Source organism: Mesocricetus auratus, unplaced genomic scaffold (assembly GCF_017639785.1).
Source record: "Mesocricetus auratus isolate SY011 unplaced genomic scaffold, BCM_Maur_2.0 Super-Scaffold_100013, whole genome shotgun sequence".
Taxonomy (NCBI): domain Eukaryota; kingdom Metazoa; phylum Chordata; class Mammalia; order Rodentia; family Cricetidae; genus Mesocricetus; species Mesocricetus auratus.
The window spans coordinates 72,818,702-72,890,644 of NW_024429196.1; the positions used below are offsets into that span (position 1 = coordinate 72,818,702).

General features: G+C 47.5%; 1 protein-coding gene across 4 annotated transcripts; it reads right to left on the bottom strand.

The window, feature by feature from the left end:
• Positions 1 to 22,301: 22,301 nt before the first annotated feature.
• Nfil3 (nuclear factor, interleukin 3 regulated) lies at positions 22,302 to 37,523 on the bottom strand. Of its 4 annotated transcripts, none has more exons than XM_013110521.3 (2): positions 37,441 to 37,523; positions 22,302 to 24,136 (listed from the first exon to the last, which is right to left on the bottom strand). In XM_013110521.3, the coding sequence occupies exon 2, from the start codon at positions 23,963 to 23,965 to the stop codon at positions 22,577 to 22,579; it is 1,389 nt and encodes a 462-aa protein (XP_012965975.1). In that variant the 5' UTR covers positions 23,966 to 24,136; positions 37,441 to 37,523; the 3' UTR covers positions 22,302 to 22,576. The 4 variants fall into 4 exon arrangements, with proteins under 4 accessions (XP_012965975.1, XP_005066355.1, XP_040611915.1 ...); XM_005066298.4 differs by lacking the exon at positions 37,441 to 37,523 and adding an exon at positions 35,591 to 35,759; XM_040755981.1 differs by lacking the exon at positions 37,441 to 37,523 and adding an exon at positions 35,394 to 35,478.
• Between the last annotated feature and the right edge of the window lie 34,420 nt (positions 37,524 to 71,943).

A 71,943-nucleotide genomic window follows, 5' to 3' on the forward strand; every position in this document is an offset into this window, starting at 1 on the left:
CTGATCCTTCCCCTGGGCCCCAAGAACCAAGAGTGCCTGTTTGGGCAAACAGTGAGTAATGCTGGATGAGAAGCTGTTTCAAATAACCAGAGCTCTTTGGGCTGTTCTGGATTAATCTTCTCTGAATTATTAAGCAGAAGCGCCAGTCCAAAAACTCATTAATCACAAGTAGGCAGACTAATAAAGCACAAACCACGTCACAATAATAGCATTTTCTTTTTCTTTATTGCTGTGTCTTTAATAACAGGGAGCAGCTGCTGCTTCTAGATGTCCAAGGACAGACACAGCCCAGTGTTCTTCCTTTGCAGAGTGGCTCCTGCATAGGAAGGCTGTGAGAGCAGCAAGCAGCCCTGCTCTGCCAAGGTCAGGTGACCACGAGAGCGCTCCATCTGTGTTCACAGACCCATCCGTGCGGGGGGCCTCAAGAAGCGAACCAATGGAGAACTCAAAGAGATTCAGAAACTTAATAGAAAGGAGACGAACACATTGGTACCCAGCTTGACACAGCTGTGGGTAGGAGCCACGGAATCAGGAAGGAATGAGGATGAAGGTGCACTAAGCAAGCCCCAAATGTGGGCTAGGCATGCCCTGGTTATTCGCCGCCCAACTCTGCAGATCACCGGTGTGAGTGGTAACTAATGACTGACTGTCAAAGCCGAAGTCACAAAACCATCGTCACAGATACCAGGTCAGCCCGTGTCACGGTACACATGCTGTCGGGGAAGCATGGGGTGGAGAGGACACTGCGCTGCTCTCATTATTTGTGTACATGTCATGTCGTGGTCAACCATTTCTCCTGCCCCTGCAAGAGCAGGTCACAGAAAGAAGATCTGAGTGCAACTTTTGCCACAGATCTTTCCAAAGAAACAGGGGCTGAGTATGTGGCTCTGTTGGTAGGGTACTTGCCTAGCATTCCATGCAGCTCTGGATTTGATCTCTAACACGGCATAAAATGGCACACACACACACACACACACACACACACACACACCCTCTGGAGTGGGGGAATGGAAGATGGACACAACAGTTTGTGACTCCAGTTCAATGGGTCCAACCCCTTTTCTGGCGTCCATGGGCATTTCACTCACAAGTACATACCTACACACACACATATACTCATAACTAAATTTTTAAAGTCATATTTTTAAAAACTAACAAAAAAGAAGCCTAGGCATAGTGGCGCACACCTTTAATCCCAGCACCCGGGAAGCAGAGGCAGGCAGATCTCTATGAGATTGAGGTCAGACTGGTCTACAGAGTGAGTTCCAGGACAGCCAGAGCCACATAGTGACACTATGTCTTGAAAATACAAAAACAAAACAAAAATGGGAACAGTTGCTGCTGAGCATATGGGGAAATCAGAACCCTTATCTACTGCAGGTAGAAGTGGGAAGTGGTACCACCACTGTTAATCAAAGAAGAGGGTCCTCAGAAAACTGAAACTAGAACTCGACACCATCTGACTGTATAACCCTCCTGAATATACACTTGAAGGACTCAGCAAACCATGGAGATGTCCTGTGATTGTTTAAATAAGAATGGCACTGCTGAGCCATGTTGGCTCACAACTTTGATCCCAGAGGAGGCAGAGGCAGGTGGCTCTGTGAGTTTGACGCCTACCTGATCTATAGAGTGAGTTCCACGATAGCCAGGATTGTTTCACAGAGAAACACTATCTCGGAAAAACACAAAACAAAACAATAAATGAGTGTATGTATAAATAAATAAATGAGAATGTCTCTCATAGGCTCTCAGATTTGAATGCTCAGGGAATGTGTTATTAGGAGATGCAGCCTTGTTGGGGTAGGTATGGCTTGTTGGAGGAAATGTGTCACTGTGGGTGGGCTTTGGGATTTCAAAAGCACAAGCTTGTCCCAGGCTCCCTCTCTTCCTATTGCCTATGGATCCAAATGTAGAACTCTGGGATTCTTCCCCAGCACCATGTTTGCCTGTGTGCAGCCAAGCTTCCTGCCGTGCTTTCCCACCCTGCTAATAATGGACTGAACCTCTGAAACTGTAAGCTAGCCCCAGTTAAATGCTTTCCTTTATAGGGTTGTCATGGCCATGGTGTCTCTGCACAGCAATAGAACATTGACTGAGACACTTGTACATTCCTGATTACAGCTGCTTTGTTCTCAATAGCCAGGAAACAGGACAAGCCTAGGGTACAGCAGCAGATGAATGGATAAAGAAATTGTGACATATATACGAAATGGAGTTCTATTTAGCTGTAAAGAAGAAATTGTGTCATTTGCAGAAAAATGACTGGAATTAGAGATCATCATGTTAAATGAAACAAGTCAGACTCAGACAAATATCACACATTCTTTCTTGTATGTGGGAACCAAGAGGAAAACACAGTTCTAAGTCCATTCATCTCTTCAGTAGCCCATTGTCATTAGGATATAGCACAGCCAGATGCAGCCTTCTGTGGCGGGAGAGATCAGCAGGGAGAGGAAGGCAATGAGATCAGTGTGTGCACAAAGCCTGTGATGGCTTGGATTAGTTGCCAGCTTGACAGAACGTAGACTCACCTGGGAGACAGGCCTCTGAGCAGGCCTGTAGGCAGCTGTCTTGATTTCATTAAGATAAAAAGACCTGCCCACTGTGGGTGGCACCATTCCTTGGCTGGTATCTTGGACTCTGTAAGTGGAGATAGAAACCTTAGCATGCATTCATCACTCTCAGCTTTGAAGTTGTGGGTGCAACAAGAGCAAATACTTCAAGCTCATGCCACCTGGACTTCCCACCAGGATAAACTCTTTCTCTCTCTAGTTACTTTTGTCAGAAGATTTTTTAAGTTTATTATTTTTATTTTTATTTTATGTACATTGGTGCTTTGCCTGCATGTATGTCTGTGTGAGGGTGTCAGATCTTAAAGTTAAGACAGTTGTTAGCTACCATGTAGGTGCTGGGAATTAAACCAGGGTCCTCTGGAAGGGAAGATAGTGCTCTCAACCTCTGAGCCATCTCTCCAGTACCCTTGTCAGAGGATTTCATCACATCAACAAGAAAAACAACTAAGGCAAAGCCATTTGGCAGACAGATGGTACCGCCCAGAGTGGGCAGATATTCTAACCTCCATTAATGCAATTAACCCTCAAGGGCTGGCTGAATCTGCAGATTCAGAGCATTCTCAGTCATACGCAGAAATAATGCTTTATCAGATATCTGGTCAACTCTCAACCTAGTCAAGTTGACACAAAAAATTAGCCAAGACATTGACCAAATCATAAGATCTGAAAAGGAAGAAAGAACACACACACACACAGAGAGAGAGAGAGAGAGAGAGAGAGAGAGAGAGAGAGAGAGAGAGAGAGAGAGAGCAGGTAGGCAGGCAGGCAGAAGGCAGACAGAGACAGAATACATTGGTACTCTCTGCTAATACCAGTAAATGGGAGGCATGCTTCTTATTACACACTTGCTCATAAGATGTGTTGACTATGTATACCTTTGCACTGAAATTAGATGATAAAAGTGGGCTAGTGTGGCAGGAGTGGGAAGGCTTCACATGGAACACGTATCCATGTGTTTCAGGAGAGGTCTACAAACATAAGCTTTGGTATGAAAATTTATACACACACTGCTGACCATTGGTCACTGTAGGAAGATAAGGTGAAGAGAAGGCTAGTATTTCTCTATACTTCTATATCATATTTCTTCCATATTCCATGACCTTAAAAACATTGTGGAGCTGGGCGGTGGTGATGGGAATGCCTTTAATCACAGCACTTGGGTGGTAGAGACAGGAGGATCTCAGTGAGTTCAAGGATGACTAGGACTGTTACACAGAGAAACCCTGTCTCCAAAAATTAAATATATATTGTGGACACCTCTTTGTCTACTTGAGTCAAGTTGTTTGAGTCTAATGTTACCTATAGTGGGTGTCAACCATTTAAAATCACACCTAATGTTGGAAAAAATAGGGATCTCTAGCAACTGAATGGACTTGTGGGTATGAGCTGGACCACATAGGAGATATGCTAGGTTTGCATACAATCTGCCAAATACTCACTATGCACAGTCAGATAAGGCGCTGATAGAACTGAATTGTACACTGCCAGTTGCTAACTTGAAATCTCATTCCTAGACTTGAGAGTGTGACTATATTTGGAGGCAGAGTCTTTAAAGAAGTGATTCAGCTAAAATGAGGTCACTAGAGTGGGCTCTAATCCAACATTACTGGTATCATTACAATAATGGAAGATTATGAGACATACAGAAAGAGAGAGGGGAGAGGGAGAGAGATGGAGGGAGGGAGAGAGGGAGGGAGGGAGAGAGTCATATGCAGGTACAAGGAGAAGATGTCAACTCGAACTTGAAATTCCTGCCTCCAAACTGTAAGAAACTGGGAATCCGTTGTTTAAGCTGCCCAGGCTGTGGTTTTTCCTTAGGCAGAAAACAAAGCCAGACACAGTCACATCCTGCTGTCTCTGGCATGACTCCACCTTCTTCTTCTTCTTCTTCTTCTTCTTCTTCTTCTTCTTCTTCTTCTTCTTCTTCTTCTTCTTCTTCTTCTTCTTCTTCTTCTTCTTCTTCTCCTCCTCCTCCTCCTCCTCCTCCTCCTCTTCCTCCTCCTTTTCCTCTTCCTCCTATTCCTTCTTCTTCTTCTTCTCCTCCTCCTCCTCCTCTTCTTCCTCCTCCTTTTCCTCTTCCTCCTATTCCTTCTTCTTCTTCTTCTCCTCCTCCTCCTCTTCTTCCTCCTCCTTTTCCTCTTCCTCCTATTCCTCCTTCTCCTTCTTCTTCTTCTTTTGGGCTTTTCAAGACAGGGTTTCTTTGTGTAACAGTTTTAGCTGTCCTGGAACTTGCTTTGTAAACCAGTCTGGCCTTGAACTCACAGAAATCTGCCTGCCTCTGCCTTCTGTCCACTCTTCTTTTTAGAAAGTGTGTGTGTGTGTGTGTGTGTGTGTGTGTGTGTGTGTGTGTGTGTGTGTGTGTGGTATGACTGTGCCACAGTGTGTGTGTGAAGGTCAGAGGACAGCTTCTAGTACTGGTCCTCACCTTCCACTCTTGTTGGAAGCTGGATCTCTTGCTGTTAGCCACTGTTAGCTAGCTAGCCAGAGAGCCCCTGGGGTTTCTCTGGTTTTCATCTCCCATCTCCTTATAGGAACGCTGCAATTATAGGCACTCACGGCACAAGGATGGATTTTACTTGGGTTCTGGGGATTCCGACTCAGACCCTCACACTAGGCCGCTTGACCCCTAAGCCACGTCTTAGCTCTAGCACATTTCCACTGTAACAGGGTGTTTAAAAGCAAACATCAACTGCTTCGTACCATTTGTTCAGCATTTCCACTTTTATTTATTTTATTTTATATGTATGAGTGTGTGCCTGCATCTATTTATGTGTACCATGTGTGTACAGAGCCCTCAGAAGCCAGGATGTATTGGATCTCCTGAAACTAGAGCTATAGATAGATAGTTTTATCAGAGCCATGTGGGTGCTGGGAAGCAAACCCTGGGTCCTCTGCAAGAGCAGCTAGTGTTCTTAACCACTGAGCCATCTCTCCGGTCCTAGCATTTCAGCTTTTAAAATGAGGTTACTGGAGCGGCTCCCATCCGAAATCACTGGTATTTCTACACTTCCCACAGTTCTTTGGTTCTTACCCTCAGAATTGCCAAGTGCAATGAAGAACATCAGAGAGACTCCTGATTTACAAATGAAGGACCCAAGACACAGATAGAGTAAGGAAGTAGACCAGCGTCTCATGGCAAGTGGTCTCACATGGGTCCCAGCCCATGTGAACACCTGTAATCGTGGACGGTAGGGAGGTGGGAGGAAGGGAGAAGAGGGGGAGAGAAGAGGGCTGGTAGATCCAGCAGCCAGGCGCACAGTTGCTTGTGAGTGGCGTGCCTTGCACTAGTGTCCTATGAGGAGCCCTGCGAGTAGAAGTCTAGGGGAGGCAGTGGCTGTGGAAGATGTTTTTTTGAACATGGCCTCCTGGGCCTCTGACGGATTCATTTCAGGAATTTCCCAACTGGAAAGAATACCACAAAACTTCACAAAATAGACATCCTCTGAATTTTACTGTCTCTTCCTGATTCAGATCTTAGGCTTTATTTAGTAGAAATGGAATTTTAGTGAGATTTGTTGAAGTACGTCATGTGCTCCAATGGCAGACTATTTACAGCAAATAAATAAGTAAAATGAGTTTAAAATAATGTTAGCAAACCAGCAGTGGTTGGCTCGATGCCATCTCATCTCAGGGACGTGAAGGGTGGCTGGGGACTGTGTGTGGGGAACAGATTGCTGCCCATGAGGTCTATTAGAAATTAACAGCCAGACAGATGCTCTTAGCGATTCTGTTACCACTGAAGATTCAGCGTGCAGGGGCTGTTCTCATTGTAGAAGAATGTGTAACAACAAGCGGACATATTTTCCCTCACGTCTTAATAAGGGTTAATTTGTAAAGACTCATACAAGGCATTGGGGAGGCTGCAAGTTAGTGACCCAGGACTGGGGACTTTCCTAGTGTGTATAAGGTCCTGGGTTACATTCCTAGCACAATCACAGATGTAGGAGCACCTGCCTGTGCATTACAGGGGAGAAACAGGAGGATCTGAAGTTCAAGGTCAGGGGCTAGATGGAGAGCTGGTTCAGCGGTTGACTTCTTGCCAAATATCCAAGTTGGGTCCTTAGCTCCTGTTTAGGCATCTCAGAACTACTTGTAACTCCAGTTCTAGGGGATCTGATGACCTCCCAGGACATCTGCATGAACATCACAGGCACACACATATAACTAAGACTTCAGAAAAAGTTCAAGGTCATCCTTGGTTAGCTGGTGAGCTGGAGGCCAGCCAGGGCTTCATGAGACCCTGTTTTAATAAAACAAACAAAACTGCGCTGCTTTAACTAATAACTTTGATTACGTAAGAAGCCTGAGGTAGACTGAGACAACGGGAGCAGATGGTGGCTTTAGGATCCTACAAATCCAGCGAAGGCTGCTGGAATGATGCTGGCTCTGGTGTCAAGTGAACGAGTTCTCTGCTCTCAGGACAGCTGGGGTCCGGTTCAACTCAGAGACCTCCCCAGAATGTAACAGGTGATGGGTTACTGTTCCCAAGGTGACTTGAAGAACCTTGAGAGGATTTTTTAACTCCTCAAGGGGGTCTCCTATTCTTTGTCCTTCTGTTCTGTGAGGGGCTATCTGGTACCTTGAATAAGTAATCCCTGATGACCACACACCGCAGCCTGACTTAGTTTCCTAGTGCATAGCTGATGTGATGGTTTGAATAAGAGTGGCCCCTGTAGACTCATGTGTTTGAATGCAAAGCATCCAGTTAGTGGAACTGTTTGGGAAGAATTAAAAGGTGTGGCCTTGTTGGAGGAGGTGCATCACTGGGGATGGGCTTTGAGCTTTCAAAACCCCGTCACAGGCCCAGTGTTTCTCTCTGCCTGCTACCAGTGGGTCAGCATACAAAGCTCTCAGGAAGTATTCCAGCGCCATACCTGTCTGCTTCCTACCATGAATGATAATAGAGTAACGCTCTGAAACTGTAAGCCAGCCCCCAGTTAAATGCTTCCCTTTATAGAGATGTTTTGGCCAAGCCTTGTAATAGAACAGTGACTAAGACAGCTAACTTCAGCAGCGACAGAAGAAAGCCCAGGCAGGCCTGTGATTTCCTACACACCTATAGATAACAGACAAGACTCCGGCACCTTCTGAAATCCAAACTACCTTACGTATAAAGCAAAGATAGTGCCAGAGTCAAAGGAACCAAAGCTCCAAAACGCCAGTGCAGCTCTGCCAGGGGACAGAACTGGAGACGGGACAGCTGTCTTTGAAATACCAAAACATGTAAGCGCTTCAAACCGAGATGCTAAAGTAAGCATTTGAAAAGCATAAAGTAGGTTCTGGAGCTGTAGCTCAGGCAGTGGACTGCTGACCTAGCATGCAAGACCCCCAGCACCACGTAAACCAAGCATGGAAGAACATGCTTACAATCTGAGTGTTTGGGAGGTTCAGGCTGGAGGAGCAGCAGTTTGAACTCAGCACAGTGACCTCAGAATGAGCGCTGAGCCTTGCCTCTAATTCTCTTCCTTTGCATCCCAGAAGCCAGGCACCTTCCAGCCCCCAGGACTCCCGAGAGCACTGTTGACATGGGGTGAATATGTGTCTTTTACAAGTTCGACTTGCTTGACACCAATAAGAAGCAGATTTTACATTGGGAATAGAAGCATGCCGGATGCAGATTTCACAGGCCTGCGGTCATTCTTAGCACATAAAAGGTCTTACCCTGCCCTCTGTTCATACTCAGAAATCAAATTATTGGCGTTGTCTGGGATGGAAGCAAGTCTCACTAGGATGGATTGTCAGGAGAGGAGCCTGGGCTGTAAATTCCACACAAGGCAGCTGTTGTAAGCTGAAGATTCCCCAAGTCAAACTAGCACCATCTTCTTTGGAAACCCACAATTCATGTTGGGTAAAGACTTTATAGGGTGGCCACTTTAGGGTCACTCATGCCCCTGTCAGTGACCCTTCACCCATGCTCTGTTAAGCCAATAAAGTCTTTGGCTCCCTCACAGTGGGCTGCCCTTTGTCACAGGTAAGTAAGAGAGTTTACTAGCAACTTTTCATTTGTACTTGATTGTTAAACCATTATTTATTGTTGCACATGTGTATGGACACTGAGCACATGCGTGCCCACACTGAGCGCATGCGTGCACACAGGTCAGAGGACAAATCTATAAAGCTGGTTCCCGCCTCCCGCTCTTCTGTGCACTCAGAGGATCAAACTCATATGAAAGCCTGTACTGGCAGAGCCATCCCACCGGCCTTGCTTTACCTTTCGACAGGGTTTCACGTGGTCTAGGCTGGCCCAAATGGGCCATGTAGCCAAAGACGACCTTGAACTTCTGATCTTCCTGCCTCCACCTCCCAAGTGCTGCTACCTTGGGAGGAATGAGCCACCACACTCAGACTCAGTCAGTCCCGACACTGTTAATTCTTCATGGGGAAGGGCTCAGCCTCATAGCTGGAGGGATGCAGCCAGACAATGGTAGGGAAGGACTGCCTCCCACCTTGGGTCCATAAATAGGATCAGCAGAAAGTAAGAGCCAATGAGGCCACTGTGTGTATGGCTCTTACAGTGCATCCTGGTCCTGAGTTATTGACCCTGGCCCACAGATAAAATAGAGGATAACACAAATAACACAGAAGGACAGAGAGACAGACAGACAGAGACAGAGAGACAGACAGACAGACAGAGAGAGAGAGAGAGAGAGAGAGAGAGAGAGAGAGAGAGAGAGAGAGAGAGCTCATGTGTGGAGGTCAGAGGACAAACTTTTGGAAGTTGGTTTTCTCCTTCCATCAATGAGTTCTGTGGTTTGAATCAGGTGGTCAGACTTGGCAGCAAACACTCCTACCCACAATTTCAGCCCTATTTCAGGTCTTTACTGAAGATTCTCCTTGTGAGGTTCCGATATTGGCCTGAAAACATAACGTTTACTACTTAAAGAAATACACCAGTTCAAGTTGCAGGCTATCTCACTCCATCCATGGTTGGATGAGAAACACCCTTTTGTTTAGCTTGTCCACACTGTATTTGCTCCCTGCCTGCCAGTTACTTAGCAGCTGTTTCAGCCAAAAGACTGAAAGTTACTGTAAAGAGTGCTCCTGCTTAAGAAGCCCTTGTCTTACTAATAACTGCCCCATCACCTAAGCAGTGACGCCTCCAGTTCTACACCACCTCCATGTCGCTGCCGCTGCCGCCGTCTCCCTCCTCCTCCTCCTCCTCCTCTCCCTCCTCCTCCTCCTCCTCGTCTTCTTCTTAAGACACAGTTTCTCTGTATCATCTGACTGTCCTGGAACTCGCTTTGTAGACCAGGCTGGCCTCAAACTCAGAGATCTGCCTGTCTCTGCTTCCCTAGTACTGGGATTAAAGGCATGTCATCACACCTGGGTCCATGCTTCTCTTAAATGCAAGTATTAAAGGTATCCTTTTAATAAAGGGGAAACAATTGAAATGTTGTGGTTACTAAGACCTACGGTTGGAATAACTCATCCAACTGTAAAACTGTGAGGAAGAGGAATCTGTGTTCATTTTAATGCATCTCAAACTGCAAAAGTTACAGAGTTTCAGGGGTGGTACTAGCCCAGCTTTGTGGAGGGGGGCACCACCGGACTCCCCCAAACATAAGCACTTCATCCACAGGGAGGACAACTTTGTTCTGCCTGGGCAGAGTATTTCTTTGAAGAAGCTTCCAGATCTTCTGTCCCAGGCTTCCCATCCTCCTGTCACCTTCTCTAATCATGGCTCAGAAGGGGGACTGCAGAGACGGGCTGAGGGCTCTCATTTCTGTGTCCAATGGGACTGTGTTTATGTACATCTTAAGTTCCCATGAAAACGCAGTGATATGATCTGCTGTTGCTCTTTGTCATGCTCCGTCATAAAGGCATTTGCTGTACATTTAGGGCAGAACTCCATTTGGTGGGAATGGTTTGGATGTAGGTGAAAGGTCTCAGAAGGCTTCAGGTGTTGAAATGAGTTCCCCATCATGAGAAACTAAAAGGATGGAAACAACCCCTTCGCAGTGTTGACAGGACAGGCCTTGAGAGGTGTGGTGAGGGTCAGAAAAGTCATCAGGTGGAGCCCTGTGATTGATTACAGTGACTTTATATGAGGGAGGAGGACTGAGCAAGCGTGTGTGCGTGTGTGCGTGTGTGTGTGTGTGTGTGTGTGTGTGTGTGTGCGCGCGCGCGCACATACACATATACTCATGCGCTCACACACATTCACACATACACATACACTGAAATTCATGCACACACATACACTGCACATGGGTACATTCCCTCACTTTCCTCCTCTGACACCACATATCTCTTTGGGATTCGATGATCAAGGACATCAGCTGACTATGGTGAAGAGCATTTGCTGTTCTTACAAATGTTCCAAGTTCAGCTCCTAGAGCCATATCAAGGGGTACACATTCACCAGTGACTCTAAAACGAGGGGATGGCCTTCTTGGGCACTGCAGGCATGTGTGCAAACACATGCATAGAGACACACGCACACTAATAGGGATTCACACTAAATGAATCCTTTAAAAAAAGGAAGCCCCTGATGGATGACCTTGGAGAAGAATCATGGGCCACGCTGGTATGAGAGAACTTGACAAAATTGATAAGCGCAGTAACTCTGCCTCTCCTGCTTAGCTACGGTCTGATGCTTTTGTTTTCTTTTTTACTTTTCCTCTTCTCTTGTATTTCGAGGAAGCTGGGACCTACTGTCCGGCTAAGCAGGCAGTCTCTCACCTAGATGAGATTACTCCCCAGGCTGGATTGTTGCTCTCACCAGCTATCATTATGTCCTACTTTGCTTCCTTGTGGAACGTTCTGGCCTGAGGTTAATTCGCTTTCAAGCTCAATGAACAGGAAGAAGGGCACTTTTCTCAGTTCTGCCCCATTGCACACGCTCGGACGCTTCGTCCTCCCGGAGAGGATGCGCTTTCTGTGCGTGGGCTTCCCGAGGGTTAGTCCCGCGTTGCGCGTTCACGACAAGTGATGCGGGGAACACAGATAATTGTCTTGATTTCTCTCCCAACATGCTGATGTATATAGTCCCAAAAGACTCCCTGCTTTCACCTGAATTATACAGATGGTGGTCTCAATTTTGTTCTGTGGTGAGGGAGAGGTGATCTTAGATGCCACAGGAAGGCACAGAAACATAAAAGCAGCCCCAAATCAAAGAAGCCAAGGCTGATGGGTGATATTTATTCCCCTTTGTGCACGGCTAAGAATATCTTCATCAGCGTCCCCCAGCCTTCACAAGCCATGCGTGTTAATGCTGAGGCATCTGGCGGATGCTGACCTCCTTTCATGGGGACATACAATGTGAGGACCTTTCCAGTTGTTCCTTGGTATCCATGGAAACAGTTCCAAGACGCATGAGGAAATTAAAATCCATAGATGCTCACCTCTTTATATAAACAGCACAGGATTTGCATGCCGCTTTTATATGTCACCAGTGGTTTTTAGACTTCCTATAGCAGTTGTGCGATGAAGATGCAGTAGACATTGAATGCCGTATTGCCTAAGGAATGCATCAGCTTTGTCTCACTGTAAGACAAAATATGACCACAGCAACTCCAGGAAGGAGGGGTTTTACCTCAGCTCACAATTTAAGGGTACAGACCATCATGGTGGGGAAGGTATGTGTTTGTAGCACATGGTCCTTCGAGCAAACTAGCCGCCATCTTTATCATTTCAGCTGTGCCCGCTGGCAAGAGTCCCTCATGGTCTGGTCTACTGACTGTTGACACACCTCGATGGCGAGGGCGGGGAAGAGACTCTAGCCACTCCCCACAGCTGTGTGTGCGCTTCTGCCCTAACTGCCCATAACCATTGGTCTCAGACGGTGCTGATGTTCATAACATAGGCTGCAGGAAGTTGAGATAGGTCCCATCTATGCGCCATGGGTGAAGACTTTCTACTGTAGCTGCACTGGGGCTGTCCATGCTCCGTCAGTGAGCTCCTCTTACCCACGCTCTGTAAGAGAGCCCAATAAACTCATCAGTTCCAGGGAGAACTTTTGTTTGTCTTTGGGATCTTAAAGATGGAGCTGACAAAGTTTATGTCCCTGCCTCCAGAATTCTCTCAACAATATGGCAGCAGGAGCGTGAGATGGCTGTATAGTACGAGAGCAAACGGGGTGGGGGAGGGGGGTTCTCAACTCTTTTTATTCATCCCAGGACCCCAGCCTGTGGGATGGTGCTGCCCACATTCAGTGTGCATTTTCCCACCTCAACCAACTCAACCTACAAACTTCCTCACAAACGTGCCCAGAGGTTCATATTCTAGGCGATTCTATATCCTGTCAAGTAGACAGTCAGCATTAACCATTACAAGGAAAAAATGATGATGACCTGTGACTGGTTGAATCTTCAGCGGTAGACTAACTGCCCTTCCGTGGAGAACCCACTCTAGCGTCAGACCATAAGGTGGCTTGGTGGTCAGTCTTCCCGAGGAGAGGGTAAGTAATTGTCTACTTGGTGTTGGCATTGTTCCTGTTACTTTCAGGGTCAGAGCTTAGGTCCTGGCAACAGCTTGGCTTGGCTATGGGGCCTCAGCAAGCCCAGGAAATGGACAAATAACATCAAACGGCAGAAAGAGGAGACTGATTCAGTGTGGCCACATCAAGATGAGGAACAAAGCCCCAGTGCGGTAAGTCCGTCTCAGAGTCCCGCCTTGAGGTTTACCCTTAGGTGGAGGGCAAGAGGTATGTACAATCAAAGAGTCCTGGCCAAGGTGTGCTGCCCATCCAAAGTGTCTCCAGGCTGCTCTACAAGGTGGTCTGACATGTTGCCAGCACTGTGTGAAATCTCCTCCCAGGAGACAAAGTGACCATTACCAGACTTCAGCTTCTCTTAGCATATGATTCCTGGAAAATTCCATAGTCTTACAGCCAAAGGGAGTCTTTTAGGATCTGTCCAGAATGTCTTCACTCCCAGAGGGTGATGACCCTAAGTCCTGAGGGGTTTAACCTGTTGCTCATGACTGGGAAAGGCTAAAGCAGATATCATGTATACTAAGGAAACCTGGGGCTCTTTTCTGTTCAGCTCTTGGGCCTGACTATGGCCCACAGGGATTAGCACCCTGAGCTGGTCAACGAAGAACGCTACTTATACGGCAGCCTAGGAGTTTTGACAAGCATGGACCTGGAGACAAACCCTTCTCTGAGCTCGCCGTCAGCTTCTGTTCCAGGAGCTCTGAGGAGCCCTTCTTGTCATGGTCGCGCCCAGCCTCAGCACTGGTCTCTTCCCATCCGGGGACATGGCCTGCTTCTCTCCCACCCAACCCAACTTCTACATCTTCTCCCTGTTCTTTCTCCCTATCTACACATCACCATCTCTCCCCCCCCCTCTGAATGCCCCCCCTTGTCTTCCGATTCTCTTCTCATTCTTTCCCTGGGCCAAACAGTACCCTTGTGCCAAGGAAAAAGAAGTTTAAGCCAAACCTCCAAGACAAATGGAAGTCACTGGGTCAGCGGTGACTTCTGACCAGTTCCATCTTGTCACAGGATGAGGGACGGTGATCTGGAATGTTCCTCAGCCCTATTGGTAGAGTTGCAGCGGGAAGCACTGATGGTCTTTTTCATGAGATGGGGAAGCTCACAAGAAACTCACAGCTGGATGGGCAGAGCTTCACACCGAAGAGACTGATAAGATCTGGGAAACCAAAAGCACTGGGCAGTTCAGCCTGGTGCCCACCCAGGAATTTCCAAGACACTTCCCACACTCTTGCTGACATGCTTTTCTTCTCTTTTGACCTCTGTAGACTCCTAGAACTCACGCCTGGTAAGGGCCATTTCTTAAGGCTGGAAGTCAACATCCAATGGTAATTGGGCCTGTGTTTCCTTGCAAGTCTGTGTGTATGTGGGGGCAGGGCGAGTATACACGGAGAACAAAGGTTGGTGTCTCACACTTCCTTAGTCACCTTTCAAGACAGGGTTTCACCTATTGGCTAGCCTGGCTGGCCAGGATGCTCCAAAGATCGGCTTGGCTCTGTTACTGAAATGTGACTTACAGACATATGCAGCCATGCATGCACTTTTCCATAGGTGCTGAGGGCCCAAATTTAGGTCCCATGCTTGTACAGCAAACACTACCCAATTGAGCAATCTCCCTAGCCCAGTTTTTGAATTGTATTTTATTTGAATTTTTAAAAGATTTACCTTGATTATTTTTAGTTATGAGTATGTGTGTTATCTATGTGGGGGGGGATGCATTCGTGAGTACAGTACCCTATGAGGCTAGAAATCCAGAGGCCTAGGAACCCCTGGAACTGGAACTCCAATATTGGCAGTGTTGAGCCTCTATGTGGGTGCTGGGAATTGAAATCAGGTCCTCTGGAAGAGCAGCAAGTGCTCTAAACCGCTGAGCTACCTCTCCAGTCCTTGAATTTTATTTCTCACTCAGCCTCCACATAGTTCACTTCAGTGACATGCAATGCCTCAATTGCTTCTCTCCAGAAAGGTAGTAAGTAACCAGCCATTTATTGATGTAAGCACTGAGAAATGTGTTGCTAGGCAGTTAGGTTATTGTGAGATGTCAGAGGGTTCGTGCACCTACACAAACCATGGTGGTCCAGGTATCACAAAATGATAACCTTAGGAGACCATCATCAAATCTGAGATCCACTGTTGACAATACTTAGGAGACCATCATCAAATCTGAGATCCACTGTTGACAGAAACACTGCCCTGTGGCTTGCCCGTATTCCCTGCCCCATCTTTCTTCCTTCCAGTCTGACTGTTCCATGTTCTAGTTCAGGCTCTTCACTTACAGCCTGCCCCTTCATTCCCCGTTGACAAGCACAGAGCTGAGGCAGCTTGCTAGGCATGGAGCCATGCAGGCTGGAGAGGAGCTATCCCAGTCACACTGGCGTCCCCTCCTTATGCTTTCAGACGATTGGAGCAATGAACCTCGGGTAGTTAAAATTTCCACAGGAGTCTCACGCTGGGGAAAGGCAAAGGCTGAAGCCCCTGTCGCTGTCATCCAAAGGAGGGTTTGCTTCCCAGGAAGAGATTTCACAGTTTGGACAACTTGTGAGACTCCCCTTGTAGAAAAGAGACTAGAGTCAAGACAATTATAGATAGATTTGACACACCTTGACCAGGACGGCCTCTTGCCCTCTGTTTCACCCTGGATCTCATGTCAGGTCTAAAGTTGGACTGGAGGGAGTGAGGGTTTCCACTGGACCCCTTTATTTGTTCCTCTTCCCAATGTGGCCACATAGAAGACGTCTCTGCCTTTTATTGTCACGTGTCTCTTTACTGTCCTGTTGAGAAACTGGATCGCCCTGCCTGGTTATGGCTGTCAAGCCCTGGGCTTTGACCCTAATGGCTTCAGTAACCTGTATAGTCTTCCCCGACACCCTTCTTCTTCTTGCTAGTGTCCTCTCCTGGCTGTTATTGCTGTTAGTGTGTGGATCCTTCTTCTACAAGTGGCTTTAAAATGCCTCAAAAGCAGCGCAAGACCTCTAGTTAAGAGTTCCTCTCGAGTCTCAGTGACAGTGTGTTCTAGTTTTATTCTGTCATGGTGACAAACTCTCTGACCAAAAGCTACTTAGAGGAGGAAAGGGTTTATTCATCTTACAATTCCAGGTTGTAATCTATCATTGAGGGAAGTCAGGGCAGGAATTTAAACGCAGAAACCATGGAGGAACATTGCTTTCTCATTTGCTCTCTGGCTGGTTCAGGCTCATGATGAGCTTGCTTCCTTATACAGCTCAAGACCATCTGTCAGCCTAGGGGATGGTTCCGCCCGCCCACAGTGGGTTGGATCCTTAAGTCAATCCCTCACAGACCAACCTGCTAAAGACAATTATTCAATGAAGGCTCTTTTATGGGTGATAATAGGCTGTGCTGGCAGGTTAGTGTTAACTAGGACTTATCAAAGCTCAGGTCTCCTATACTTGCTAAGTGAAGCCATTGGGCCCCCACAGTGAGGGAGGTGCTTCACTCGTAGAATGTTGGCCCAGATATATAGTCTAGCAAAGGTGCAAAAAGAACACCAGGAAAGCCTCTAGTCTAGGGTCTACTAAAAAAAAAAAACTGAGGAGGAAATGGCCACGCATTTTTTGCCTGTTTATACCAAGTCGTGGAAACAGTTTCAAGTCACACATCTGGCTTTCAGTGTCCTGAAGCAGTCCTCCAACAACGGGTGAATAGCGGCCCCACTGTTTCTTTAGTTCATCCGTCCTCAAGCCTTGCTCTCTTTGACCCCTAAAAAGGACAAGTCCCACGTCCAGCTGCCTCCTCTTTTATCTGCAAGGCTGCTCACTGGTTTTATAGCACTGGCATCCCTGTTCCTGTCTCAGAGTTTCCTGCCCCTGGAAACCCAACAAAGCTGCAGAATGAAAGGAGTTTGTTCACTTCCGGGTTACTGGTCTTGGGGTTTCTCCCTTTCCTGTTTGTATTGCTCCACGTTATTGTCAGCAACCTCATTTCCCTTCTTTCCAGGCTCTTGCTCTCTTCCATGTCTCCTTCCTTCCTTTCCTCTTTCCTTCCTTCTTTCCTTCCTTCCTTCCTTCTTTCCTCCTTCCTTCCTCCTCCCTCCCTCCTTCCCTCCTTCGTTTCTTCTACCCTTATACTTTGTCATTTATTTATTGTGTGTGTGTGTATATACACACGTGCGTGCGCACGCCCATGTTTGTGCAGTAGCACACGTATGCAGGCAGAGGACAGCTTGCAGGAGACAGTAGGTCCTCTCACCACGTAGGCCCCAGGAGTGGAGTTCAGGTTGCCAGAACTGGCAGCTGTACCCTTACTCTCTGAGACATCCTTCCTGATTCCATGCTCTCATTCAAAGTCACCTTAATCTTCATACACGGGGGAAGTGGCATGGATATGCTGGGGACACTTGGCTGAAGTGGAGGTGAGTTCTGCTCCCCACCAGCAGCCCTGGGGATCTCTCTCTCTGTCACCTCCCACGGTCACCTGCTCTTCCTCATCTATCCCATCACTTACTGAATTCAGCCTTTCCTGCTAGAATCCACACTAGCTCCCTCTGCAGGGCACAGACAGAGTAAGGCCAGCTGTATCCCAAATGTTTTTCTCATGACACCCTACTTTACTTTTCTAGGACTGTGGTTCACAATCCAGGCTTACGCCACTCCTTATTCTTTCTGGGATCCCGGGGCTCCCATAACCTCCCATCAGTGCAAATGGTCCTCTTTTGAAATTCTATGGCCCAGGTGGTTGATGGGATACAGCCCAGATCATTGGTGACTACATAACATCAACGACTCCTGTCCCTCCCTGCCACCTGGGACTGCCAGCAACTTCTATCTGTGAGGATTTTCTAATTTTCAAAATTGATTTTAATAGCTTCCAGCTTTAAAAAAATCTAGCTCTGTGTGTGTTGCACGTGCGTGAGTTTGAGATAGGGATCTCTAACTCAGTCTGATATCAAAACCCCAATGTGGCCAAGAATGACCCTGAAATTCTGATTCTCCTGCCTCTGCCTCCTGCGTGATGAGATTGCAGGTATGAATGGCCATGCCCTGTTTATGCATTGCTGGAGACAGAGCCATGATGTTGAATGTGTATAAGCACCTAACCCACATTCCTAAACTCTAACAAGACATCAAACAGTTTCTTTTTTAAAACCAGCAAAATGCCAGTATAGCAGAAAGGTATCAATGGATGAGGGCTCAATTGTTCAGAAGGTAATGTGTGTAAGCAGCCACAGGAACTCACAAATAAGTGAGCTGTTTTTATTTCCAAATGTTTCCTCCCTTGAAGCTAATAAACAAACCATTATACACCTATGGTACAATAGAAAACTAGACATGTCAATCACAGCTTCCTGCTGTTCTTAATTCTGACAGGTTCCTGTTGTGGAGCCCTGGCTGGCCTTGGATTTGTAATCCTCCTGCCTCTGCCTCCCTAGTGTGGGGATTAGAGGTATGTATCACTGTACTTAGCCTTTAGGCGCTCTTACGACTTCTCAAGAAAGAGCCCCTTTATCTTCTCCCTTCTTCCATAGCTGCCCTTTCCTCCTCTGAAGTGGCCCACGTTGGCTCCTGCCCACCCTCCTTGTCCAGGCACAGGGCTTGGATCATGGGCCCTGCACTGCTGGCTGCTGGAAAAGCTACTGCAAGGGACCCTCTCAGAATCTTGGCACAGTGGTTACTCTTTCTGCACAGACTCAGTTGCTGTTGTCTATAGATCAGAGAGCTGCATTTTGGACATTCCTGAGAATTTTTGGTGCTCTGAGGTGCATGTTCCTTAACTTTAGAAAGTCAAGGCTGTGCACAGCTGTAAACTTCCATTGTATGTATGTGAATGTGTGTGTGTAGGACAGAGGCCAGTGTCCAGTGATCGTGTGTATGTGAACATGGGTGTGCAGGCCAGAGGCCAATGTCAAATGTGCTTCAGCAATCACCTATTAGGCCAGGCTGGCTGGCCAGTGAGACCTAGAGATCCTCCTCACAAGCTCCAAGATTACAAGCTTACACCACCATATCTGGCTTTCTTTTTCTTTCTTGAGACAGTCTTTCTGTGTAGCCATGGCTGTCCCAGAGCTCACTATATAGACCAGGCTGGCCTTGAGCTAACAGAGCTCCACCTTCTTCTGCCTCATGTGTAGGATTAAAGCCATGTGCCGCCATGCCTGGCCTCACCTCCAGCTTTGTAAGTGGATCCTGGGGATTAAATTTAGGTGTTCTTGCTTGCTTGGCAGTCCTTTACCAAGTAAGCTACCTCTCCAACCCCAGCAGGGACAGCAGGGGACAGAGGGATTTTCATAGTAGAAGTGCTTTAGTTTATTGTACTTTTTCTCTGGTTCTTCACATGTTGGTGAGATTCCTTTTATTTTCAAGGGGTGACATCTTAGTCATCTTAAAGATAACGCAGGATCTCGAAATGCTAAGGCCAAGTGACACGAAGAGAAGAGGGGAGATAAAACAATGGGGGGTTGCATCCCCAGTGACCGCTCACATCTGACAATGAATCTGGGAGACAAGCTGGGCATGGAGGCCACTCCTATGGGACCGTACTCCTGAGGCCAGCTCAAAACAGTGGCAGTCAAGGTTGGGAAGGTGCTTGTGGTCTGTGGTCTCTTCATGGTCCTGGAGACCAAAAACAAAACAAACAAACAAAAACAAAAACAAAAAAACCCTTCAAAACAAAAAAACACTTTTATTTTTTGCCCTTGGCCCTGTTCTTGATGTCTTTTGTCACCCCAGAGTATAGACTGAGCCCATTTCTGGATACCTGACCAACATTTTTCTTCATATGTTTTCATATCTTTATGACTGCAATGCTCACTGCCCACATCTTGTTAGGAATGACCGTGTGTGTGTGCGTGCGCGCGTGCACACACATGAACCATGTGCAGTGGGTATCTGAGCTCACTAGAAGAGGGTGTTGGATCTCTTGGAGTTGGAGTTACAGATGGTCATGAGCAGCCCAATGAGGGTGTTAAGAACCAAACTGGAGTCCCCCAGAAGAGCAATTAAGCAAATGAGCTTAACTGCTAAGCCATCTTTCCAGCCCCTACAGAAAATGTTTTCCCATCCAAGTCCTAATCAGACCCAACCCTGCTTCACTTTCTGGATGAGACTGGGCTGGTTCAGGGTAGCACGGCCATAGACTGTGTTCTCTATTGTCCCTCTGAGTGCATTTGCAGAGACAGGGGACAACTGTCTGGATGTGTCAACATAGACACAACATGTTATTTCACAGGGCTCTGACTCAGCAAGCTTAAAGGAATTCCCCTCTCCTTATTGTAGTTATTTTTTCCTTATTGTACTTTTGTTTTGTAGGGCTAAGAATTGAATCTCAGGCCTTGCACATTTGAGCTTACTACTCAAATGTACTGCCATGCTACAAGCCCGGGCCTGGATACTTCTTCCCTTGTAGGAAAACTCTACATCCTGTTTCTCCTACAGCTCGTGTTGGGTGACTCATCCTGTCCATTCTGTGCTGCTGAAGTGTTTTGACTCTGTTCTGTCTGCTAGACCTACATCTTTGCTTTACAGCGTTTGTGGGCAACTATCTCAGGCCTCAACTCAGCCTGTAATAAGACTGCCCAGCACTGGGGAGGCAGAGGCAGGCAGATCTCTGAGTTCAAGGCCAGCCTGATCTACACAGCGAGTACCAGGACAGCCAAAGAAAAACCGGAAGAACCTGGATAGAAGTGGAGGTCCACAGCTAAAGGATAGATAGGTGGCCTCTGTATGTGTGTCTGCGTGAGGCAGGAGGTCCCTTGAACACAAAGCACCACAGTATAAACTATGAAAATGCAGAGAACACAGCCTAGAACAAGCACCAGGCCTGGGCTGGATGTGGGGAGTCAAAAAGACTCAACCGGGGCCCACTGCCAGACCTGCTCTGCCTCCAGTCACCACGGCTGGCCGTGCAGCACAGGCCAAAAGCAAGGCTGAGTCGGGGTGCAATGGTTCCTCATATTCGGCACCTCGAGACGATGAATTCGGAGACAGCCCTTGGGTGAGGACTGACCCACTGGGGCACTGCCTGTCACCCACCCACTCTACCCGAGAGACACAGGACACCAACCGCCACATGGCAGGCACACTTGGGGCTTGTGTCTCGTGACACTTGCTTCTTGAACAGAGGAGAATTCCGGGCGAATAGCCAGGCATGGTCTTTTCTCCGATCCGCTGGGGAATCGTGTTTTCTAGACCCACGTGTTATGATTTCTAATGCCTACAGATGGAGAGGCATTATTCATGTTTCTCACTGACATATCCAGGCGACCTGAGGTGATGGGGATAGAGCCCAGGGCCTGACACGTGGTAGGCAAGTGTTCTGCCACTGAACTCTACCAACTCTACCTGCAGCCCGTTCAATAGCAAGTCATTAAATACCCCCTGAATTATACAGATGTTGTGTGGTAACTGATGGGGGTCTCAAATTCCTTTAATGACATCTAAATGGTATTAAGGCCTCCCCCTCCGCATGGCCACACTCTCGAACTGCTAAGCTTTAGGGTAGTGAGAAAAACAAATAACAAAACCCACCCCCTTCATCCTGTCTTTATCCTCCTTTAAAGCTGTCTTCCAGCCGGTAAAGTGGGTCAGTGACTCAGCCACTGCTCCATGTGCCTCGCTGAAAAGGGAGGTGGCCAAGGAGAGGCCAACACAAAGCTACTTGGAGTCCTCCACTTAAGAGAGTTAGGGACAACTCAGTCCTAAAGAAACCTACGTAGTGGGGAATAATTCGGTGCCTGGTGCCCAGTGCAGGAGCACTCCCCGTCTCCCTCCTCCTCCTCTCTCTTCCCTGAGCTGCACAACCCCGCTCTACCCTCAAGCCCTCCTATTCCTTTTGTTAGAAGGTTTCTAAACACACCATTGCTTGGAAAAACCAAAAAAAAAAATCAACATTTGCGTTTTTTCTCTCATTCTGGGGAAGCTACCACTCCACATTAAATGAAAGGTAGAATACCCATTTGTACCCTGGTAATTTTTGTGTGGTGAGTGTGTGTCAGGCCAGGGGTCACGGGTTGAGGTCGGGAGTCTTCCTCCATCACTCTCCACCTTGGTTTTCCTCACTGAGCCTGGAGCTTGCCAACCCGGGCTAGGCTCTCTGGCAAGTGGAGCCCTAGGGATCCTCCTGTGTGTTGTGTCCCCAACTCTCCCTGCCTCTCTGGAGTTACAGGCATGTGTGCAGCCGCACCTTTCACACGCACGCTAGGGACGGAAGCCAGGTCCCCTGGGCTCTGTGTGGGAAGCACCTTAGGCCACTGAGACACGCATCTCCCCAGTCTCTGCCTTAGGAGACTGCAGTAGCCTTTTCTTTCTCCATCAGATCAACTGCAATGGAGCCCGTGCTGTGTTTGCCACCAACCCTTTATTGAAACTGGCAACGCCGTACGCACTTTATAATAGAGCAAAAATAACGTTCGATATGTACAGCCTCTGCGGGGGGGCTATCTGACTACACACCAGGCAGGGTGAGGGCATCAAGTCTTCGGCGTGTGGGCACAAGGACACCAGACGGACACCATGTGCACCCTACAGTGAAACGACATCAGAGGTCCAGTGGAGGCTCGGCATGGTACCAACAGCATCTTCCTCCACGCCCAGCTCAGTCAGTAGGCATTTATTTACCTGGAGTCCGAGGCCGAGATGGGTTGCGTGGCTATGAATCTCTTGAGCGAGACCACCTCTGCAGATAAATTTGCCATCCCCTGCTTCAAATACAAACTCTCAGCCTCGGAAACCTTATAGCCACTGTCTTTGACTTCCAGCACTCCCGTTTTGAAGCTACTCTGAGTTTTGCCGTTCAGTTCTTTGTGATGCCAGTGCTCTGATTTGAGAGACCAATCTTGAATGTTCGTCACCTGCACTGAGAAAGGGGTGAGGGAGGAATGGACCATGCCCGGGGCGCCGTGCTTCTCCAGGTCAAAGTGTCTCTTGGCTATCACGTCTGCAGGTGAGGAGAGTTTCTGCATGCCTTCAAACTCGCCGTCCAAAGCCTCCACTTTGATCTGCATGGCCTTGGCTTTAATTCGGAGCTTGTGTGGCAAGGCAGAAGGGTTCACTTCTGGAACCTTCACCACTGTGGCGTGCACCCGTTGCAGCTCCACTGGAGAGTGGATGGGGCCCTTGGGCACCTGCTGCTCGTCTTCTCCATCAGAAGACTTGCCCACGACACCCTCGTCGGCCTCTGAGGTTCTCGGGGAGTTGCTGGTGGACCCATGGACCTGCAGGAGGGGTGGGGAGTGGGAGTAGGTGGAGAAGGAACTGCCCATGTAGCTCTGGTAGATGGAGGTGGCATAGGCACCCCGCTCCTCCCTGGACTCCCTGGCAAAGCTCTCCAATTCCACCGGCTCCTGCTTGATCGCAGGGAACTTGTTCTCGGGGCTCCGGCAGCCTCCCTGAGCAGGACTTTCCTGGGTGTGCTCCACAGAGGACACCTCGGACACATCGGACAGAGAGCTCTGCGGAGAGTGTTTGATGACCGAGATGCAGCTCCCAGCGACCATCGTGGGCTCATGCTCATCCACAAATGAGCTCACAGCCGCCTTGGATGTCTGGTAGTCCTGAAAGTACACAGCTGTGGAATTACTGAGTTTCTGGATTTCCTGGGCATACGCAGTGGAACTAATTAAACCAAACTTTAACTTGAGAGAGAGCAGCTCGGCTTTTAAAGTGGCGTTTTCCTCTCCCAGAGCTATCAGCTTGTTCTCCAAAACCAGGTCATTGAGCCGGCGCTTCTCCCGAGACCTTTTGGCAGCTTCATTGTTTTTTCTCCTTTTCTCCCAATACATGGCATCCTTCTTCTCGTCAGGAATGAATTCCCGTTTCCTCCGACATGCGGAGGACTTGTTCTTCCCCATACCCCCTTCATTCAGGAGCAGATCTTCCCCGGAGGCAAGGTCCTCCGCCACCTCGGCTAAGGCAGAGTTCAGTACCATCACCTTGTCTGAGTTGCTGGTAGGATCCAGGGGGGCAGGCTCCTTTTTGATGGTCTGCATTTTTCTCAGCTGCATCAGAAAGGACCTTACCCTACAGATCCGCTGGAGGAGAACAGATCACTTTCCCAGTATTCTTTCGGGTTTGGAAAGCTTCAGCTTCTCATCCATCAATGTTCCTTCTCTTGTCCAGTCCAGGATAAATCTGTCAGGTGCCTTGTTAAAGCAGGGTGAGGTCGTATTGGTTATCTGCAATAAAGGAGAACATGGTGAGTCCCTTGGGCAAATGTGTGCTGGCAGCTGTAAGGTGTGCGGGCTGAGCAGGCAGGGAATATGGGCTCCAGCGGGGCTCAGGTCTTTAAGGAGTGAGCAAGCTGGAAAAAGACGTAAATACACAAACACTTCCACTTCGGGGGCAAAGGACCTCTTTGCAGCGGACTGTGTGGTCCAGGAGAGTGAGGAAATGAGTCAGTCAGTCGCATACTCACCCAGTCACTAAATCTGTCACTCAGTAAACCATCCCTTCATCCCCATCCCCCCCTTCTCTCCCTCCACCTGCCCACCTTGGATCCACCTAATCCCTCCTTCTAGCCCCATGCATCCGTCCGTCCATCCATCCATCCATCCATCCGTCCATCCATCTCTCCTCTCCTCTGCTCTGGGTCACACAGAAGAAAGCAGTGTTTAACAGAGATAAAGGGCCAACCACAGTCAGTATTCAGGATGATTCATCACAGGCAGAAATGACAGCCAGCCCATCAAGGGTGCGTTCCTGATCCAGAACCCAAGTCCCTGCCTCAGAATAGATAACATGGCTAAGTAAACTCTTTAACACCTGTTTACCTGCCACCCCTGAGGGTCTGGGGGTCCCCAGTCTCCTCTGACCTCGCCATCAAGATGTCATGCTTATGCGAAATGCCCATACTTAGCAGATCTGAAATGCAAAGGCCCTCCAGGCTCACTGAACAGACCTTTTAATACTGACACCCACAGTGTTTTGGGGGGAGTCCTAAAAACTCAGATTAATAGACTTCAGTTATGTATGCCCTTTGGACTAAAAGAGTTACTATTCAGAGGGACTTTTTTTTTAAAGAACCCTCTTGAAAGTTAAGATTTCAGTCTTGTAGTTTCAAATAAAATATAAGAACCAAAAAAAATAGAATCATATCAACTGTTTTTTACACCCATGAGTAAAATATTTATAATATGGATTGGGTCTCACTGCACGAGTGGGTGCCTGCATGTGCGAATGTGTGTATGTATGTGTGCGTGTGCGCGCGCGCGCGCACACACACACACACACACACACACACACACTGAGAATGGAACCCAGGGGAGCGCTAGGTAAGCATTCTACTCCAGACTTTACCACAAGATAATACATCCTTATTATGTGCCAATGACTCTCTCTCATTGGGTCTTATGCTGACTCTATAAAGCAAAGATGCACACACCTACACACACCATTCCCTATTGGCCCCTTCAAGGTGCGGTTCATCCTCACGCATGACAGTTGTGTCTGTGCTTCATGTCAGTGCTCCCCACTCTCTGTGCACCTCCACTGGTGAGCCTGTGCCACTGAAGGCCAGAGGTCAACCTCTGCTCTTACGCCTCAGGTTCTGTTCACCTTGGTTTTTTTGACACAGAGTCTCTCACTGGCCTAGAACTTGCCTTGTAGGCTAGGTTGGCTAGCCAGTGAGCTACAGGGATCCTCTGTTTCTAGCTCCCCATTGCCCGAACTGTCAACTGGACACCACAATGCCCAGCTTCTCTTTACATGGGTTCTGGGGATCAGTCTCCACACTTGTGTGGCAAACACCCTAACAACCAAGCCAGCGCCTCAGCTCTCTCACTCACAGAAGCCTGCCTGTCTTTTTTCACGGCAGCAAGAATGTCAAACTCATGAAGACTGAGATGTCACACAAGGCTCTACCCATCAAATTGGGCCACCACCACACAGGAGCAGCTCCCCTACTCAAGGAAGCCCAAGGGTTGTTAACAGCAGGCTTCTGCTTGTGATAATGACACTCTAACGGGCACCACTTCAAGGAGGGTGACACTGCAGGCCAATAGATAGCTTTTCACCCTTTAGTAAAAAATATGATCTCTTACCACCTCCACACAGGCCTTGTCTTCCAGTCTGGAAGTACTGCCTTCTGCAGACTGCAGGGCACGCCACTCATGCTGCAGCAGACATGCACATGCAATCAGTCAGTCCCTAAAGAGAGCTGAGCCAGTGGTGATCATATACGAAACACCTTTACACTGGGCACCAAGCTAGACAGAAGACTGTAAAAGTAGGGAACCAAGCCCTTAGGAATCCAGGTTTCGCAGATGGGGTGGGGGCCAAATTGAAGAGGACTGACACAAGCTTGGACTTGGATCGTGATGTACTTGAGGTGTTGGTCCCGCTGCCTCCATTCATCGCAGATGTCACTGACAGCACTGACTAAGTTCTAAGCACTGGGTGTGACCTGCCTCAGGTCCTGCCCTTTCAGCATCTTCAGAGGAGAAGACAAAAGCGCACACAGGCGAGTGGAATGCCTAGTGACCCGCTGCTCACGTGATGACCAACCTGAGACCCCAAGCCAGCCTGGACCCTGGCTCTGGCCCCTCACAGATCCTCCCCACATCCCACCTTTCAGTCCCAGGCACACAGAGCCCCCCTTCATCTCTCTTAGTGTGGAGGCTCACACACTGGCTATAAAGCTCCTCTAGGGACAGGAGGCACCACGGATCTGAGGCTCACCCCACAAGTTGGCTGCATCAAGAAGGACTGCTCAGAGCTACGTTCAATCAGCCTGAGCTGCTTCACAGTCAGATTTTAATCTCCCGAGTCCCAGCCATGTTGAAATAGTGAAAAAGATATGCAGCTATTGGCCTTGAATTTATAATCAGCCTCTTGGTGTCACTACACTTGTTCCAACCCTCCTAGTTATCACTTTCATTATTCTATCTTTAAGAGAATTTGTTTGTGTGTGTTTCTGTGTGCACGTGCCTGCCAGTGCCCCCAAAGGCCAGAGATTTCAGGTACCCCTGGAACTGAAACCACAAGAGTTTGTAAGCCGCCCACCATGTGTGCTGGGAACCAAACTCTGGTCCCCTGCAAGAGCAATACACACTCTTAAGAGATGAGTTATCTCTCTAGCCCTTATCTTTTTTGTTGTTTTCCAAGACAGGGTTTCTTTGTGTAACTTTAGCTGTCCTGGAACTCACTATGTAGACAGACAATGTTGACCTCAAACTCACAGGCTCCTCCTGCCTCTGCTCCCAAGTGCTGGGGTTAAAGGCGTGCGCCACCACCACCACCAGGCTTACAGATTTACTTATTTTATGTGTAGGAGTGCTCTATCTGCATATATGCTTGCACACCAGAAGAGGGTATCAGATCCCATTATAGATGGTTGTGAGCCACCATATGATTGATGGGAATTGAGCTCAGGACCTCTGCAAGAGCAGCCAGTGCTCTCAACCACTGAGCAGTTTCTTCACCTCCCCTATTATTTTTTTTAAAAAGATTATATTTGCATAAATGTTTTGCCTGCCTGGTATCTTTGGAGGTCAGAGGGCATTGGATTCCCTGAACTGAACTCCCAGATGGTCATGAGTGAGAGCTGGAAACTGAACCCAGGTCCTCTGTAAGAGCAACAAGTGCTTTTAACTGCTGAGCCATCTCTCCAGCCCATTACCACCTTTTGAACAAAATCAAAAGTGCATCATCTATTTCAACAGGGGTGAGCACTTTCTCTGCTCCAAAGACTTTGTAGAGTGTTTCAGTTAAAGTTTCTATCGCTATGATGAAACACTATGACCAAAGCAACTTGGAGAGGAGAGGGCTTGTTTGGCTTACACTTCCACATCACAGTTAATCATCAAAGGAAATCAGGACAGGAACTCAAGCAGGGCAGGAACCTGGGGGCAGGAGCTGATGCAGAGGCCATGGAGGGACGCTGCTTACTGCCTTGCTCCTCATGGCTTGCTCAGCCTGCTTTCTTATAGAACCCAGGGCCACCTGCCTGGGGTGGCACCACCTACATCAGACTGGGCCCTCACCCATTAATCACTGCTTAAGAGAATACCCTACAGGCTTGCCTAAAGTCCAGTCCTATGGAGGCATCTTCATAATTGAGGCTCCATCCAGTGGCTCTAGCTTGTGTTAAGTTGACACAAAACTGGCCAGCACACACAGCAAGCAGCCAAAGGACAGAAAGGATGAGCAACTGGCAGGAGATCACACTGCAGTTAGAAGCAAGGATGACTAGGGAGTCTACTGTCCTCAACAATGCATGCAGGCAAACGCAGCTGACAGCATCTTTTTGTTTTTATTATAATATACATGAAGTGTGTGTGTGTGTTGTGTGTGTGTGTTGTGTGTGTGTGTGTGTGTGTGTGTGTGTGTAAGGCTAGAGGCTAACTCTGGGATGTCTATCACCTTTATTACCCATCTCCTTTTTTCTTTCTTTCTTTCTTTCTTTCTTTTTTTTTTTTTTTTGTAGCAGAGTCTCTTGGTGGACCTGGAGATTCTTGTTTCTACAGAGGGGCTACCTAGCAAACTCCCATGATCTGCCTGTCTCTGCTCTCTTGTCTCCCCAGCACTGGGGCTGCAGGCCTGCTCTATTGCCCCACAGGTCCCGAGAATTCCAGTTCAGGCCCTCACATTCAATGGCAGGGACTTTACCCTTAACCATTGCCTCAGCACAGCCCAGGCCACCTTCTAAAACCATCAGCATTCATGATGACTGCTTTGGATCCCAGTACCTCTCTTTATGACTAATCCAACCATGACTTCACCCATGTGTCACTGTTTGAAATCAACACCGACTGCTGGGGTACCTTAGTCACCATTTGTGTTTCTTTTTTGGTGGATAACTGACATGAAATGCCAATTCTATGATGTTACCTCTGTTAGTGCCATTAACTCCATTACAGCCATTAGCTAATATGACTGCTTAAAGACACAAATAAAAAAGAGAAATTTAAGAGCAGGCATCGCGTCATGCCAGCTGACATACTTTCCCACGCCCACTGCGAAGACACCGTCACTGCCACTGCACTCTTTTTTATAACCTGCTACAGGCAGGAGCTGTATTTCATAAGCGCAGATCCTTGCAGTTTATTTAAGTCAGATGACCTAAATACTCCGAGCAATTAAAATAAGACCTGACCTAAGAAAAGTCCGCAAAAAGAATCCAATCGACAACATAAATTCTAGATGGTTTACCCTGCAGGGGTTTCCCTGTGATTATAACAGAGACGCATGTGCGGCCCAACCTCTGACCTCTCAAAGGTCAGACTTTCCCGAAACAGAAATGAACAAGCACCAAGCACCCAGCATCTTCCTTGTTCAGATACCAAAATCAACGAAGACGAGGCTGGCCGGGAGTTGCCGATGTGGTGCTGGGAACTGAATGGCAAGTCCAGCAAGAGATCTGGACACTGAGCCTTCTCTCCAGCCTCTGCCTGTGAAATTTCTGGAAAGCAAATTGATCCCTTCATCACCTCCTTAGAGGTGAGCTTAGAGAAAAGGCCTTTTACTTTTATTTACTATTATTGTGTGGGCACGGGGGGGGGGCGCATCAAAGGTCAACTCTCCAAAGTTGGTTCTCTCCTTCTGGATCTGGAGACTGCATTCAGGTCAATGGGTTTGTGCAGAAGCATTTTAATCCCCTCATGTTTTATGTTAAGAACAAAACACTCTAGTTCCTGAGTGCCCAGCTCGGGGCCTGCAGCCACTTAGCAGTCCAAAGTACACCCAGGGCCAGGAGAAACACGTGCTTGGTGCACATGTGGGGCACATACACATGAGCCACTTCTTACCCTGCCAGATTAGCCCTATCCTGGCAACAAACTGACCCACTTTTTCTGTTTGGATGCATCTGTAAATAAATGCATCAAGACCTGACCCAGCTTAGAGGAAAAGAAAAGATTCCAAGTTCAACAACAAGGGATTACTTGAAAATTAAATTTAAACATAATAAATCAGATGACAAGCCCACATTTTATTAATGGACCCGGACACTTTTGCTGACTGAAATATGAACTAGTGCAACTGACAGTTTCCACAGAAGCAAGTGCTTATAACATAATGCAGTAAGTCTAAAGATGGATACAAGCAGGGCACATGGGGCTACCCATTAAAACAACTTCACAGCTTGAAAAAAATGGAGCCTGAGAAGAGGAGAGGAGAGGAGGGAAGGGGAGGGAGAGAGAGAGAGAGACAGAGAGAGAGAGAGAGAGAGAGAGAGAGAGAGACAGAGACACAGAGACACAGAGAGAGAGAGAGAATGCTGTGTGTGGGTGTATAGAGAAATGTGTTTTTTTAACCTAATAGAGAAGCTTCAAAATAAGAACCATTACTGCCTGTGAAAAAAGTTTGAAAAGGAATTTGCTGTTTTTATTTACTTGTAAATATAACTGTGTGAGTGCCTGCCACTTAAGGCCAGTGCCTGTGAAGGTCAGAAGAGTTCTGGATGCCCTGAAGCTGGAATTATGGTAAGTTGTGAGCTGCCTCATGCCAGGCCTCAGAACCAAATCCAGGTCCTCTGAAAGCGTAACAAGGACTCTTAACCATTGAGCCATCTCTCCAACTCGTGACACTTTTGAAAAGATAATTTAGTAACTCTCCTGGAGTCTTGCTATGACCACAGGCTTCTGATCCTCCTGCCTCCGCCGAATAAGTGTGGAACTATAGATGCACACCATGACATTGGGTTAGGGGCACTGAAGAGAGGACCCAGGGCATTGGAAACGCACAGACAACACTGCCAACTGAGTTACAACTCCAGTCTCCCCTAAGTCTTAGGGACACCAACATCACAGTCAACCTGTCTAAATCCCAACAGCAAAAACCATCGTTTACAAAAAAAGATGCATGCTGGGGACAGCGCATGGCAGAAAGAACTCTGGAATATTCCCAACCTCCCTAGCCTGGCTTTTAACGTTCTTGTTTCCTTCCTTAATCAGAAAACGACTGTAAGTGCCATTTATTGTGCCGTGTGCCTTGTGACTAGAGTGGAAGGTTTATTTGAAGGCTACTTAATTGCATTTAAGATCCCTAGAAAGTTAATAAAATACACTGCGTTCTGATATTTGAAAGGCTTATAAACACCCAAACTCCGGTGAAACCATGTCCTCAAAGCCTGGATTATTAACGAATGGCATCTAGTAAATCCCCACTAAACTTAAAAAGCAAGCTTAAACTCTAATTAAAGCCATACGAGGAACAACCCCCCCCGCCCCGTAACTACAGGAAAATTAGTTGCAAAGAAATGTGAGAGGTAAGTGGGGGTGGTGGCAATGAAGGCTCATTCTGAAACTGAAAAAAGCTCTTATGTAATTGTGATCAAAGGTCAGTATCTTTCGACATTCACTGTGAGTCTGATCTGGATAAAAATCAACTCAAATAAAATTTAGAAAAATAACAGGATATCAAACAATGTGCTAACCCTGTGAAATGCAGGCATACCTGGCAAAAACAAGAAGTGAGCATTATAGGAAATCTCAATTACATTGTTTGTTATGTTTGACTTGAATCCCAAGCGTGCTCTCATTCCTCAATACAAATTAAAAATAAACAACTTTTAACAGCACCGATGCCATCTGGGTTACAATGGAAATAATGAGGCATGTGTGATTTTTAAGTTGGGTAAAAATAACGCCGAGCACTCTGACCGCGCCTTTCCATCCCACGCTTCAATTAGACCTGCATCTCAGAACCCACTGATGACCACGGCAAGGTCAGCGAGAAAACTCCACTGGCGGCAGTGAGTCAGGGGCCTTGCTCAACCAGCACACAGCCTTTCACAAAGGGCTTTAATTTGCAGGCTGTTGCATCATGGTGATGTTATAATTGCCAAGATAAGCCCTTAACACAGAAAAGGAAACTGTTTCCCAAAGTACAGGGAGCTTGTGTTCATTCTCATTGAAGGGACAGGCAGGATGACGGAGGAGAGTGGACATGGCTGACAGAACTCTCATCTTCGTGAGTCCTGGCCTGGGTTGCTAACCAGCTCCTCTAAGTGCTGCTTTGTTTTGTAAAGGGGGGGCTGAGAGGGTCCTTCACCTGACTAGTTTAGTAACCAGCCTTCTCATTTCTGAGGAGTGATCATCAAGGCTGTGATGACTCCAGGTTCCAGTCCTTTCTGCAAGGCACTAGTCTAGACTGCCCCGGGGTACCTCATACTCAGTTACTTCAACAAGATGAAGAAGCAACAGTGTAACAGGGCCTGGTGTTAGTTGTCAACCACACAGCTACATGTAGCCTCCACGGTGGCGAACGTATACACGTGCATGTGAGAACAGCCGTTACTGACCTCAGACCAGATGTTCTGAGGCAAGCATCGGCCAACCCTGAGAACACAGTCACAGAGAGTTCCTGGGATCTGGAAAAGTTCAACCCACTTTTGCTGTGGGGACTCATCTCTCTTCCTTCAGACGATTTCCCTAAGACATTAACCCACTTCTTTGGGACGCTGAAGGGCTTTGATGCCGTCAAGGATCCCCTTGGAAGAGATGTTAACAACATACAAGTCAGGAGTATTCAGCGACAAAAAAAGGATGGATCTTCACAGATCCAATACCAACCCGGCCTTCCTGTGAGATGCGGGTTCAGTAAAGGAAAGTGAGCCCAGACCCAACCATCCTGAAACATTTATTGAGCTCCTTCTAACTGTCGAGCTCCAAGGGTTTCTCCTTCAAGATTCCCTAGAGGCCAGTGAGGGTCATCGTATGCATACCCGGGGCCAGAGGCCTGGGCAGCACCTCCGACGGGCCTTCTGTACCCCCTAAAGCTTTCTCCAGTTGAAAGAGGGTCCCTAGAATGTGCAATAGCATCCTCTGAACTTGAATTCCACAGAGAGCAGCCTGAGCTGATCACCCTCCTACACCTGGATGGTTCACGGGAGTGACATCAGGAGCCCACCCAGGGAAACCAGCAGCTGGGATGAAAGCGCAGGGAGGTACTTTTACAGAGGGGCAGCTACATCGATGTGGGTGATTTAGAGTTAGGGACACCTGACCATATACATGACCTAGGGCCTTTGATCATATAGACTTTAGATTCAAGAAATAATAAAAATGTGGGCTCAACCGATCACGTTCCATCATGATCAAGACAGCCCTCGCCCATTGCTATAGCCATTTAGAGGTCTTGCTTTTTCACTCCAAGAATGGAGAGGAGCTTGGATGGGGAATTACGAAGACTCCAGGAACAAAGGTGTCTGTGGGGGTCGCGCGGCTAGCGGTGCTGAGGAGTGGAGTCTGTTCCCTGGCTATGCCGCCCAGGGTTGCGCTGTCCCGAGGCCCATCTGCACTGGAGCCTGCGCCCAGGAGGCACGCCCGCTCTCCGCCTCAGGCCTCCGGGCTCCGGGCGAGCGCTGCGAAGCGCACGGCGCCCCGCGAGCCTCCGCCCCGCTCCGCGGCCGCGCCCCCACGCCGCGCCGCTCCCCGGGCCCGCCTCCCGCCGGGTGGGCGGCGCAGCGGGGCCTCGGCGCCGCGAGGACCCCCGCGCCAGAACAAAGGAATGCGGGGAGGGGGCGGGGAGGCGCGCGGGCCACCGCGAGGCGCGTCCAGTCGCTGCCCAGGGGCGCGTGTTGGGCCGAGGTCCCCGCCTGCCACGGCAAGGAGCGTGCCCCGTCCCTGGGTTGGGAGCGAGGGGAGCTAGGACGCTTGATGGAAGGCGGCGCTACAAAGCCACCCCCCACCCCCACAGGCCTGGGTCTCCCACCCCAGCCCGCAAAGTGGGTCGGGGGACCTAGCGCAACTGCAGCATCTTGGAAAACGGCTGAAATAAGGGTAATAATATGTTCCAAGGGTCAATATCTACAATGTGTCCACCCCCTAAAATAATACTGTAGTTCAATTATGTTAATGTTACGCTAAGAAAAATATACCTCACAGACACTATTAAATACGTATATTCACACATCATTACACTAAGTAAGAGACCGGGAAGAAATTTAATATCCAGATACTTAACATATTCATCTGTCCCCAATGAATAAAACTAGGTTACGCAGGCAAAAATACAATCTACTAACCTATATATGCTTCCCATAACTCATATCTGATCTGGGGGTGGGGGTATTACGATGTGAAATAAATACTTCTGACCTCATTAGCCGTTGTTATTTACCAAAGCCAGAGAGAAGATGACTCTTGGCCATTCCCTGCTGGCCTCTGAGCACAGCAGTTCCTCCAAAGTGTCCTTTAAAATGATAAATGGGGCCCCGCGTTCAGCGGCAGTCACTGGGCGCTGCGAAATGCCTTCCTAAAAATACAGTCTTATCAGAGGTCTTGGAAGGCTGGAGTTAAAACTACAGCAAATGGCCTTGAGCTTGTATTTGCACACAGCCCTGGAGACACCAGAAATAGCACCGAGGCCACGATTGTTAAAATGTGATAGGGCTAAATTTAGAAAGACGTACATTTCATTTAGGGCAAAAGACACACATTTGGCAAGCATGGGCTAAGTCAAAGCTTAGTCGGTTGTCACTTTCCAGCTTAAAATATCCTTAAAAAGAACCAACAAAACCCCTGTTGATAGTGACATTCTTAAACGCTGAGATTGCCCTACTTTCTTTGTGGCAAGATTATAAAATCACGTAATTAGCTCTCTTTCTATGCTCAACAGCCAGCAAATTCGGCAGTTACATAACCTAACATTTCCAGGAATCTATTAATGATCTGTCTTGTGGTGTCTGAAAAACACACACACACACCAATGACGATAAGGTGAGAAAAAAAGCTGATGGAACGGAACGTATTCCAGTTGGGAAAGTGGAGAGACGAACGTCACAATGGCTCGTCCGGGTCTTAAAAATAACACCTCGAACATTTAAGGAGCCCTGCTTCCCCGCGCGCTCCGTATCCCACACTAGGAATTCTCCTTTCTTAATAATGAATTCCGTGGGCTCGTTTTAAAAAAAACATGCTTATTTGGGACGATACAGAGGTACCAACAAGGATCTAATACCCAATGCTGCGCTAAAATGACCAAATCACTGCACACATACGCGCATATCCCCACATCAGCTCGTCCTCGGCGCCCACGTTTCACCACGGGCCCATTATGCAATGTAAGAAAGGACACATCCCTCCACCTTCCCCAGGGCTCGTAAAACACGCTGACGACAAATGGGGTGGAAAACGTCGGTGCAGACACAGCGCTTGACACAAACAAACGCCGCCGCGCAGGCATCTCCGAATGCCGTCACCGTTCTCACTCCCAACCCTCCTTCTAAGCAAATCAAGACGGTTCCCTGTGACTCAACCCTCCCCCTTGCCGGCCCAGAGAGGGGACCAGCACGGAGAGACCCCGGAGAGCAGGGCACGTCGTCTGGCTGCCAGGGGAATCGGCCTCCGCTCCGCCTCCCCGGCGCGCTCTTCTCCACCGAAACATCAATTTTCCTGAAATCCGGAGACATTATGCAATAGCGGGGAGGGGGAGGGAGCGCGCGGCAGCCAGGGCTACGTGCCGGCGCCAGGGCGCTGCAATCAAAGCAGCTACCTTAAGGTGGCGAGTCCCCCTCCTGCCAAAGCAGCAAAAGTTTATGTAATGCATGCCCCGCGCACACACGCCGCCTCCCGCCATCCCTGCGCCGCGCCGGCCCGCGTCCCGCACCCCACGCCCGCCGGCCGCGCGCTCCGAGAGCGGGCGCGGAACGGAGCCGGCCCCCCCGGGCCGCCGGTGGGCGGAGCGCTTACCGAGGTTCTGCTCCCTGGCCGGTGAGGGGAAGAAAGGGCGTCCGGGACCTGGCTGGCTGCGCCGGAGCGCGATCCGGGTTCCGCCGGGCCCTCAGCGGGCGGTGGCGAGGGCGCGGCGCGGGAGACTGGCGGGCGCGCCGGGTCCGCGGGCGCCGTGGCCGCGCCGAGAGATGTGTGTTAGTAGGTCAGTTCCGAGCGCCGCGCTACGTCGCCGCCCGCCAGCCCCGCCGTGACGGGCGGCCGCCGCCCCAATCGCCGCGCCCGCGCCCGCCCCCGGCCCGCAGCCACTGGCCGCGCCGACAGGGGCGGGCTCCCCGCCGCCCCGCCCCTGCCCGCCCGGTCCCCTCCGCCGCGGCGCCACCGCCAGTCCGCGTCCTTCTCTGGCCGCGGTCGCAGCTGTTCTCCGCTGTCCGCGGGGACCCACGCTGAGCGCTGCGTTGCGCAACGGGACGCACCACGGAGTCACCGGGACGCGCCTTGGAGGACCCCGAGACCCCTTTGCCCTTTGCCGGCCGCGCCCTCCGTGGCCACTGCGCTCGCTCGGTTCACCTTTTTGTTTCCCCGAGAGCCACAGCGGGCTGGGCTACCTGTTGCCAGCAGAACCCCAGGCGAGGGCTGCGGCGACCCGGGCGTGGCGGAGACCTTGGCCTCCTTCTGCCCACGGTCCCCCTGAGACCGGGAAGGGGGCGCGGCGGCCGGGATGAGCTGCCACCGAAATGTCCCGCTCCTCTCCTATCTGTTGCCCTGCTGCCGGGAGAGCTCCGTACACAAACACCGCCCCTGGCACAATTAGGGCGAAGACGACCCCTGCGAAGTAGTTGCGTAACACGACTGGGAAACCAGGCTGGACGCAGCCGGTCTGAGTCCCCAAGCACGTGGAGAGGGGGCGGCTGCCTCCGAGGACCTGAGGGTCCGCGGCCCGGGTGCGCCCGACTTGGACGCCCACCGGTCTTCGGTGCCCGGGCTTGAGCGAGCCATAGAGAGCACTCCACTGAAGGATCTTGACCTGGTAGCTCTCCAGTCCTCTCAGTGCCCCAGTGAACACGCCAGTTCCCCCTCCCCCTAATCCCCGGGCTGTACAAAAGACATAAGGAAATGGGAGACAGGGCATCTGGCGGCATGTTCTTAAGTCAGTCACCAGGTTGGCTATTGTAAAGGAACGTGGCATACACACCCCGCGTTTACAGACACGTAAGATTAGTGCCGGCCTTGGCAAAGGGAGCCATATTCCTGACAGTGACGCACGCGCTTGCCCAAATACGGAATGTGGCAGGTGGCGAGGTCCTTGAGCGGTCTCCTGCTCTGCTCGGACTGTGGGAGCTGGGCTCGAATGACTCCCTCACTCTTCTTTTTTTCCTCTCTTGCCTTTTTTTTTTTTTAAAGAAAGCAAACCCCAGAGTAAAAAGCGAAGTGCGAGTCTCCCACCCAGAACATCTCACTAAGTGGGTCTCTTTCCACCCACCCCAGACACACATTACAAAGATAATCTCGGAGGCAGACATAGTGCTAGTTTAATTACCTTTCACCAATTGGACTTCTGGACGCCTTCACAGGGCAATAAATGATGGGGTCTATCTGGTAAAATACCCCTTAACCAATTAGTCCCCCCCCCCCCCTGCCCCGCGCGCCCCAACACAGATAGGCGATATGGTAAACCTTTCCCAGGTGCTGACCGGTTCAGGAAACAAACCGCCTTTCTACGCGTTTATTTTGAAGAGCTGACTGCCTTGGTATAAACAAATTTTGATTTAGTTAATCGATTCCACTTTTCTCGAATCTACTGGTTTCATAGGATCCCGAAGTAGGTAGTAACATTTTCACAAAAAGTCAATTGAACTTGCCTGACTCACCGGAGGCTGACAGCGGAGGAACGGACACTCTGACCCCCGAAGCTGTTCCTTAGACTAAATTTTGAAATCTGATGCCTGTCTTCATTCCCCAGGGCAGTTTACACTACGCCTCCACCTCGTTTGTGCTTCCGTCATTGTCATCTAACTTGGAAATCAGAGGAAGTGTAAAAGATGCAGCTGATGCGAACTTGGAAAATAACTCTCTAGCGCCCCCTGGTGCTTAAGAAGCAGCTCGATGAGGCGGCAGAGGCTCTGTCGCCGGGACTGGGTGTTAGTGTGTCCAGGGTTTCACCCTGGAGGGTCCACCTAGTGGGCAAGTGCTTGCAACTAATGGAACTGGAAGAAAATTGAAGCATGACCCTGGGGCGGGGGGTCTTTCCCCAAGCCGCCAGTATGCTGATTTCAGAACAGGCTGAGGAGAGAGAGGAGAGAGGGACCTGATGCAAGTGTGAAGTCCAAAGCTGAGGCTTTTTTGGAAGTGCTGGGAACCCTGGGCGTACTGCTCTGCACGCTAAGCAAGTGCCTTATCGGCGGAAACTCAAAACATCCTTACTCCAAGCAGCTGGTTTCCCTTAGTGCTGGAATTATGGTTGTATGGATGCAGAAGCCACGGAGAGGTGACCTGGACCGGCGAAAAACGATCATCAATGGCTTCGTTTTCATACACTGCTGTGTTCTCCAATCGGAAAACGTAAGCGGTAAGCTGAGAAAGTGAGAATGTGACTTTCTGAGGAGAGCTTCAGGGCATGTCCAGTTGGAAAGGCCAGACGGCTCAGATCTGGGCATCCAGAAGGCTTCCCCTTCGTCGTGGTGCTGGGCATTGAACCCAGGCCTAACTCCAGTTAGAAAACTTTAGTCCAGTGTCCAGAAGTTTTTGCCCTGGACCTCTCTAGGCCTGGTTAGTTGCAGCCACGTGCTTTATGGGGGTCCAGGAGATGAGTTGCCAGTGGCCTGTGACACAAGAGAGAAAAATACCTTCATTGCCACAGTACCAGAGCAGGGGTCATGGCTCCAATTTTTCAAAAGTTGATATTAAAAGTACCTTTGTATGTGTGTGTGTGTGTGTGTGTGTGTGTGGTGTGTGTGTGTGTATGTGGTGTGTGTGTGTGTGGTGTGTGTGTGTGTGTGTGTGTGTGTGTGTGGTGTGTGTGTGGTATCCTGCTTTTCAATGTTGGCAAGGAATTAATTTTATTTTGCAGTGAAGCTGGTGAGATGACTTAGTGGATACGGGCACTTGTCACCAAGCCTGACACCTGAGTTTGGGCTCCAGGATTCAAAAGGAGGAAGGGGAGAGCAGAGCCATTAACACTGTCCGGTGACCTCCATGCGCTGTGGCATGGATTTGAGTAGACACACACACCATAAATAAATCAATGAATTGATGTAATACATTTAAAGACAAATAAAACATTGGGCCAGGTTGTAGCTCAGCTGGTAAGGTGCTTGCCTATCGTGCACAAAGCCCTGGGTTCAGTTCCCAGCGCCCTGTAAAACAGACATGGTGGTGCATGCCTGGAATCCCAGCACTTAGGAGGTACAGGCAGCAAGAACAGAAATTCAAAGTTGTTTTCAGCTATAATGTCATCTCCAGTCCAGCCTGGGCTATGTGAAACTCTGTTTAAAACTTAGTGAATGAATGAATGAATGAATGAATTGGTCTAGGGCTTATCTGGCTGGAGCCTAGAGATGGAAAATGAAGCCCTATGGATATGACGGTCACAGGGCTGACTGACAGGTCAGTGACAAACCAGGTCTGCAGCTCCATGTCTCTGCTTTGTGTACTAGATTTCCGAGGTCCTTTGTGGAAAAGTTTCATTTGCTATGTACCCTTTGATGACTACAGCCCTCATTTGGTGGCCACAGCCAATGTGAAAGCTCACCACCCACCACTGTACCCTCTAGTACCTTCTACTCATTTTTAAGTTTTGAAAGATGCGTTTATTTTTATTTTGTGCATCTGACCGCCTCGCCTATGTGTGTGTCCGTGTCCCACACGTGTGTCTGGTGCCTGCAGAAGCCATAAGAGGGCACCCAATCCCCTGGAGCTGGAGATGATTGTGAGCTGCCGTGAGCATCTGCTAACTGAACCTGGGTCGTCTGGAAGAACAGTCAATGCTCTTAATAGTGAGCCACCTCTCCAGCCCCCTCTTGTATCTTCGAATTAGGCTTTGCAAGGCGGAAGTTCACACAGTTCTTAGACCAGGAGGTTGTCCTCGATTGTTTGTTTTCAGTTACTGCTTTACAGTGAGGGCTGGTGGTGCTACCCTCCAGCAAGTGCCCTCAGATAGCATTTCCGCTTTGACTTTTGGATTCCCTTATCCCACCAAGCAGCAACTCCTTTCATGCCTGAGTATGAAGCTGAAAGATCCCTGCTGTCCCCAGCCTCTCCCCACCTCCTCCCACCCATCTCCCCCCACCCCTGCCAGACTCCTGCTGTGTGATTCCATCATCCCGACATACACAAAATATGCCTGGCCTAATTCTCCGAAAACTGGTTTGGCGGTTTTGTTTTCGGGGAGGAAACTGAGTAATAGAAGAGGATCAAATATCAGTCCCCAGAGAAGGGACGGCTTTAAAGCCTGGGAAGCCAGAAGGCGAAATCGCTCCTTTCGAGCTATGGAAGGAAGGTCTCTACATTGTTTTCCCCAGAGGAGAGCAGCTGAGGGTTCGAACGCATTTCAAACACGTTCCAAATGACTCAGGGAAGTGTTGTAAGCGTAGTATTGCAAGCAAAAAAAAAAAAAAACCAGAAGCATGTCTTCACATTGAGCCGCACATGGCGCACATGTCTGTCACTGAGCGTTTCTCTGCTCTCATTCAGAGTAAACGGCAGATGTGGGTGACGGTACAGGAGGAAGGGGGACAGACCCCGGGGAACGGAGGGCTCAGGGGCTCCATTAAAATGGTCGGGACTTTGGAAACAGCTGATGGCATCCGTTGCAAAACATTGTTGTTGATGGAGCAAGCCTTGCGGCAGCAGTTCACAACTGGGGCAGAGCTAGCCGCCTGCCTCTCAAGGACGTGAAATCTACAGTTGTGAAACGTGTTCTAGCAGAAATCACTTTACCGAGAATAAGAGCTGACACATCCACTCTGAGATACAGCTCAGACCAAGAAGGTGCAAAGCTTATCTGAACGTTTCTGTGAAGTCCTGCCCAGAGCGCTTTACTGGAAAGAGATACCGCTGCCAAGCAGAGGCCTGGACTCTAGAATGTTCTGTACTCCGGTCTCACCTAGGGGGCCACTTCATGTCACTGAGGGTCTGTTCTGTCTTCTAGCCCTGCAGGAGTAGAAACAGGAGCTGTGGCAGCAATGATCCTCCTGCCCCTGCCAGTGTACCACAGGGAGACCGCAGACATAGACTTTGCAGAGAAGCTCCTGGGAGGGGGGGGGACTCCTCGGCTCACACCCCTCCCACTGCCTCTGTTCCTCTGCACACCAGCAGGCACAGAGACAAAGCTGTCTTCTGCAGTTTGTTTCAGTGAGTGTTGAAGACCAGTACTCTGGTAAATGCTCTTAGAAGCCAGGAAGCAGGGTGCTTGACCACACTTCTGGGCTTCTGAGGAGTTTCCAGTCTCCTAGGCTCTGAGCAGCTCTGCAGAAGTTCAGGTTCAGCTGCTCTTGCTCAAAGTCAATCACACATACCGCACATGCGCAGGGGCATCAGCTGCAGACCATCACATTTGTTACAGCCACACAGACTCAGGGTTCGGCTGGGACGATCATGCATGCTACAGTTACTCACATTCAGGGGCATCAGCTGCAGACAACGCTACAGTCACACATACTCAAGGATATCTTGCCAGGCTGTGCACTGTCAGAATGACCAAAAATCAGCCTCTCTGTCCATCACCAAAAGATGCAGGCAACAGGGCCCAGTGGTGGTTGCAGAGATGGAAGCCCTTGCCTCCATTTCAACTCCCCTGCCCCAACTCACCAGCCTATAGCTGTGGCAGGATACTTTCCTCCATTGCCCTCTGCCTCAGTCTCCCTTTTTGATAGTCATATATGATAATAATATTGATCCCAACATGTTTTGAGAATAAAATCACCAAGGTTGCCTTTGCTTAGGAAAGGGCTTGAAACCCAGACTGGCATGCGTCAGGGATTCCTACCCTAGCTCAAGCAAAGCTCAGCCTGGGACTGGGGCACAGCTCAGTTGGTAGAATGCTTGTCTACAATACATGAGGCCTTGATTTGACCTCCAGCACTGAAATAAACTGTAGTAGTGGCTCTCACCTGTAACCCCAGGCACGAGGAGCTAGAATTCAAGGCCATCCTTTGCTAGACAAGGAATTCTAGGTCAACTTGAATTAGAAATCTTGGTCAAAAACAAACAGAAACACAAACAAAATCCAGTCTTCATCAGGGAAATTACATAGTCAGTAATGACATGTATACATGCATATACAATTTATGTGTGTGTGTGTGCATGTGGTATGTGTATATATGTGGTATGTGTGGTGTGTTTGTGTATGTGGTGTATGTGTGTGGTGTGTGTGCATGTGGTATGTGTGTGGGGTGTGTGTGTATATGTGTGTGTGGTGTGTGTATATGTGGTATGTGTGAGTGTATGTATGTGGTGTGTGTATATGTGGTGTGTGTCTATGTGGTATGTGTGTATGTGGTGTGTGTATATATGTGGTGTGTGTGTGGTGTGTTTGTGTATGTGGTATGTGTGAGTGTATGTATGTGGTGTGTGTATATATGTGGTGTGTGTGTATATATGTGATGTATGTGTGGTGTGTGTGTATATGTAGCATATGTGTATATGTGATGTGTGTGTGTGTGTGTGGTGTGTGGTGTGTGGAGTCTAGCTAGACACTGCTAGGCTCTCCTTCGATTACACTGAACAAGTGAGTGTCTATGTCTACAAGACAGCATCCCAGAAATAAATGGGTGTCCAGTTACTGATTATTCCATTTATTGAGCACCTGCTAAGTGTCAGGCATTCCTAATACCTGCTATAGCCAAAGACCTCATTCTTCCTTTCATTTGACACACTCTGGCCAAAGCCAGGCTCATAGACTTGTGGGAGAATGGGGAGTGATGGTGGATTGAAATCAAACCCAGATCACTCTCACAGTGTGATAACAGTCACTCAAAAGTCCAGGCTACGTTCCAGTTGTCAGGGGAAAGAACGTTTATCCCATGGCAGGGAACAGAGCATTTCTTGAAGGGGAGGAGTTTGTCTGAAGTGGGCGAGAGATCATGCATGGGAATGTACATCACCAGTCTTAGTGGCAAGCGCCTTCACCCACTCAACCATTTCAGCGGTCCCCAACTGAGCTTTTAACGGCCAGTGTCACGTGTCCAGTAAGAGTCAGTTTAGTGGCTCTGAGGTTAGGGCTCAGTGGTAGAGCGTTTGCCTAGAATGCACAAGGCCCTGGGTTCCATCTCCAGCTCCAGAGAATAAATAAAAGAGATACTGTCGGGACTTCGCTGGGACTCTGCATGATGTGAAAACCCTGAAGCCTCTGTTTCCTCGCCTGAAAAGTGGCAGAGTAGATCTGCACACACAGAGTCTGTACTTCAGCTCTGTCGTCAGAGGAGCAGCGGTAAGAAGCGGCCCAGGCAGCCGCAGCAAGCACACATCCCATACGAGGACTCCCACCCTTGTGTCTCCACAAACAGGCAATGGGTATCTGGAGGCAATGGGTTCTGAGCCTGCTTCTAAAGGAAAGGAAGCAGGCTCAGCTCCGGGAGTTGCGCATTGCTAGGGTGGGGCTCCCATCCTTCCCAGGGAAACCCTGCTGGGAAGCAATCTTAGCTGGAGACAGAGAGGTGTGGCCCGGGGTCCAACAGTGCTGTATCTCAGAGTGCAGTGTCCTCACTGGCTTTGAACACTTAGTCTCCAGCTAGCGGCAGTGTTGTGGAACCTTTGGGTAGGGAGCCTCGCTGGAGGAAGTGGGTTGCTGTGGGTGGGCCTGAGGTTTCCTAGTTCAGGCCAACTTCCTTTTCCCTCTCTCTGCTTCCTGACTACAGAGTAGCTATGACCACGGCCTCAGACTCCTGCCAGCAGAACTTCCCGCCAAGGTGAACTGTCTTCTCCAAGTCAAAAGAAATGTTTCTTCCTTGAAATTGCTTATTGACAGGCATTTTATCATGGTAATAAGTAAAGTAGTGAATTCAAGTAAGTTGGCTAAAGCTGAGACCACAAGAATCTCCCCACCAGTCACTAATAATAAAGAAAAAGCCCTCCAGCCAGATCTTGTGGAAACATTTTCTCAATTGAGGTTCCCACCTTCTGGATGATTCTAGCTTGTGTCAAGTTAACATAAAACCAGCCAGGACACTCTGGGTGTGTCGGGTTGCAGCAAAACTCTCCTGGAACCCCTTAGGTTCAGGAAACCCAGGCCTCACTAACAGCCCCCCAGAGTGGCCATCTTGGAGCCTTAATGTCTCCAATCACCACCAGCAAGTCTGACTCTAGCTTTCTTTCATCTGGGCTTTCCTGCTGCAGCAAGCTGGATTTTTATAGACCCAGAGCAGATAGGGCACTTCCTGTCACCTAGGAACTTACAGCAGGACAAGGGACCACAGAGCATCCCAACAGAAGCACTATACCTCCCAGTGTTTGGTGGCACAGAGACCCCAGTCCTGTATCTGGTCAGCAAGGCACGGAATCCCCTGGTCCCAGCGTTTTCCTTCCTCTGTGTCTCCCTTCCCCTCCCCCTCTTTCCCATCCTTCTTGCAGTTCTGGGACCAGGCCTCCCTGGAGACCTTAGGACTCCAGCTCCCATTTCTGGGAAACCCAGGCCCAACCAAGTTCTTTTCCTGAAAACAGATATCCCAACTCGGCTCCATTCTTGCAATACGGTTTTCTGATGAGGAACCCTTCACTGAGAGCAGCAAGCAGAGCGAGGTCTTTCAGTCTGGCAGGGAGATGCAGTGAGTGTTGGGAACTCCTTCCTGACTTACCCTCTCGTCAGGGCTGAGCTCTGCTGTGCTGTGGGCCCAGCACAGAGGTAGCAGACACAAGAGGAAACACGGAACTCACTGGCCAGTCAGTCTAGCTGGTCAGTGAGCTCCACGTTCTGGGACTGTCTCCAAAACCAGGTGAAGAACAACTAAGACGCCAGTGTTGACGTCTGGCCTACGCAAGAGCATGCCAGGTGCAGGCACCCACACTCGAGCGCACAGGCACACGCCCACACGCGGCAGAACTGAAGAGACCAGTGCTTCCTAAAGCGCGGATGGGAGGGAGTTGGGGAAGGGCTTTTGTTTTTGGCTGTGATAACCAACTGGGCAGTAGTAAGATGTGACATTGTACATATTTTAATGTGTCAAAAGGAAGGTCTGGATAGTGAAGACTGGAAAAAAAAGGTGTCTTTCTTGTTAGTGAAAATCATCTACTTCTACTATTGGCTATTTGAAGAACATATGTGTGTGTGTGTGTGTGCATTTCTTCTGGATCCTTCTGTGGTGTGTGTGTGAGAGAGATAGAGAGAGAGATAGAGAGAGAGATGTGTGTGTGTGTGATGCATGTGTATATGTGTGTGTGTGTGTGTGTGTGTGTGCATTTCTTCTGGATCCTTCTGTGGTGTGTGTGTGAGAGAGAGAGAGATAGAGAGAGAGATGTGTGTGTGTGTGTGTGATGCATGTGTATATGTGTGTTTGTGTGTGTGTGTGTTCACCTGAAGCAGTATTAGAATGTGCTGCCCCGATTCCATCTAATTGCTAGGATCTCTCAAGATTTATCCCAAGTGCTCTGTGTCAGAAGCACATTAGCAAACAGTGTCCTAATGGGGACAGCGGAGAACAAAAGTTTGTCTGTGCTGTTCCACAAAGCCGTCCTTCTGGTTTTGATTTGTTTTCATGGCTGGGCACTTGCAGGAAAACCAAAGTCGAGGTGGTGGCACACGCCTTTAATCCCAGCACTCGGCAGGCAGAGGCAGGAGGATCTCTGTGAGTTTGAGACCAGCCTGGTCTACAAGGATAGCCTCCAAAGCCACAGAGAAACCCTGTCTCGAAAAGCCAAAAAAGAAAAAAAAAAAAAAAAAGAAAGAAAGAAAACCCAAGCTGTTTTTCTGTGTCTAGACTGTGAGCACACTTTTATCCCTACAGGAAGTACTGACTCTGATTTGCGCATTTATTTTCATGGAAAAATTATAAATTACAAAATTATTTTAGGTTTTTAAATGTATGTGTATGAGCGTGTGTATGTGTGTTTGGGAGGGGTTTGTGCTTGTGGATACAGGTGCCCTTGGAGACCGGAAGAGGGCATTGGAACCACCCCAGGAGCTGGAATTACAGACTGTTGTGAGTGGGTACTGAGAATCAACCAAACTTAAGTCCTCTGTAAGAGCAGTAAGCACTCTTAACTGCTGAGTTACTTCTCGAGCCTGGATATATCCCCGCCCTCCCCACTTCCCTCTGTACAAATTTAACAGGGAAATAGCAAAGCCCTTCACACTGAAGTTGGAAAATAAACATGAAACTAACAATTGCCTGACAGCACGTTGAAGACTGCAGCCAATGCAATGAGACAGGAAAAAAAAAAAAAAAAAAGGAGCACCACAAAGACGAGAGGTTCCTGTGTCTCCCTAATGCACGGAAATGCACAGCAGGAGAGCTCGGATGTGGAGCTCAGCCATGCTGGTGTCTAAAAGCAGAAGTCTTCAGACTTCAGAGAGGTGTTCACAGGTGAGTGGCTAAGGCACGCAGCATCCTATCATCACTGCTATGTGACCACAACAAACTGCTGAGACCCTTCATTATTCAGTTTCCTCTTCCACACACTTGGGGTCTCACTCAGTCATTCCACCCCTAAAAGGCTTTGGTGATGACGCCAGGAACATGAGTCATCATAGTTTGACTCGCCCAACACCCAATTCCAAGTTCATTCATTACGTTTTTGTCTGCCGTGGGCTCTGACGATAACAAGAGATTTCTCCGGATTTGCTCTGAGGAAAGGGTGGCAAGGTGCTAAAGAGATGTCCTAAGAAGCTGTAGGTGGCGCCTGTGTTCCTCTCTGTGATAAGCATGTGTGTGGCACTGGGACTTGAGCGTCCACTGTCACAGGCAGGCTGGTGGATACGGCCACTGTGCACAACCACCAGTGTCTCGGGCCCCAGGGTGTCTGTCCTTCAGTAGTACGGTGCTTTGTGAGCATAAACACTACATCTGATACCTAGGTAGTGTTTTTAATTTTTTTTGTTTTATTTGTGTGTATATGACATATGTCACATGTGTTCTGGTGCCTTCAGGGACATTGGACCTGGAGTTACAGGTACCCGTGAGCCACCTGATGTGGATGCTGGGAATTGAACTCAGACCTCTCGTAAAAGTAGCAAGCATCCTTTTTAGCCTTTGAGCCATCTCCCCAACTCCCCAGGAAGTGTTTAACAAATGATAGGTTTTGTTATAGCTTAAGAAGGCTTGACCATTTTAAATGTCATCGGGGAAATGTGTTATTTGTAAAACAAAAACTATTATAAGGAGTGCTACATCAAACTGAAAAGTAAATTGATCTATGCAAATAAATGATTACAGAGGTTCTTAAAGAGGGCCAGAGAGATGGTATTACAGAGGAAGATGCTTGTGGCTCAAGCTTGGCAGTGTGATTTTGCTCAAATCAGAGTTTGATCCCAGGGACCCACTTAAAGATGGAGGAAAGAAGTATCGGGACAAAGTTGGCCTCTGACCTCCACATGAGGGCTGTGTCACACACACACACACACACACACACACACACACACACACACATTATTCACACAGTAGTTTTTTTAAAAATTTAAAGACATGATTAAGCATTGAACAGTGACATAAAAATAGAGTCCAAAATGAAGAGCATATTTCTGGATAAAAGGGACCATTGTTCTAGAGATAATAATTGCATGCAAGTGCCTATGAGTTCCTTCTCATCAGGTCCCAGGTATTTAAATGAATTAAAACAACACAATGTTCTAGAATGAGGTGGTGATACAGCTCAGGGGTAGGTATGTTCTAAACATGTGCTGAGTCTGGAGTTCAAGTCCCCAAGCCACACGCATACACACACACACACACACACACACACACACACAGACAGACAGAGACAGACAGAGAGAGAGAGAAGAAAAGGAAGGGAAGATGGGTGAAACAGAATAATATTCTAGAAATAAACTGAAGTTATATACATATGTATAATAACATCTATGATGATAAGTGCAATTATTGAAATCAGGGTCTGTAAAGATGGCTCAGCAATTAGGAGAGGTCACTGCTCTTGCACAGGACGTGCATTTGGTTTCTAACATGCACACAGCAGCTCACAACTTCCTGTAACACCAGCTCCGGGATGTCTTATGCCCTCTTCTAGTCTCTGTGGACTGCTGCATGTATATGCTGCTCACGAATGAACGAAGGCGCACACATGCACATAAATAAAAAACTAAATATTTAAAAAAATAATTATTGATGCCAGGTGTTGGTGGCTCACGCCTTTAAACCAGCACTCGGGAGGCAGAGGCAGGCGGATCTCTGTGAGTTCGAGGCCAGCCTGGCCTACAGAGTGAGTTCCAGGACAGCCTCCAAAACAACAGAGAAACCCTGTCTCAAAAAAAAAAAAGTATTATTACTGAGGGGCTGGAGAGATGGCTCATTGTTAAGACCACAGGCTACTTTTCCAGAAGATGCAAGATATCTTTCCATAGAGAATGCATTAGGTTCAATTCCCAGCACCTACATGGCAGCTCACAACTGTCTGTAATTCCAGTTTCAGGGTATACAACAGCCTCACACATCCCTGTAGGCAAAACACCAATGCATATTAAAAATATAAATAAAAAGAAAAATTAAAAATAAATCTAGAAAAATTAAAAATAAGTATTGAGATCAAACAGCATATCAGCTGGGGACTTACGTACGACGCAGATCGCAGATGTTAATGTGGGCGTCCTGCGCAGAAGGCTATCTTGGTTGGGCTTAGTTATCCTCGACATGTATGACTGTGCTAGGTGACTGACCACCAGCCACTCCTCCGATGGCTCCACACATTGTCCCCTGTGACTGGCAGTCAATGGGAAGCCTAGCCAGTGCCTCTTCTGTTCAGGAATCTGGACCGCGGAGCCCAGGGCCAAGCACTGGAATTTTGACTTACGCGACAAGGATGCCCTGCACGCTGCTTCTTCATTCCCAGGTACCATGAAGCCAAATGCTTCTTGAGTTCCCACACCAGTAGCACAGGGCAGGGGGAGCAGGACAGTCACCTCTGCCTTCAAAGCCTCTCCCGGTGCTTGGGTCCCAACTATGGCCACAGTCAGCTTCCCCAACCCCAGTCTCAGGGGAGCCTGGACGGGCCTTTAGCGTGTCAGTGTTCTCAGGGCAGCTGAGAAATTCTAGGCAGAGTATCAGCCAACACAGAGGAAAATGTATTGTCTAGACCATCGGCTAGACTCTACCTCATCCCAAACAGAAAAATACTCCCACAGGTTAAAGATTGAAGGGACCCAACCACGGGAAGCCAGATGTGAACTCTGGGAGAGAAGTTGTACAAGAAAGATAAGCATACTTGAGGAAGTAAAAATCAATCATTGTTAAAAATTGTAGCTGGAGGAATGGCTCAGCAGTGAAGAAAGCACGTTGCTTTTGCGGAGCTCAATTGGAAAGCTCACAGGTGCCTGTAACTCCAGTCCAGGGGATCTGATGCCCTCTTCTGGCCTTCACAGGTACTGCTCCAATGTGCACATACACCCATAAATTAAAAATTGCAATAATTCTTGTTAAAATTAAAAACTTGAGGGAAATGCTTAGAATTTTCTTCTAGACAAAAGGTTAACATACTCTAAGTGTGAAGTATAAATTTGTTAACTTTTTTATTTCTTGTTTTTCACATTCCAATCCCAGTTCCCTCTCCCTCCTCTCCTCACCTCTTCCCTCCTTCCCCCCATTCCACCTCCCATCCGATCCTCAGAAGGGTAAGGCCTCCCCTAGGATATCAACTAAATCTATCCCATCACCTCTTTGAGGCAGGACCAAGGCGCCCCCTCCCATGTCTAGGCTGAGCAAGGTATCTTTCCATAGAGAATGCATTAGAGTTGGATCTTGGACCCACTGCCCGTGGCCTCATATACTGCCCAAGCCACACCATGTCATCTGTATTCAGGGGTCCTAGTTCAGTCTTATGTAGGCTCCCCATTTGTCAGACCTGAGTCATACCTGAGTCAGTGATCTCTCACTGGCTCCCATCAGCTGATTCTGTGGTCTTGACTCCTTTGTCCATATTTTTGTTTCTCCCTCACTTGGATTGTATTCCAGGAGCTTGGCCCAATAGTTAGCTGTGGATTTCTGAATCTTCTTCCATCTGTTTCTAGAAGAGGGCTCTAGCTTCTCTGGAGTTGTGGATCATATGCTGGTTATACTTTACTTTATGTCTGGTATCCACGTATGAGTGAGTACATACTATATTTGTTTTTCTGGATTTGGGTTACTTCACTCAGGATGCTTTTTTCTAGTTCTATCCATTTGCTTGCAAATTTCAAGATGTCATTGTTTCTTACTGCTGAGTAGTACTGTATTGTGTAAATGTACCACATTTTCTGCATCCATTCTTTGGTTGAGGGGCATCTAAGTTGTTTCCAAGTTCTGACTATTATGAATAATGCTGCTATGAACATAGTTGAGCAAATGTCCTTGTGGTCTGAGTGTGCCTCCTTTGAGTATATGCCCAAAAGTGGTATTGTAGGGTCTTGAGGTAAGTTGCTCCCTAATTTTCAGAGAAATCGCCAAAATATTTTAACTAGTTTTGGTGTGATATGTTGATATGTCCATAAGAGCAAGAGGGCATCTAGCATCAAATTAGGTAAAAGATACAAATTAATTAAGTTTGGAAAAGGTCAAGTTTGAAGAACTTTGAAGGATATGGAAAGAGACCAACTTCATTAGTAATGGAAATAAACAAGGTGTTTAAAAATATTTAATTTGTGTGTGTGTGTGTGTGTGTGAGTGCGTGTTCATGCCACGCATGTGTGGGTGTCCAAAGAGGCCAGAAGAGGGAGTTGGATTCCAGGAGCTGGAGTTACACACAGTTGTAAGTTGCTATGTGGGTGCTAGGAACCGAAACCTGGGTCCTCTAGAAGAGCAGCCAGTGATTTTAATTGCTGAGCCATTTTTTATAGCTCCCAAAGCTTGTATTTTAAAAAATATTTTCATGCATCCTTCGAGAATTTCACACATGTATAAGAATGTATCTTGATGACATCTACCCCTCGCTACCCCCTAACTCCTTCTGAACCCCACACTGTGTCTTCTTTGGTTGCTTCACTCAAACATAGGCACCTTACCTTTGTGGCAACTGGCCTATTGGTAATAATTGCTGTATTTTCTTGGATTCCATCATAGCTGTTATGTTGCATAAATTTCTTCTTTGAAATTTGGTGCTCAACTCACTTGAAAAGTCTACTGTTTGGTTTTGTACATCATAGGTTTCTGAGCTTTCTGAGGTCACACACTTGGGTCTTAGTCAGAGCCTTCACTGTTGCCTTCAGCAGCCTGCCTGCTAGTATTCAGGCGTCTGTACTGGCCTGCCCTTGGGGGTTCTGACGGGATATGCGCTCAGCCGCAGCCATTAAGAGCACCACCTGTGCACATTCACTATGTTCCCTTTTAAAAGGGCCCTGCCCACCTCCCATCTCTCTCTCTCTCTCTCTCTCTCTCTCTCTCTCTCTCTCTCTCTGCTTCTCTGCCTGTCTCTCTGTCTCTCCTTCACTCTCCTTCTCCCTCCCTCCCTCCTTCCTCCCTCCCTCCTTCCTCCCTCCCTCCTCTCTCTGTGCCTCTCTCTCTCCTGCTGCTCCTGTCTCCAGAGGCTGGTCTCCCCCTCCCCTCCCTCCTTCCCCCTGATAAAAAACCCTTCCATGTGAGCTGTGCCTTTCTCTCTTGCGCCACTTTTTAAATGACAACACTGCCTTCGTATGTGTCTGTCTGTTCTATAGACTTTTGTGCCCACCCTGTTTGGCCTGCGTGTGCTCTGCATGTGCATGCATCGCCGTTCTTGTGACACGGTCATGCTCCCTTGATCATCATAGCCTCCTAATGTAACTTTAGATCAGTAAGTGCAATTCTTCCGACTGGTTTCTCTTCCTCAGAACTGTTTTCACTAGTCCGTGTCTTTATGATTCCATGGGGATTACAGAATTACATTTTTTTCTATTTTTGTCAACAGTGTTATGGGAATCAGACATGGTGGCACAGCTCTGGGGTCTCAGCTCTCTCAGAAGCAGGAGGATTGTGTGAACTGGAAAATTCAAGGGCAGCCTGAGTAACATAACAAGACCCTCGGTAGCCTCTCCAAAAGAATGCCTTCGGACTTTCCAATAATCGAACAAACCAAAATCATAATCCAGCAAACAAGCAAATCAACATTTGAATCACACTGGAATCACACACACACACACACACACAGAGAGATAGAGAGAGAGAGAGACAGAGACAGAGACAGAGACAGAGAAAGCAGCTCTCTTTGCAGATGATAGGATCCCATTCGTGGCCACTCCCAAGTCCACCAAAGAGAAAAAAAACTCAGAACTAGGAAATGAATTCTATAATGCTGAGGGAACACACAAAGGGTATCGTCACTTTTTATAAACTAAGCTGCGCCTTCATAACACTTGGGCTCCACCTGACATCCACCCTTCTGGCTGGCTCTCCAGGGCATCAGCCCATTTACCTGCATCTCTTTCAGGATCTTCAGTGTGCAGACCTCTTACCTCCTCAGCTAATCTTTTTCCTTAGGTATTTTGTAGTGTTTTTACAGATGCTATTATAAACGACATTGGTTTCTTGATTTCTTTTTTTCAGTTAGGTTGCTACTCATGTACAAAAAACGCTGCTAGCCTTTGCTGCCTGGTGAGAAGGTTGGACAGGTAAAGGCACTTGCAGTGTAAGTCTGAAGCTCTGTCCCTGGAACCCATAAAGGTGGAAGGAGAGGACCAACCCGGAAAAGTTGTCCTCTGATAAGCCCCACATGACCACTGGGCATTCCCCACCTCTGCCATGGGTACGCAATGCGCTCTCTCCCCCCCCCTCTCTCTCACACACACACACACAATACAAACAAAGGCTGTACACGGTTCATAAGAAAAAAACAGCACTGGCTTTCATGTGTTGATTTTGTTCTCTCAGCTTTGCTGAATTAATTTCCTAGTTCTGAGTTTTTTGTCTTTGGTAGACTCTTTGGAGGAGTGGCTGTCACAGGGTCGCATCCCATGTACATAGAGATGATTTTAATTTCTCTTTTGTGACTTAAATGCTTATTTTTGTTTGTTTCCTGGTTTATGCATCGTGTTTGGTGGCGCCCTCTGCCCAGAGCTTCCTGTCGGGTGCTGATACAAGTGGAGCAAACAGGCATCTTTGCCTCAGATTGTAGTACCGGCTCTGGGTTTTTTTTAAAACAATGACTACTATGATGAGGAAGAACTTTAATGCCGTAACTACTGAGCACTCACAAGCCAGCTAGCCCCGTCAGCAAACAACAGAAGAGGAATGTGTGTGCTTTTTCCTCCCTGAAAGATTCTGTTAAATGTGACACACTTTACAGTTTCAGAACACTGGAGACTAGGCTGAGTGTCTGGGAAGAGTGTGTGCTTGCTGCTGCTTCACAGAATGTTCTGGACACGTCATTCGGGCCGTATGGTTTAAAGTGCAATTCCAAGGGCCTGCGAGGTGACTCACAGGATGAAAGCTTTTGCTGCCAAGACCTCAGGAGCCACATCACAGATGCAGAGACCAACTCCTGCAAGGTATCCTCTGTCTCCCACACATGTGCTGTGCTGTATACAAAATTTAAACATAAGATAAGAAGTTGGGGTGCTGGAGAGATGGGTTAGAGTTTCACAGTGCTCGCTCCACAGCACCTGGCTCATGGTCTAGCCTGGAACCCCAGATCCAGGGAAATCTGACATCTTCTTCTGGCCTCTGTGGGCACCCAAACACACACGTGCATGTATACATAAAACACACATGTGCACACACATATGCACATAAATACAAAGCAAACACATCTTTAAAATAAAAGTGTACAACTTAAGTCCAATATTTCTTCCTTAATTTTCTGTAGACATGGCCTCTCTGTGAAGCCCCCTATGTGGCATTGCTGTGTGTTTCTCCAGACGCACTAAGTCCTGCTTTGTGTGTTTGTGTGCTCCAGTACTGGGTGTGCATGTATTCATATTCTCTTGATGAGTTCACTAGTTTATCATTTAATAATGGCATTTTGTCTCTTGACAGTTCTGACTTGAACGTTTCTGGCCTTTGTTACCATTTGTGTAGGGGTGGGAGTAGGGGGGAGAACTATCTTTTTTTTTTGCCCTCGATGTGTGTGTCCTCAATGCTAATGTGAGTTTCCCGGTTGGGGAGATGACTCAGTAGCTACCGTGCTTACTGTGCAAGCATGAAGACCAAACTTTGGATCTCCAGCACCCACATAGATGCTGGGTGGGGATGGCAGTCTATGTGTAATTCCAGTGCTTGGAAGATGGGGATAAGGGTCCTACAGCAAGCTGGCAAACTAGACTAACCATATAGACAAACTTTGTTCTCAAGTGATCTAGGATGTTCCCAACATCAGTCTGTGCCTTCCACATGTGTAGACACAAAAATGAAAACACACATGGACACACACCACACACTTATAAAAATTCTAGTGTGGGTTTCTTGTAGGAAGCATATCCTTGGATCAAAATAATATTCTTTTTGAAAGTATTATAATTATTAGTGTGTGTGTGTGTGTGTGTGTGTGTGTGTACACGCTGCAGCTTACATGTGGAGGTCAAAGGAGAACTTAAAGGAGTTGGTTCTCTCCTTCCACCATGTAGATCCTGGGGATAGAATTCAGGGCTTCAGTCTTGGTGAGAGGCACCTTTACCCTCTCTGTCTTTTGACTGGAATGTTTGATCCATTTGTATTCAAGACTTTCATTTGTTTGTTGCTGTAACGATAAACAGCACACTTGTTGAGGGTATAGGTAACTGTTTATTGTAGAAATTACTTATAAGAGAATATGGGCCACCAAGGTGAGTCAGTAGTTTTCCGCCACAAAACCGGAAGCCGAAAAGAGAGCTTGTGGCTCTCCTGTAAGGTCTTTTATAAGCATCTCCATACATGCTTCTAGCCATGCCCAAAGTAGGCACATCTGTATGTGCCTCTAGCTGGCTGCATAACTAGAGGCAGTCCTAAAGTCTCCTCCTACATTTGTTTCTTACCCTTTTCTGGCTGTTTGAAGCCCCCCCCCCTTTCTCTTTTCTACCTCCAGTGTGATCTGATAACTTCCTGTCATGCTTAGCATCAGTAATTCTGTCCTTTGTACTATGTGTGCATTTGCCAGAGTCTTTCGCTTTGTGGCATTAGCATGGTCCTCTGGCACTGCCATGGTCTCAGGTGGCCAACAGGATCCTGGTCATCCACATGGTCTTCAGTGGCAACAGGAGCCACAAACATCAACCCAGATCCTGGCTGCTGTAGGGTTATGGACCCAGACATGGCTCTTGGCAGCAGCCCTGGCCCAGATGACACCATTATCCCCATGACACCATGGTCCCAGGTGACAGCACAGGCCACTGAGACCAGCATGGTCCCCATGGGCCATAGACATCAATACATACCTTGGCTGTGGTAGGACCATGGACCCAGATATGATCTTAGGCAACAGCCTGAGCCCAGATGTCATCATGATCCCAAGTGGTGCACAGATCACCTGGATTGACATGGCTCCCATTGTAGCATGGCCCTCAGATACCAATATGGTCCCCGGTGGCAGCTCAGACCCTGGCATCAATCAGTACAGGCTTTGATGGTCTCAGGAGCTCCACACCGACAGAGACCCTGGCTGCAGCAGGACCCTGGACCCAGACATGGCTCTCAGCAGAAGCCCTAGTTGGAATGATACCATGACTCTAGATGACAGCCCTGGCCACTCAAATCAGTCTGGACCCAGCAGCGGCACAGCCCTCAGACACCAGCGTGGCCAAGGGCTAAAGTCTACGCCTTGCACATCCTTGTGGCCATTGATGACAATATGAGTCAGGGACATCAATACAGACCCCAGCTGTAATAGAACCATAGACCCAGACATGGCCCTTGGCAGCAGCCCAGGCTAGGATGGCACCATGGTTCCAGGTGGCAGCACAGGCCATCCAGACTGGCAAGGTTCCTGAGGCAGCATGAACCAACATGACCCCAGGTGGTGTTCCAGACTACAGGCTCCTCAATGACAACAAGAGTCATAGACATCAATACAGGCCCCCTCAGTTGCTTCAGGACCTCAGATGAAGACCTAGCCTTTGGCAATAGCCTAGGCTCAGACATCACTTTGGACTCAGGTATCCAGCTGGCATCCATGCCAGCCTGCTCCTCACCATCCTCATCTCTCCAGATCCACCTCTCTCCCCAGTCCGTGAACTACTCTGCCTCTCTCTTCTCCATTTCCCCATCCTGTACTTACTGACAGTAATGATGGTGCCTGAATGCCCAGCACCAGGGCTCTTGGTTTGGTCACTGGTGGTATTTGGTTGAATCCTTCCCACCCCAGCTGCAAGGCATGGTGTGGAGCTGAGGCCTCTCTTCTTTTGTATGTCTGGGCCTGGAAACCTCAGGCAGCACGTGGTATGGTCAAACTGCTCCTGGTCAGTTGTGATCACCTCAGACCAAGAAATCTTGTGGGGAGCCATCTGTGTCTTCTGTAGCTCTGACATTTTCTTGATTAATGATTGATGAGAGAGGACACACCCACTCCTGGGCTGGTGGTCCTGGGTTCTATAAGAAAGCAGGCTGAGCAAGCCCCGAGGAGCAAGCCAGGGAGCAGTCCCCTTCCATGGCCTCTGCTCTAGTTCCTGCCTCCAGGTTCCTGCCTTCAGCTCCTGCCCTGACTTCCCTCAAGGGATGGATTATGACCCAGATGGATTATGAGTTATAAAATGCAGGAAACCCTTCCCACTCATAAGCTGACTTTGGTCAACATTTTATCCTCTCAGCAGAGATGCAAACTAGAACAATCTGCAAAGGTTTTTCTATAAATACAGTGACGTTTGCCATGTCTGGGGTGATGAAGACTTGGACCAATCTTTGGGGGAACTACTGTTCAGTAATATGGTAATTCCTAGAATGGGCTACAGAAATAGACAAGTTTGATAGCTTGACTGAGGGGGGGAAAAGGGAAAAAAAGACACTGCCTCTCCCACCAGAGAGCAGTAAAATAGTTTCAGAGGTGTGATTTAGATGCCAAGGAGACAGAAGGAAGCAGGAGAAGAAAATGTCCAGCTTTCCTCTAACAAATAAAAAAAGGAGGAAATAAAAAAATTGTGAAGTTCCTAGGAGGCTCTGTCTTGACAAAATCAACTCAAGAAGACATAGAATAACTAAATATTCCACTAAAATGATTCCAGAAGCCCTTGCACAGCTTCTGCAATTGGATGAGAAGCTCATCAAATGATTTTTACAGGGGCTTTGCACAGAACCTTCAGGGAAAATATGTTTTTATCCTATGTCCTCTGTGTGTATTTAGGTATCTATGTCTGCGTGTGTGCATGTGTGTCAATGCATGTATGTCTCTCTGTGTGTGTTTGTGTGTGCATATGTGCTTGTGTGTATGTATAATGTATGTGCATGTGTGTGCATATGTTGACGTTAATTCCAAATCCCTGGCTGTGTCTCCAGCCAGGAGCACAAACATACAGCTGTGTGCAGAGCACAGCACTTGGCAATGCTGACATGTATTATGTGTATCTTTATGTGTTTCCTTTTTGTTGTTGCTTACATTCTTCTTCTTTTTGAAGACAGGGTCTCATGTAGCCCAGGCTAATCTCAAACTTGCTATGCAGTCAAGGAGAACACTGATCCTCCTGTCTTCACCTCCCGAGTGCTGGGATTTCAGGTGTGCACTACATGCCTGGTTTATTCGACGGTGGGGCTAGAACATCAGGGTTTTGCGCGTGCTAAGTGGGATTTCTAGCAAGCGTTCCACATTGCCAGCTCCTGGCTGATGCCTCTGCTCCCCCTTCAGTCTTATTTTACTGTCCTCCTCCTAAGGGCAGAATTTCCTGAAAACTGGCCGCAGCAGCTGGCAGCGGCAGTAAACATGCCATGGTTCTGCAGCCCTTGACTGCATTGAGAGGTGACATCCAGTGCCTGCCCCAGCCCGCTGTGTTGTGAAAGCACGCTGACGTTGGTACAGAGACGATGCTGTCTCAGAACACATTCCCGTTGTTCAGCGACTCTTGACTGTATTGTTGAGAACAGAGCTGCGCAGACAAACCTGGCAAACATTACCGAATGAGTTAGGGGAAAGTCTTAACAGAAAGCCAAGTCATTCTATTCTCAGCCTTAACGTGACACCCAGAGACTAACAATCAAGCATTCAGCTAGCTTCCCTACGGACATTAATAAGTAAGCACGAGTATCCTGTTTTAAAAGACGGGACTTCTATTCAGAAGTCATGACACACCCTGTTCATCACCCAGCATGCACTCACCTACCTGCACAATGTGACATATACTCTCCCACACACACGTACACACAGACAAAAATGAAATCAATCTTTTTGAAAATCCAAGTGGTCCCACGGGTATCAGTTCTCGGTGAGTCTTGGCAGTGTTGGGGGGCACAAGAGAGGGGTGCCCCTCCTCTCTGGTGTACTGCATTCCTTCCGTGCTCAGCAGTTTCACTGTTGGTTTTATGGTGCTTTGGGGATTGGCAGTCCTGGTTTCTTTTGTTTTCCAGCGGGTATCTCCCCGTGGAAGGAAGGCCCTCTCTCCACGGGAGCTCTGTGTGGACAGACCCCCAGCCTTTTTCTCTTGTCACTTCCAGGCGAGACACTGTCATCTCAGATGGAAAGGCTGGGACAAGTTGGGGCAGGACTGGCTTTGTTCTACTGCCTCAGATGCAAAGTGTGGAAATTGCTTTGTTAGCCACAATGACCTCAGTGCAGGGAGCACAGAGAGACCCCTTTGTGTCCCCATCACTGGCACATGGTCATCACAGCCCCTACTTCCTGTCTACCTTAGTTTTTGCTGCTGGAAAATGGGGATCTTCAATCTCTCGGTGGTCCCTGAAGTCACCACTGAGGCTTCCTTCCCTAGAAGCAAAGAGACTTTTTCATACTCCGCTTGTCAAGCTCAACTCTACACGAGGCTTAGCGGCTAGACAAAGGCTCTACCAACTGAGCCACACCCCAGCCTCTAGAGAGGAAAAAAAATCTATATGAAAATTGCAAATTCTAAACGCCTGTTTCATTTCAGCTTTAGTTCTTTTTAATGTCCATAATTTAGTTTGGTAATGGGAGAGATGGCATGTTTGTCTAAGTTCGTTAGTTGCCCGCATGCATGATGGTATTTCAGGAAGAAGTGTCTTGCGTACAGCCCTGGAGGCCAGATGTTCAGCATTGTGCTCGACAGGATGAAGCCAAAGGACTGAGCCATGCTATAATCAAGGCCCAGGAGAGGCAGAGGCAGGGGCATGGAGAGTTCCAGGTCAGGTCTGGGATATGAAGTTTATGAAGTTAGCCTCTAACTGACAAAAACCAGCATGCACACAAACAAACCCTTCCAAACAAACAAACCAAACAACAGAAAAGAAAGGAAGGAAGGAAGAAAAAGAGGATGAGGGGAGGGACAGATGAAGGGCTCAGCGGGCTCTGTTCTCTGTAGGTTCTTCCATTTGTACCTGCATTCTTTAGCTTCTGGCCACACCAGTCCCATCCCTGCCTCCGCCTTCACATAGCAGTTCTGCTGGATTTGTGCGAGGACACTCGTGACAGCCTTATGTCCCACCCAGACAGCCCAGGGTTATCATCTTCTTACAACAAGCCCCTTCCCGTCACGGCAGTCACAAAAGCCCCTCTTCTGTGCAAGCCCGGGGAGGCTGACATTCAGCTTGTCCTGCAGGCAGCATCAGGATGAAAGAGGGGCTGTCCTCCATGCAGCTACAGAGCTTTGGCTCCCGAACGTGGTCGCAGCCTGAACAGCACAGCAGGCTGTAGGTTTCTTTGTACTGTACTGATCTGAGAGACTTCAGACTCTAGAAGTGGGTAAGACTTTCTGCACTTGAACTCCAACACTTCCACCGCCACCTTTTCCACCTTTCCAGGGGGTCCTTTTGATGGTGAAAACCAGAATTGGCTGGCAGCGGGTGGATCTGAGGCATAATAAAAGCTATATACAGCAAACCAACAGCCAACATCAAACTGAATGGAGAGAAACTCAAGGTAATTCCTCTAAAATCAGGAACAAGACAAGGTTGTCCACTCTCCCCATACCTCTTCAATATTGTACTCGAAGTTCTAGCCAGAGCAATAAGACAACTAAAGGGGATCAAGGGGATACAAATTAGAAAGGAAGAGGTAAAACTTTCACTATTTGCAGATGATATGGTAGTTTATGTAAGTGACCCAAAAAACTCTACCAGGGAACACTTACAGCTGATAAACACCTTCAGCAAAGTGGCAGGATACAAGATCAACTCAAGATAATCAGTAGCCCTACTATATACAGATGATAAAAGGGCTGAGAAAGAAATCAGAGAAACATCACCCTTTACAATTGCCACAAACAACATGAAATGCCTTGAGGTAACGCTAACCAAACAAGTGAAAGACCTGTATCACAAGAACTTTGAGTCTTTAAAGAAAGAAATAAAAGAAGATACCAGAAAATGGAAAGATCTCTCGTGCTCTTGGATTCGTAGGATCAAGTAGCAAAAACAGTAATCCTGTCAAAAGCAATCTACAGACTCAATGCAATCCCCATCAAAATCCCAGAACAATTCTTCACAGACCTTGAAAGAACAATTCTCAACTTTATATGGAAAAACAAAAAACCCAGGATAGCCAAGACAACCCTGCTCAACAAAGCAACATCTGGAGGCATCATCATTCCTGACTTCAATTTCTATTATAGAGCTATAGTCCTGAAAACTGCTTGGTATTGGCACAAAAATAGACAGGTAGACCAATGGAATCAAACTGAACACCCTGAGATTAATCCACAAACCCATGAACAGCTGATTGTTGACAAAGAAGCTAAAATTATACAATGGAAAAAAGACAGCATCTTCAACAAATGATGCTGGCATAACTGAATATTGGCATGTAGAAGACTGCAGATAACCGACAGCCTCCAAAACAATACAGAGAAACCCTGTCTCGTAAAACCAAAAAAAAAAAAAGACTGCAGATAGATCTATATCTATCGCCATGCACAAAACTTAAGTCCAAGTGGATCAAAGACCTCAACATAAATCCAGCCACACTGAAACTCTTAGAAGAGAAAGTGGGGGGTACCCTTGAATGAATTGGTACAGGAGACTACTTCCTGAACGTAACACCAGTAGCACAGACAGTGAGATCAACAATTAATAAATGGGACCTCCTGAAACTGAGAAGCTTCTGTAAGGCAAAGGGCACAGTCAGAAAGACAAAAAGGCAACCCACAGATTGATAAAAGATATTGACTAACCCCACATCTGACAGAGGGCTCATCTCCAATATCTATAAAGAACTCAAGAAGCAAGTCTCCAAAACACCAAAGGATCAAACTAAAAAGTGGGGGAACTGAACTCAATAGAGAATTCTCAACAGAGGAGTCTAAAATAGCTGAGAGACACTTAAGAAAGTACCCAACATCTTTAGCCATTAGGGAAATGAAAATCAAAACAACCCTGAGATATCATCTTACTCCTGTCAGAATGGTTAGAATCAAAAACACCAATGACAGCTTATGCTGGAGAGGATGTGGAGAAAGGGAAACATTTGTCCATTGCTGGTGGGAATGCAAACTTGTACAGCCACTTTGGAAATCAGTATGGAGATTCCTCAGGAAAATGGGACTCAGTTTACCACAAGACCCAGCAATTCTATTCTTAGGCATATACCCAAAAGATGCCCATTCACACAACAAGGATGTCTGTTCCACTATGTTCATAGCAGCATTATTTGTAATAGCTAGATCCTGGAAGCAACCTAGATATCCCACAACTGAAGAGTGGATAGAGAAAATATAGTACATTTACACAATGGAGTACTACTCAGCAGAAAAAAAAACAATGGAATCTTGAAATTTGCAGGCAAATGGATGGCACTAGAAGAAACCATCCTGAGTGAGGTAATGCAGTTACAAAAAGACAAACATGGTATGTACTCACTCATATATGGATTTTAGACATGAACCAGGGGAGTGTCAGCCTACAATCCCAGTGCCATTGAGTCTGGGAAACAGGGAATTACCCAAGAGATATGCATGATACCCCAGAGAAGTGGAATGAGGCAAGCTCCTGAGCAGATTGGGAATGTGGGGGTAGGGGAGAAGGAACCAGAAAAAAGAGAGGGGGATATGAGGAGGGGAGAAGAAGACATGGGGGAGCAGGAAGGTTGAGTCTGGGTAAGAATAGAGGAGAGCAGGTTGAGAGATACCATAATAGATGGAGTCATTATAGGTTTGAGGAGAGAGCTGACACTAGTGAGATTTCCAGAGATCTACAAGGAAAACACCAACTGGCAAACTAAGTAATAGTGGAGAGACTACATTAATAGCCCCTCCTTGATGATAAGGTAGATGACTACCTTATATGCCATCCTAGAACCTTCATCCAGTGACTGATGGAAGCAGAGACAGACACCCACTGAATTGAACCCCTGGAACCCAGTGACAGAGAAGGAGGAGTGATGAGCAAAGGGGTCAAGACCATGCTGGAGAAACCCACAAAAACAGCTGACCAGACAAGGGGGAGCTCTTGAACCCAAGACTGATGGCTAAGAGGCCAACAAGGGACTGATCCAGACTCCATGAATGCAGTATCAGTGAGGAGGCCTCAGAAATCTCTGGGGCTTTGGGTAGTAGATCAGTGTTCACCATGGCATACAGAAGAACTTTGGGAGCCCATTCCACAGGGAGGAATGCTCTCTCAGCCTGGACACATGGAGAAGGACCTAGGTCCTGCCCTGGATGAAATGACAGACTCTGGAGATGCCCCCAAAGAGGGCTTCACCTTCCCTGGGGAATGATGTGGGGATTGGGCCAGGGCCCTGGGGGGGAGGCTGGTGGAGGAACAAGGGAGGAGGGGTGGGAGAAGGAGCTGGGATTGACAGGCGAAGCATGAACGTTTCTAATTTAAACAAATACATATATTGAGGAAAAATGACTAAATGACCTCATTTTATTGATACTGGCCCAAAACCCTGAGATACATATCATCAAACGTAGGACTTCTATTTAATCAAAAAAGATTTAATTGCATTTATTTGTGTGTATGTATGGTATATGTACTCATGTATGCCATAGCAGACCTGCAGGCATTAGAGAACAAATTGTGGGAGCTGGATTCTCTCCTTCCATCGTGAAACCCAGCATACTTATTGAAAGTAAAGTAAGCCATAATCAAACAAGTTTATTCCAGGGTGGCTTAATCTTTTAAAATCTGTACAACAAAATTTATCACAGCACTTATAAAATTATAAAAATTATGAAGTGTACAGAAACCCAGAGACATTATGCAAAAATTTAAGTTCTAGATTAATAAATACTTAAATATGAGAATTAATTTATTTATAGTATCAATTATTTCTTATAAAGACAGGCCTGGGCCAGCAAGATGAGTTAGCACATAAAAGTCCTTACCAGCAAGCCTAATGACCTAAGCTTGACGCCCAGGATCCACATGGGGTGGAAGAAGAAAACTGACTTTTGCATTCTACATTTGCCACAGTACACACACACACACACACACACACACACACACACACACACACACATGCACACGCACACGCACACGCATACCCACACATGCATGCACACTTTAACTATCTAATAAAATAAAACAGAATGAAAGCAGGTTCTTCCTCTGTATCCTACACTGGCCTGGAACCCAGGGTGACTCTCCTGTCTTTATATTTTTTTCTTAAATGAAAAGAACATTCTGGTGCAGTGACTAGTGTAGAACTGTACTTAATGAAGAATATTTATCAGAGACAGACAGATATTGTTCTTGATAGTATAACATGGGTGAGTGGTTTAGAGCACTGTTATGTGAATGTTTTTGGCCAGGCAGGTCCTGAGCGGCCCTTGAGCCCCAAAGGAACATACAAGACTTATATTAATTATAATACTGTTGGCCATTGGCTTGGGCTTCTTATTAACTAGCTCTGTCTTAATTATTAACCCATCTCTATTAATCTAAGTATTTATCTGGTCTTATCTTATTGGGAATGCCAGACCTGCACTCTTTGCCTGCTACATGATAACTGTTCAGCGTCCCCGCAGAGAAGAGAGTGACTTCCTGTTTGTCCCTGCTTATATCCTGTTACTGCCCAGCTGAGTCACTTCCTCCCTGTTTGTACAGACCTCCAGACCTCTATGGCTAGCTAGTGGAAGTTTCTGCCCAGCTATGTCACTTCCTATCTGGTCAATCAGCCAATCAGTATTTTATTCATTAACCAATAAGAGAAACACATATACAGAAGAACATTCCCCATCAGAGCACTGGCTACTCTTGCAGAGTATTTGGATTCAATTCCCAGCACTCACATGGTGGCTCACAACCCTTTGTAGCTCACTCTCAGGGGATAAGAGGCCCTCTTCTGGCCTCTGTGGGCACTGCATGCACAGGGTACACACACACACACACACACACACACACACACACAGAGCTCACAAAACACATACACACATAAAATAGACATGAATAAATATTTTTAAAAGATTACAAAAACACCTCTCCCTGATTTTAAGGGCACTTCCAAGGACCTCAGGTTTCAGTAGGAACAAATTCTCAATCTCAAAACAATTCTCTGCAGAGTGGGGGACCTGGCGTATGATCCTCAGACATGATTTCCAGGAGGCTCTGGAGGGACTCTTATCTAAGCCCTGTGGCCTTTCAGCAGGTTTGATTTTACAGTGTGATTTACTCTCCATGAGTTGCTTTGTGAGGTCACCTCTCAACCCTGGAGTTCACAGTACCCCTGCTTCTTCATATTCAGGTTTATGGGTGGTAAGTGGGTCTTAGGGACTATGTGACATCAAGCCTCCTTCACAAGTCTCTGAGTTTGTAGGTAAGTTGCATATTCCAGAAATGCTGTGTTCTTATTAAACTGGATATTGTCCCCTTATTCTGCCACCAACCCATGACAGCTTCCTAAGTTGCTGAGTTTGGGCCATGAATATGTACTGCTTTTTTGCAACTACTGGCATGATATTTTTCTGCTTTTACTGTTAATGTGGTAAATTATGTGAGCTGATTTGATTATAGAATGTCGAATCTTTCCCTATGTGAATTACTGGGGTAACCCCTGATGAGTAAGGACACACTATCATTTTATAATAACTTGCACTTGATCTGCTAATATTTCAGCCAACAATTCTTAGGTACATGTACTTGGGCAATGTTGACTTGTGTAACTTTTTCTTCTTACAACGCCTTTGTTTAGTTTTCATATTAGGGGTACAATTGACCACACTTAACAGGATCATTCCCTCTCTCTCCAGAAGTCCTTCCTCCCATATCCTTTATTTTCTGGAGAGAGTGTCTGGCTTCTTGCTGTGCCATTCATTTCCTAAAGGGGAAGGAGGCACCTTATGGTGCCGATCTGTGGGGGATGGATGTTTTTCCTAAGATGCCATTTCACATTTGAAGGATGCTTCGTGAGGGCTTGACCAGAGGGCAGAATGGTTCCTCATTCCTCCAGGAAGCCAGCTCCTGTCCACAGGAAGCCCACGGCTACGACTGGTGAAAACTGTCTTGTGTGTCAGAAGTGTGTCCCCACACACATACAAAAGGACACATGTGGTGATGACACACCCTTCCTACATCCACAAAAAGAGCTGTATGTGTTAAAAGGCTTGGTCTCCAGTGGATGCTGTTAGGAGGTGGTCGGGGGAGTCATTAGGTCACTTGACACGTGGCTTTGAAGGATCTTGTGGGACTCCAGGCTCTTTATCTGCTGCCCCCTAGTCATGGACTCGTCAGTTCCTCCAGCCACTAGCCACCCCCGCACCACCACGGATAGCTGGTACACCCACAAGAAGCCAAAATCAATGAGCCCACCTACCCTTGTCTGGAAAACCCTAATCTGAGCCCCAGTAAGCATTTCCTCTTTATACATTTGTTGCTTTGGATATTTTATAATAGTGAGAGACACAGACCGATACCTAAGCAGTGTATTATAGCAGGAGGGGGTAGTAAATCTCACTGTGCCTTGTCAGATATTCCTGAGGACACTGGAAAAGCAGGTCCTTGGCTCTGAAAGTCCAGCAGGAGCAAGGAGCACAAGTTCCCTCAAACAGACCTCAGAGGACGCTTTAGGTATGCACAGGTGAACACACCACCATCTTTTTCCTGGCAGGGTCTTCAGGGTTCCCTTGTACAGATTCTTAGTTTCACTAATAAACTAATTTTAAAATGGACTCAGAAGGAAACCCAGGGACCATTTTGTTAGCGTTTATGGGGGAAAACAACAGGCTGGGAGGGAGGCTGAAGGGAAATAGATGAGAGGGAGCGTGGTGGCCATGCTCTTGGAGTTAGGGCCCAAGAAAGCAGGCCGGTTCAGGCATGGGGACCAGCAAGTATCTATGTGGTCCGAAAGAGTGAATGTTGGGGATCTGGTAAGAGACTGTTTGCTAAGAAAGGGGCAGCACCCCTTGAATGGGAGTGGGTAAAGAGCAGAGAGGAAAGCCCCGAATGTCCTAGACTACAAGACACGTGGCCTTTTACCAGGCATGTACACAGCACCCATTCTCTTTCTTTTGAAAGAGAGGCTTTCCTCCTGCATGCTGTGTTCATTAGATGGAACTCAGGTAGGGAAGGATTGCCAGTCATTGTCTGCACACATGCCTGACCAAACTTCTCTCACATGAAGCCCTGGTCTGTCTTGCAAACTGGCTTCCTTATAAGCTACTCTTGATGCCCCGCCCCTAGTCTCCACTCTCCTGCTGCAGGAGAGAGCATCAGTGTTGAACACTGAAATCAATAGCCATAGGTTCAGCATCCTTCACCTGAGACTTCTCAGCAGTTCTGGGAACTCAGAGCTACCAAAGGAGTTCCTCCCCTTAAATCTACCGTCTTCAGTAGGCCCTGCCCAGCATGCAAAATTAGGAATAAAAATATTGAATTATGAACAAATGAATGAGCCAGGTGTAGTAGTACATGCTTGTCATCCCAGCACTAGGGAAGTTGAGGCAGGAGGATCCCAATTAGAAGCCAGCATAGGTTACATGTAGGGGTGAGCCCACAAAACTATCCACGCCCAAAAGGGCAGGGACAGGGAGATGGGCACAGGTGGGGTATTTAAGGAAAGGAAAAGTAAAGGCTCTCCCTCTTGCAAGCCTGCCACGCTTCTGACCTTTCAGCTTGTGTGTAAGTTCTCTCTCTGGTAAATAAATATGTTATATTCCGTATTGCATTGACCTCCATCATCAGTTACATAGTGAGATTCTTGTCCCAAACAACAGAAATGAACGAATCAATGATTGGTCTTTTCTTTTAAAGCACCGAGCTCCACAATCACCCCTTTCATGGAGCAGACACACTGGAAAGAGGACTTCAGGAGAGTCAACATGGAGCAGGGCAGGTTGCAGCAAGCCAAGAGCTAGCCACGGAGGCGTGAGAGGGCTTGCTCAATCTGTTCTTTCTCTTCTGGCTTCAGTAGGTCAGCTTGCCTTTCCTGTTGATGTGAGCGTTTCCACTCCAACGAGGGGGCTTCGTGTGTTCAGGAGTGGGCAGGGGTAAGGAGCAGGGAAGAGTGTGAGAGACGCTGGAGAGGGGATGTCGCTTCTGAACACAGAGACGATGGTTTCGTGTTAGCATATTTCACAGGTTGGAGTAAAGGGGAATCCGTCAGAAGACCCCAGGATAACCACCTGAGACCGGCAGATGGCAGAAATGATAAATAACTTCTAGAGCACTCTCCCACAGTGTGGTGATATATTGTTTATGATTTATTAAACCTTGCCTGAGGATTCAGAAAGCAAAGTCAGCCACAAGCCATAAAATCCAGGCACACACCTATAAGCCCAGCATCCAGAAGCTAGGAGGTGGCGGTACACACCTTTAATCCTGGGACTCAGGACTAAGAGGTAGATGGATCTCTGTGAGTCCAAGGCCACCCGGATCTATACGAGATTGATCCAGTCCTAAAGAGACACAGCTCACAACAAAGATGATGTCAGCCCCTGGGATCACACGCCTACCTCTGTGTAAGAGCAGCCAGTGCTGTTAGCATCTGAGCCATCTTCTGTCTGCTTCTCACCTGACTTTTACGTTGCTTAGTTGCTGGCATTAAAGACATTATCTAATATCGAATTCACTCCTGCCCCAGGTGAACAGTCTTTCCCCAGTTAATGTCTGTAACTGTCCATCATGTCCCACCTGTGTCTGCCTGGTGGGAGCTTCTCTTCCTAAACAGTTTTGTTCTGTTTTGTTCAGCAACATTCTTTCCTTGTGGTCGGGCAGTTTGTTCCCAGTTTACCCGTGTCGGTCTCCTCTGGGTGGACACTTAAATGTTGTTCAAGTACATAAAATGTTATGTTTTTATACCAGGGCACCATGCATAACTTTGAACATGCATTAATTTACAGTATAGCATCTCAAAAGAAAATTCTAAGTAAGATTGCATGATTAAAAGATAAGTGAGATCCTTGCCATCTGAGCATGAGGACTTGAATTCCATCTCTAGCATCTATGTGAGAACATGGGAGTGTCTGTCTATGATCCTAGTGCTGGAAAGGCAGATAGCCAGATCCCTGGGGGTTTGCTGGCCAGTAAGAAATTCTGTCCAAAACATAAGTATGGCTGGGTGGTGGTGGCGCATGCCTTTAACACCAGCGCTCAGGAGGCAGAGACAGGTGGATCTCTGAGTTCGAGGCCAGCCTGGTCTACAGAGCAAGTTCTAGGACAGCCAGGACTGTTTCACAGAGAAACCCTGTCTTGAAAAACCAAAACTAACTAACTAACTAACTAACTAACTAACTAACTAACTAAATAAATAAATAAATAAATAAGCAAACACACACAGATAACACATATACATACAGATAACAACACACATACACGAACATCTAGGCTGTTTTGCTAGAAAACGTCAAACAACTGGAGAAATTCACACTTGGACTGCTGTTAGCCTAGAAAGGAGGTGGCCTTGGCATTTTATAGTCAGTCCTCAGAGCCAGTTTTTCTTTCTGAATGAGTACTTGCTACTTTTGCAATTCCATTTTTATAATTGCTTCGATTTACTTCCTCTTAAGTAGTTTCATCAAGTGGTTTCATTCTTAGCAAATCTTTGCCATGTGTGATTATACTTGAAAGATTTTTAATCCCAACATTTACTTCACTTATTATAAAACAATACACACTCAGTTATTTGATGTTATTTTTAGAAAAATGAAACTCATCGGAGCAAATACAGGCTGACTTCATAGACCTCATGCAAAGCAAGTGGGATCACTCTGGCTTGCTGCATTTTTGGGCATGGCCACAGAATCATATCAATTTTAAATAATTAGGTTTTGAAACCTGTTCCCAAAGACACACTGTAAAACTATTTTTGAGCAATTTTAGCATCACTTGAATAAATTTATGGTTTTCTATAGAAATGTCTTGAAAGAACATGGCTCAAAGTACATCAATATTGTTGTAGAGTTGTTTTCTTTTCCTTTCTTCACAATTGTTCTAGAATGTGAGTGCTCATGACAGGCGCAAGCCTAGCATAAGAATTTAAAAATGCAAAATACTCCATTTAATTATTTTCTTCTTCTAACTTTTGTGGTGTGTTTGATATATATGTTTTTTCACAGATGTCGAGGTGTGTGTGTGTGTGGTATGTGTGTTTTTGCACAGATGTAGAGGTGTGTGTATGTGTGTTTTTGCATAGATGTGGAGGTGTGTGGTATGTATGTTTTTGCATGTATGTGGAGGTGTGTGTATGTGTGTATTACATATGTTTTTGCACAGATGTATATGTGTGTGGTATGTGTGTTTTTGCACAGATGTGGAGGTGTGTGTATGTGTGTGATATGTGTGTTTTGCACAGATGTGGAGGTGTGTGTATGTGTGTGGTATGTGTGTTTTTGCACAGATGTGGAGGTATGTGTATGTGTGTGATATGTGTGTTTTGCACAGATGTGGAGGGGTGTGTATGTTTGGTTTTGCATAGATGTGGAGATGTGTGTGTGCTATGTGTGTTTTTGCACAGATGTGGAGGGGTGTGTGCACATGGAAGTTGATGTTGAGACTCATCCTTTGTTGCTTTACTCTATTCATTGAGTGGGACCTCACGATCAGACACAGAGGTCACTGACACGGCTAGTCTGTCTTTCCAGCTTGCTCCTAGGCTGGAATGATGGGCAGGCCATCACATCTACTCAGCATTGCCTGGACTTCTACAGATCTCAGCATGGGTTCCCACACTTTCATAGCAAGTGCTTAATGGAGAAGCCACCTTCTCGGTTCTCCATTACATTTTAAAGAAACAACTTTTGTTCATGGTGACCGAAAATGTGCTCCCTTGTTAAAATGTTTCACCCATCAGTTGTATGCAAAGCAAATAAGACATGTTTAAAGAATATGCTTTAAACTGTATACGTGCTTAGGTTATGGGAGATGGTACCAAAGGCTTTTTCAACTATTATTTTTCACATTATGGTTAGCAAATGCTTCCAGTAGAGTTCAAATGAATGGCTACCCACTGAAGGATTTATTTAAATGAACTTTAACCAGTCAGCTTATTTCCAACCTGTACATGTTATCTTGAACAGTCATAGAATGATCAGAGTGGAGGAGACCTAGCTAATGCACACAAAGGCGATCGGGCTTCTGTTGTTAGTGATGTGTGTTGGTGTCTATCCAGGGAAAGTCACACAACAGAGATGTGACCTTTGCCACAGCAGAGATGTGACCTTTGCCACAGTAAAGAAAGAAATGAACAAGCATTGTGGTGGTTTGAAAGAGAATGGCCCCCATCAGTTCAAATATTTGGATGCTTAGTCATTAGGGAATGGTACTATTTGAGAAGGATTAGGAGGTGTAGCCTTGCTGGGAGTGGGTGTGGCCTTGTTGAAGGAGTTTTGTCACTGAGGGTGGGCCTTGAGGTTTCAAAAAAAGCCCATGCTAGGCCCAATTAGCATTCTCTCTCTCTCTCTCTCTCTCTCTCTCTCTCTCTCTCTCTCTCTCTCTCTCTCTCTCTCTCTCTCTGGATTAGATGTAGCTCTCAACTACTTTTCCAGCACCATGTCTGTCATGCCTGCTGCCATGCTCCCTTCCATGGTGATAATGGACTAAGCTTCTGAAACTGTTAGTAAAACTGGATTAAATGCTTTTCTTATAAGAGTTGCCATGATCATAGACTCTCTTCCCAGCAGCACAAGAAAGGACTAAGACAGGAAAGAGGTAGTGGTGAGTTTAACCTTTGATGATCTCTCAAGTTGCTTCACCAGCAGAGAGCTGTCTAGTCTGCAGAAAACTTGGAACAGAGGGATCCATTTTTTTATTATTATTTTTTATTTTAATTTTAAATAGCTTGTTTTACATGTCAATCCCAGTTCCCTCTCCCTCCCCTCCTCCCGCACTCCCCTTCCCCCCCCCCAGCCTCCCACCCTATTGCCAAATCCTTCCATATAGGGGATATCTAGAGTCTGTCATTTCACTCTGGGTAGGGTCCAGGCACTCCCCTAAGAGTCTAGGCTGACAGAGCATCCCTCTTTGTGCTATAGGCACACGATGACTGTTTGTATTCCAGGGATACACACTGATCCACAGCTCAGGGCCCCATAGGTTGCCCAGGCCTTCTCGCTGACACTCACATTTGGGGGGTCCAGATCAGTCCCATGCTGGCCTCCCCACTGTCGGTCTGGGGTCTAAGAGCTCTCTCCTGTTCAGATCAGCTGTCTCTGCTGGTTTTGCCAGCCCAATCTTTGCCAATTTGCTCATCACTCCTCTCTCTCTATTACTGGGTTCCTTGGGTTCAGTTCAGTGATTAATTGTATGTTTGCCTCTGCTTCCATCAGTCACAGGATGAAGGCTCCCGGATGGTTATAGACATCAAGTTCATTATCAGGAATGGGCATTCGAGGTGGTCTCTCTACTACTGCTTAGCTTGCCAATTGGTGTTATCCCTTTAGATCACTCGAGGTCACTCTGGTGCCTGATCTGTCTTCTATCCTATGATTCCCTCTTCCCCTATTCTACCCCCACCTACTCAACTTCCTGTTCCCCCATGACCAACTCTCTTCCTCTTCACCCCAGAGGGATCCATTTTTATATCACTGCAGTCCCCAAATGTGCTCCCTGTGCCAGCAATATTGACTACCCTCAAGCATACTTGGGGTTCTGCAGCCTGACCCTGGCCTTCTGGGTCAACATTTGAATTTCAACAAGGTCCTGAGGGCTGGAAGAGGCTGTGGGCACAAATCCCCTTCTGCAGTCCAGCCAAGTGTAATCTTGGAGGCTGAGGTAGGAATGTGTCCTCCCACAGATTGGCTCGAGAGATCTCCCTGTCTACGGCAAAAGCCTCAGATACAGGGAGTTTTCCACAAGTCTTTTCCTTGTCAATTTTTC

Coding starts and splice junctions, on each gene's coding strand:
- Nfil3 (XM_013110521.3), bottom strand. CDS start 23,965: ATGCAGCTGAGAAAAATGCAGACCATCAAAAAGGAGCCTGCCCCCCTG.